The 67,385-nt window shown below is 36.0% G+C and overlaps 5 protein-coding genes across 5 annotated transcripts; all 5 read right to left on the bottom strand.

Annotated features, from left to right (window-relative positions):
* Positions 1-8,429: 8,429 nt before the first annotated feature.
* On the bottom strand, positions 8,430-10,914 carry LOC114645360 (extracellular calcium-sensing receptor-like). Its single transcript, XM_028793221.2, has 3 exons — positions 10,691-10,914; positions 9,842-10,133; positions 8,430-9,266 (listed from the first exon to the last, which is right to left on the bottom strand). Exons 1-3 carry the CDS (start codon positions 10,903-10,905, stop codon positions 8,430-8,432), a joined length of 1,344 nt encoding a protein of 447 aa, XP_028649054.2. The 5' UTR covers positions 10,906-10,914.
* Positions 10,915-11,750: 836 nt separating this feature from the next.
* LOC114645359 (extracellular calcium-sensing receptor-like) lies at positions 11,751-28,502 on the bottom strand. The gene is given in 7 exon segments (XM_051922519.1): positions 11,751-12,039; positions 12,041-12,124; positions 12,126-12,277; positions 24,430-24,657; positions 25,193-26,017; positions 26,822-27,113; positions 28,414-28,502. Coding segments are annotated over 7 exon segments (1,959 nt in total).
* Positions 28,503-30,743: 2,241 nt separating this feature from the next.
* LOC114645358 (extracellular calcium-sensing receptor-like) lies at positions 30,744-37,233 on the bottom strand. Its single transcript, XM_028793218.2, has 4 exons — positions 36,444-37,233; positions 35,557-35,787; positions 34,174-34,297; positions 30,744-31,807 (listed from the first exon to the last, which is right to left on the bottom strand). The coding sequence occupies exons 1-4, from the start codon at positions 37,155-37,157 to the stop codon at positions 30,897-30,899; spliced, it is 1,980 nt and encodes a 659-aa protein (XP_028649051.2). The 5' UTR covers positions 37,158-37,233; the 3' UTR covers positions 30,744-30,896.
* Positions 37,223-38,902, bottom strand: LOC127526618 (extracellular calcium-sensing receptor-like). Its single transcript, XM_051922518.1, has 3 exons — positions 38,679-38,902; positions 37,824-38,120; positions 37,223-37,253 (listed from the first exon to the last, which is right to left on the bottom strand). Exons 1-3 carry the CDS (start codon positions 38,891-38,893, stop codon positions 37,223-37,225), a joined length of 543 nt encoding a protein of 180 aa, XP_051778478.1. The 5' UTR covers positions 38,894-38,902.
* Positions 38,903-49,537: 10,635 nt separating this feature from the next.
* On the bottom strand, positions 49,538-60,563 carry LOC114645357 (extracellular calcium-sensing receptor-like). The gene is made up of 6 exons (XM_028793217.2): positions 60,361-60,563; positions 58,477-58,768; positions 57,182-57,994; positions 55,979-56,206; positions 53,851-53,974; positions 49,538-50,536 (listed from the first exon to the last, which is right to left on the bottom strand). Exons 1-6 carry the CDS (start codon positions 60,549-60,551, stop codon positions 49,623-49,625), a joined length of 2,562 nt encoding a protein of 853 aa, XP_028649050.2. The 5' UTR covers positions 60,552-60,563; the 3' UTR covers positions 49,538-49,622.
* Between the last annotated feature and the right edge of the window lie 6,822 nt (positions 60,564-67,385).

Raw genomic sequence — 67,385 nt, 5'->3', positions numbered from 1 at the left:
ATGCTGCACATCTGTAATAATAGTATTAAATTAAGTATTCAATAGTATTCAATTAACCATTATTAAACAAAATACACAAATTTTCAATACAGTAGACATATAGCAATTATTATTATTAAATTATATATTTAATATACTATATATTATAATTTTTAAATTATATACATTTATGCAGCTAAAAGAACAATTGGGAAATTATTATTACATGTAAATATAAAATGGCATGTCCTGTGTTATATTTTATCCATCATTTATATTTTTCTTTCTATAAAAAAGTAAGTACAAGCAACACTGTGCACTTAGTGTACTCTACCTGTCACATTTCCATTGTCCAGGTTTACTTCTATAAGAGAGCTCCGGTGGTATTGCCCTAAAATTGACAGCAAATATTGCACCTAACATGATATTGCCAGGTTTATACAAGCTATTAAAAGCAAAATGTCCTTGTGACTTGCATTTGAATTTGTCAGGTGCAGGTGCTGGAAATGCTAAAGCCAGAAATATAAATACACACACTATGCATTTCATTGCTAGAAGATGTAGCCCATTACAGATCTGGTTATTGTCTTGAGTCTTATATACTGTAGATAGCTTCCTCTCCAGAGAAGCACAGTTTGAAAAGCCAGTCTCACAAATAATTTGGAGTACAGCTGGGGCCACTGGGGGACAGGACGTACTGTTAAACAGCAGCTTGGCAGCCACACATTATATTTTATTTATGTTGCAGCTTGAATCTTTGTCTACTTTTTAAAATCTCCTTAAAGTTGTTTTTCTTCTAGTTTCTCTTATACAGTATGCTCCATACAGTAATATACCATTTCATATAGTAATTTGAAATAATAATCCACTATCATAGTTCTTATGCTTGAAAATTCTGGCAAATTATATAGTTGAAATTAGACATTGATTAAAGATTATTAAACAGGTTATAAATGTTGACACAGTACAACACTGAAATCTCTATTAAACTTAAACAAAGCAATCAAATGAATTTCTAAACACAAATTTTAAGTAAGTGTGGTTTTCATCACTGTATTTATTCAGAAGAAGGTAACATACAAATAAAATATCAGATTTGCTTATTTTCTCATTTACAGAAACTTTAATAATCCTTTAAGCATTTAGACTTATTTTTGCAGAATTTTCTCATGCTTGATGTTTTTTTCTAATATGTATTCTAAGAACAATATGAGTTCTTAAAGTAATCAAAACAGTAATAAGTATTTTAAATGATCAATTAATTGTTTCCAGGCTTCAACATTAAAATCCTATACAGAGAGGCATGCATATCTGCCATTCAACACTTAGTCTTCTACAGAGACTTACAGTACACTGCTCATTTGAAATTCCTCTGGTATGTTTAACTATTGCTTTGCTATATCCCAAATATCTCTATGACTAATTTAAAATCCTGTTCCTGACATAATCATAAACAGTGGTGAACTGGAACTGGAATGTTGTCAAAAGTACTGCTTCATCTAAAAATAACTTGGGATTTGTTTCACCATCTGACTAAGGATGGTTGAAAAAGACAGTCGGCTGCTTTTGTTTTTGGTTCCCTAGTACTGCTTTACATGCAAAACCACTTTGGCCAACTCTACTTCCTTCTCGATGTTGGTCCAATATCAGAATTATGATGGGGCGAAGGTGCAGAGGGCTTCTGTTAAAGATTGTTGTCTAAATTATTGTGTCTGCATTTACTTTAGGCTGACAGACTAAAATGGGATTATAGACCATTCCAACCACATATAATCCTTAACTATAATTCCCATGTATCATTAACAACAGCTATTCTTTTATATTATGGATAGATTGGAAAATAAATAACAGTGACATCCTTACATAATAAATAGAACGTCTGTGCAAGGCATTAGAAGGAAAAATGAAAAACAGATTATTTTTTAAAACTTGCAGATCTGACTGCTAGTGCCTTAGAAAATTTTTTTTTTTTATTTAAAAAATTTGCAATTTACACAGGAAAGGATAAAGAAAAAAAAGTGAATGAAATTGAAGAATGCAAAATAAGCAAATAACTCAGAATGGGCTTGAACAAACTTCACCTCTCAACCAAATTGTTATTTAGCACCATTGTATTGAGGATTTCTCTGTTTTACAGTTCTAACATGTTTATCCATTGCTTTCAGTCTATTTACATTTAAGACATTTTTTATGGCAATCCTTTGAACGTGCGTCTTGATAGGTAATCTTAAAATAACGATACCTACTAACACCACAAACAATTTAATATTACAAAAAAATATTGCGGAGGTTTGAAAATTGATGGATGACCAGATACATAGCAAGAACTGACATTAACTAATAAGCCCCATATTAGGAAAAATCACAATACCCTAGACATAAAGGCAATTTAGTTTTTTATTCAGACCTAATGAATACAAAATAAAATAAACAAGGAATATATTTTTATAAAATGAAAGTGTATACCTTTTATGATAAAGTTAAAAATAATCATATTTTCATTCTACTATGGAGTAAACATTGTTTTAAGATAAAATGATAATGTTAAATTTAACATAAAACATAACATTTTATAAAATTTTAACATAAAAAGGAGAATATTTGGCAACATAATACGAAAATATTTTTTGTGCCACATCCTGCTTTAAAAATTGAACTTCTTTTATACAGTTGTCAGTTTTATTTTATTTTTTTTCAATCAAATATCTCTAAAATATTAACAGGTCAAAACAAATATACTTATCAGTGTGAAATTGTAGTTTTCTATCATTAATATTTCTGTAAGCTTCTACACATCAAAGATTTCTTGGTGTTTTTATGTGGCTTTAGGAGAATAATGTAACATTTTGGAGCAAATATTGCAAAGAGAAGACCAAAGCTTGATGCCAGAATTGCAAAGATCTCCACAGCCACTGTGTGTTTTCCAGGAGAGCTGACATAAGCGGGGATGAAAGTAATCCAAACGGCACAGAAGATAAGCATGCTGAACGTGATGAATCTGGCCTCATTAAAAGTATCTGGTAGACGTCTGGCAAGGAATGCTAACAAAAAAGAAACACCAGCCAGTAGCCAAATATATCCTAGAAGACAGCCAAATCCTGCTGCTGATCCAATGTCACACTCAAAGATAATTTTTGCAGTCTGGTATTTGGTGTTTTTAGTGGGACTTGGGGGAGATGTGATAAGCCAAATTATACATATTAAAGCCTGAAGAGCAGTAAAGACAAAAATGGTGCACCTCTGCTGAACAACACCAAACCATTTCATTGTACTTTTTCCAGGCAGTGTTGCAGTGAAAGCCATTATCACAACAATAGTTTTTACAAGGATGCAAGAAATGCACATAACAAAGCTTATCCCAAACACCACGTGCCTGAGCATACAGGTTATGTGTGAAGGCTGCCCAATGAAAGACAAAGAACATAGGAAGCATAACATCAGTGATACCAGCAAAAGGTAACTCAGTTCAGAATTGTTGGCTTTAACTACAGGAGTGTTTCGAAAGTGGATGAAAACTGCTAGCACAGCGACTGTCAAGCAGAAACCTGTCAAAGCTGTAGCTGCCAATGTAATGCCCATAGCATCATCATAGGAAAGGAATTCTGTTTCCTTTAGCACACATTTGGTTTTTTTATCATTAGACCAGAGTTCAGTTGAACATTTGATGCATTCAATTGAATCTAAAAGGGAAAAAAATAAATTAATTAATTTCTGAAAAACGATTCTGTGGCTTAAATTGTAAAATAACGAATTATAACTACTTTGTTATTTTACTTAAGTACATTATTCAGCTATTTGTACTTTACTTGACTAAGTTTACTTTAGGACTACGTTTAGTTTTACCCCACTACATTTTAGGTCAGATAGCATCCTTTTTACTTCATTACATTTTCCAGAAAGTCCTAGTTACTCATTACGCAGATCAAACTATTATAAATTTATCAAGAGACCTAATGTATATGGTGTGTTGTCAGCTTTTGTTATAATTCAACGTTGCTCAGACACAGCCAATAGAATCAAAAAAATAAAAGAGCAATATGGTGTCTTCCACTGTTCATTTGGTAGGTCGGTCCCATGCTTCTTGCTTACTGTTCAGACTTAAAAACTGAATATGCACTTTCCGCACAGTCCTATTTGAAGACAGCATCTACAGAAATCTCTACTTTCAAGAATTCATCTTCAAATTTAAAGAAGCATGTGGAAGTTACCATCAAATTTTTTCCTATTCTTAAGCTATTTTAGACAGATCCTCTGAAGTCCAAAAAAATAGTGTCTTTTTAATCTTGTGGAAATGAGATTTTACAAGAAATATCTTGAGACCACAAGTTATATATTGTGCAAACAAAATGCGTATTTTGCACGCCAATGTAATTCCCATAACATCTTTTGGCGGATTTTAACAGGCTCAATTAATCTAATGCTAGCATGAGTCCAGCCATAAAACTTGCTGTTTAACTGAAGAAAACAGACTCAGGGTTCCTTGCGAGAGCTCATTGGTTGCGAGCATTCTTGTTGTCCCATTTTTATGTAACAGCTAATAAAAGGGTATCAGCTTTTCTTCAAGAAGAGATACATATTTTTGTTGTTACCTCATGGAATTTAAGCTGAGGGAAAGCTAACAGAACACAGCCTTACCGACCAGAATCTACTAGAGCCACCATGACTAAGAAAAAATACAGCTGGCTTATTAAGTGAATATTCCAGTTTTGTGTGCAAGGGTAACCTCTGAATAAATTATTAAATGATTTCTGAACATCTGTTTCTATCTTAAGCTGAATTGCAAATTGTGAGACTTGTTTTTTCTCTGAGTTGTACTTTTTATCATATCAGTCCTTTATGTGATTCAGGAGAAAACATTTAATTTAACAGAACCAACCCAGAGCATTTTTCAGTAGGACACTCAGATTTGTAATTGTCATTTTATTATCTTCTTTTGAAGTTGAATTATTTGTAGTGTAATATTAAAGCAAGTTGGTTTAATGCTTACTGTATATGTACTAGAAAATGTTAATCTGTGCAATTTAAATTGTCTATAGAAGTGCATTAAAAATATGAATTTGTATTATGATACAACCAACTGGTACACACCTCCGGTTATGCCAGAGAGTTAATAATAATTTAATGTTGGTTAATGTGATAGTTTAGATGAGTGCTCAAGCAAGTACTTTAAAGATAAAATTGGAAACCAAATTAAGTAAAGGGAATCTCCGCTTTCTTAAAATAATTCTTGTTAAAGATAAACAACAATTATAAAATTGTTGTATTATTATTTAACATAATAATTGCCCTTCTAAAATGTATCTTTACTTCAGTGAAGTATAATAAGCCCAATTTGTGTTTATTTGTACTTGCTTTTTTTGTATTGTATTTTGTGATTTTTCTCTTCAGAGATGGGGTTCCTCATTTACAGCTGCTAGGTATCCTAGTGTGGAGGTACAGCATATCCACGCTAACTCATATCCACGCTCACTAGTACCACACTTCAGGTCATCACCATGAAACTGACTGCAGTTATCTACTGATCAACAACATGATTGCATTTGCACAATTCACTATTCTGCAGTGCATTTCTGTAGCAAAAATATTGCGTAAGTGTTGTTTAAAAATAAAATAAATGTATTGTACCCTCTAGGCTGAGCCTTGCACCTTCTCATTTTTATAAATTGCCATTTTTACTTGTTACTTGAGTGCTTTTGAAAGTAGATACATCTTTACTTTTACTCAAGATTTCTTTTATTGAAATACTTCATACTTCAGTAAAAGTGAAAATCTGATGAAGTACTGCATCTTTTACTCAAGTATCATTTCAGAGAACTTTTTACAAATCTGTAAGTTTCTGTTTTCTTAATGGTTTAGTTATTACAATTTAGACAGAGAGAAAGCAATACAGTACTCTTAATATCGGCAATAGCGCTGATTAAAGACTTCTTGATTTGATTGCAGAGATACCCACTTCCTTTAATTTGCATGTTTGCCCCATGTTTATGCAGTGCTATAACAAATCTTACTCACCGGTCTGATTGCTTATTTCTCCATCAGTACAAGGCACACAGTCAAAACAGCAGATTGGCTCTCCTTTTCTAGCTGCTTTTCTTGTACCAGGTTGACAGCTTTTGCTACAAACTGATTCTGGCATCTAAAGTACAACAAAAATAAGGAGCTATAAGGAAGCATGTAATTACTAACACATACTCTAAACATACTAAAACCGTAGGGAAACTTCACTTTGATGTGAGGTGTTATTGACTTTTTTAATCAAGTGAATATAAAGTATGCAAATGTCAGGTTTATCCTTAGTATCTGTGCTGTAATGGCTATTATCGTCATATCTCATAATTCACCAAAACAATGGCTATATTTGCATGATTAAACCAATTACATGAGAATGTGTGTAAAAGTGTCATTACTGATAACAAGGTTTATTTAATACTTTAAACTGTCTGAGCTTGCATATTGTAATCTTTTTAGTTAGCCAATAAAAGGTGTCATTTTGCTTGACTTCTCACTACATTCATAATGGCTAACATGGTTACAACACCCTAGTACTTTAAACTACCTTGAAATGCAAATGATTTAATCATTTACATGAGAAGGTTTGTAAAAACACCATTACTGATTACATACTTTTAAATAATTTGAACAATCTGGAGCACATAATTTGTCACATATAGCATTGTTAAACATCTAGCAATAAAGTTAAATGCTATTCAACTAAAATTAATACTGTTTGTAAACCTATCACATATAAACTAACTTGATGTTTAGAAATTTTGAGTTAGTTCACATTTATATTTCTTATTATAGATTTTATGAAATGCCTTTTTATATTCTACTTCTGTCTATTTGAATGATACACTGTTTTTTTGTTTTTTTTTAATCATAAAGAAAGTGACCAGGCTGGGATTTTAACCTAATTTTTTAGAGCTGCCAGTCACACTGCCTGTGTATTAACCAAACCCTTGCGCATAGTATTTTTTACATTATTAGTAGTACTAGGGTGTTGTACATCTTGCCTGAAGAAGGGGCCTGAGTTGCCTCGAAAGCTTGCATATTGTAATCTTTTTAGTTAACCAATAAAAGGTGTCATTTTGCTTGACTTCTCACTAGTAACATTATTAGGAAACATTATTAATTATATGGTAATTCCTACATTAAGGGTGGAAAGATACCACCCTGTATCACCATGTATGACTCCTTTTTTAGCCAGTATTAGAAATCACACAATGAGATTAATAATAAAAAAAAAAAAATCAGTACATCACTGTCACATTGCAAAATTTAGGATAAATATCTCATTGCAGTTCTAGCTAATGGTTTTCTTTAGTAAATATTTAAATACATTATTTGCAGGTGTCTTTTGGTTGTTTACTTTGAATAAACTGTAAAAGATAATTTGGTTCGATTTCCAGCATGTTGTTCTGAGTATAAATTAAGAAGAAATGCAATGAGCAATCCTCAGATGAAGAAATTCATTTTAAAAAAAGCAATGTACCTTTTTGAAAACTTTATACAAATAGTGGTAACAACCTAAATTTACTGTAAATATTTTATCTTTCACCGAATTCCACAAGACAACTAGAGCCACCCACTTTGCCAGATTCAAAATTCCAGAAGATATTGTCTTTATTAATCATCAGTTGGGTCTCATGTGTGTCAAGTTCACTGAAGAATCCAATGGTTTTAGTGGTCATGCCTCCATCTTCAGCTCTTTGCCAGTTTACAATGTCAAGGATTGGAACTGCATCTCCATTTTGATCAAAAGCTACTCGGTCCCCAGAAAGAGTGGTGAAGTTGACTTTTCTCAGATAGTGCAAAAGCTTAGATGAAACAATAAAAGAAATGTCATAATTGTTAATTGATATATAAACAGCAGTGGGAGAAAAATATAAAAAATTAAATCTGAGTTATAGGCCATCAATAAATACATTTGTGTTTATATATAAACATCTATAGATATATTATATATTAATAGAGCAATTGGAGGTTGATTTTTAACCACAGATTAATAAAGCTCATATAAATATGTTGCTTATAAATTAACATAAAGGTCTGGAAGAATTTAGGAAACATATTTGGAATCATAGATTATTCATCTCTTCATACCTACTGTATTCAACTTATCAGTTTTATAAAAACAGTTTTGAATCAAAATACCACAGGAAAATCAAAAGCACTAGATGACAAATGATGCAATGTACTGTTCATTCACTTGTATTTTTATAAATTTATTTTGCAGTATGACCATAACCACTAGCATTAGCTTATTCCCAAACTAATAGTTTCCTCCGTGAAGTCAATGACTACATTGTTTCCTAATAACCCTCTTCCACAGTGTTGCCAAAGTGTAGGCAACAGAAAACTAAAAGAAGTGTTCTGCTTCTTTATTATATAGTTTTCCTAACACAGTCATGTTCTTCTTCTTTTAATACATGTCATCAATTTTCACAGTTTTAATAAGTGCTTCTGGATTCCCTTACCTGCCAGGGCTGCACCTTTCTAATGTCTGCACATGTGTTGTTCTCAAAAGGCCCTTCTCTGTCTTTACAAATTACTATGTTATGCAGGGCATGTGCTAGGGCATACACAGCTTTATAAACGTTGTAGGAAGCTCTCAATTGTGACACATCGCTATATTCATTTTTGATGCTTTTCATGTCTTCTGTCCCTGTGCACACTTTTCCATCTCCTGCCACTGATGAGTTTTTGAATTTACATTGAAATATTGTTTCCCAAAACTGACTGTAGAGGTTGTTTTTGACATCTGAAGTAGGCTGAATATCACGGAGGAATTTTTCAAACCCTGGAATGGAGCCTCTTCTTGCAATGATCCCGATGGTTCCACCAAAAAAGTCAAAATTATCATTGCTGGCCAGTGAAGGATAAGCACTCCACAAATCACATGCTATCCATTGCTTGCCAGTAATATTTCGAAGAACAGCTTCTTTTATAAATGTTCCCATGATAGTTTTTGTTAGAAACAAAACAATGATTTTGGCAGATGATTGTTTTATAACACTAATGACCTGAAGCAGTCTTGCTCTATCGTTTGTCTTTAATGTTTCTGAGAATGCAACACAACCAAATTTTTTCACTTCTTTGTTGAAACTGGTCAGAGCATATAACCCATAGTCATCATCAGTTCCTACAGCTCCAACCCAGGTCCATCCAAAGTAATTCATAATTTCAGCCATCACTTTCACCTGAAATGTGTCACTTGGGATTGTCCGCAGGAATGTAGGAAATTCCTGCTTATCACTTAAACATGAACAAGTTGCACAATAACTGACCTAGAAATGAAAAAGTTGCAAGGATTAGAATATGAGCTTCAGCATTCCTTAATGGAAAGACTTTATATACAAAATATGTAGTCTGCTTGTTCAGATATGCTACAAGGTAATGATTTCAGAGAGAAAACCACCAATAATAAAACATTAATGAATACATCTCTTGGGAAATCAATTATCTTTAAATATGAAAAATCACAGTTTTCACCTTGATGACTAATGACTGAATTCAAATCAATGGGTTGATTTCTTTCATTTTAATTAGAATATTCTGTATTATAAACTACTAGTCAAAATATTACATTTTTCAGTTCAGGGAAAAATAGCTATAAATGGATAAGCTGTTTAAAAAACAAATCACTCACTATACTACACTATACTATATTTCCAGTTTCCTAATTGAATTATTTTGAGAAGATACAATTAATGTCACATACAACTTAACCACTATTCAAGTATTTTCAAATTTTATTTTAAAATGCTCACTTAGAAAATCTTATTAGAAGGTATTTGCAGTAACAGTAAACATTTATTTTAAATAGCATCATCAAGTATGGATTATTGATAGAATACATTACCAGAGGAATCTTGAATAAACTCACAGCCCTTGATATGGCAATGGAATGTGTTGATAATGGATCACCAAGAATAGCAACTACAGGAGGAACTCCATCACAGCTGGAATCATCATTAACCTCCTCCTCTCCGCCAATAAGAGTTGCCGCAGCTCGCATGGCTTCCTGCAGGTTCACACAGTTGTCGTAGAGTCTGTATCCCAAAGTTATATTTGGCAAAAGAGCAGGATCCTTGTTTATTTCTTCAATTGCAAACACCATGGTCTGTGCTCTTTGGAATACAGCAAGGTCAAAACTATTGGAGAATGAAAGTAGTTAGCATATGGTATCATTTTTTCTGTATAAATTTAAAAGAGATCAATTATTTTGAAAGTTACCTGTAAAGAGAAGCGCTATGGTAGTATTCCATTATGTATCCTTTAAGAACATCATACTATATTTTTGTTAAATTGGCAAAATAAAGTAAATCCTATTCAACAATGGGAATCTTTCAATAAGTCTTTCTTAACTTAATCAGAAAATAAGTTTTTCTAATAAGGCAATACGAATTTGGGCTTAAAACAACTATATATATTTGTGTATTTTTTCAAATATCAGCTGATGTTTCCCTATTTATGGTGTGTCTTATTTTTCATATCATATTGGTAATTATCATATAGCATATCAGACTCATTAGTCGAAGTTCTAATTAAATCCTCATTAAGTTTCTGTTTTTCTGCAGTCTTTGCTTATGACATTAAATCCAACTTTAATTTACTCTGTATTATAGTATCAATAAATACTGATATATCTTTATCTAGAGATAGCATTATTATAGATAGATAGATAGACAGTGAATTTTAATACACTTACCTTTCACATTTCCATTGTTCAGGTTTAGATATGAAGCTTAATTCTGGGGGTATTGCTTTAAAATTAACTGCAAATATTGCTCCCAGCATAATATCACCAGGTTTGAATAACCCATTAAACTGAAATTTTCCATGTGGTTTGCAGGTCAAGTATTTAGAAATAGATGTCTGAAAAACTGGAGCCAAAAACACGCAAGTATACAAAAGACACTTCATTGCTGTAAAGCCAAAAGCCACACACGTCTGAATATTTATATCTTCTTTAACGGTATATACTGCATGTCTAATCCTCCTGAGGTGACCATATATTTAAAATAAAACTATGCTTTGTTACACAGAAATCCCACAGCTCAGTTGAAAGAAACACATGACAGATATTGTGCATTATCAGGGAAAACAACATTTATTTCTATAGTACACTTTCATAGGAAAGGTGTAGCTCAACGTGCTATAAAACATGTCAAAGAAACAGTAGTATGCAAAGAAAAACAAATTAAATTTAGACAAGAATAATAATGAATAAATGGTATTCAAAAGATAAATAAATAATGCTCACTTACATAATACAGATATATAATTTAGAGCAGTAGAGTACCAAATTGTGTTTTCAAGTTTCTAAATGACAGTCTGATAATAAAGTCAGATGGCCAAGGTGGACAGAAAAAACTGGAGGTAAAAAACTGCAGGTTTTCCAGACCAAAACACCACCCAGCCCCCTCTGGGTTTTCTGCCTAACATAAAATGTTCTTAAGTAGTTCTTTATTGGATTCAACAATGTGGATCTTGTGATAAGTTGGTGTATCTGCTTTCATTCATTTGTAGAATGCCACCATGGGATAATGTTTTAAAGGAAACACACCAATAATAGAACAATTTTATTATAAATGTATATCTTAACCAGTAAAGTTTCATCTTTACAATAAAACTTTAAATGAAAGGAATTTTATCAGTTTAAACTCTAGTACAAGCAAAGTCCAGTTATGGGATGAAACAAACCTAAACAATTACCACAGTGGATTCCACATTGGTACTGTTCATTTAGATTGTTGTTTTTTATTATCTCAACCCCTCATAATTCTGCGAGTGTTTAGCTCTGGTCTCAGTACAGTTATATAACATATTGGATCAAATATTGCAACAAGGACTCCAAAACGTGATGCTAGAATAGCAAAGATCTCCACTGCCACTGTGAACTTACCTGGTGTGCTGACATAATTAGGTCTGAAAGTAATATATGTTGCACAGAAGATAAGCATGCTGAAAGTGATGAATTTGCCCTCATTAAATGTTATTGGTATGTGTCCTGTAAAAAAAGCTATCATAAAGTAAACACAAGCCAAAAAGCCAATTTCCAATATCAATTTCAGAGATGATTTTGGCATTGTTATACTTTGTGTTTTTTGCTGGAACGGTAGGAGCTGTAACTAACCATAAACTGAATAAAACTAAGAGCAAAGACTGTTTTTCCCTGTTGGGCAGCACCAGACCATTTCCTCATGTTATTACCAGGCAGTGTAACTTTGAATACCATCAGTACATTAATTGTCTTTATAAGAATACCAAAAATACACAAAGATGATTCCAAACACTACGCGCCTCAACGTTAGTATTAATTCACCAAAGCGTTTTTCGCGGTGAATGTGCTCTATGAATATTTGCCAAATATTTTCCATGGCATTTTGCCATGTAGCTGGCTTAGACAAACATTTTTTTCCCCATCACCCCAAGATGTTTTGCTTGGCCAACATAACATCATAGAGGTTTAGCATCCATGCACAGATGTTTCACACATGCATACTTTAAGTATACTCAAACCTCAGATTTATGTTATGATGTCACCACTCCAGCTGGATTTGCTGCCCACATGCAGTATTTTCATTTGAGGGGTACATTAGCTGACCATAATATGAATGTTATGAAAATACTTCATTGTTCTGCATAGATTTATTGTATGTTGTCTCTTCACTGCTAAATTAAGCATGTTTAGTTCCTTGCTACCAGTTCTCTGGGTGTGCCAGTATGCATCAGTATATACACATTTTCTACCGATACTCTAAACCCTTAAAAGACCATTGCACCATTATAATCCACTCAACACTAGTTCCATTCCTCCGTCTCATTGATTTTAATGTGTTTCAGTGAGTCTGGTAAAGTTCTCAAATATTTCATTGATTTTGCTGAAATCACAGTGAGCTCACTCTTCTCAGAGTTTGCTCATCAATACTCAACATACTGGTTAAGGTTGAGAGTTTACCGATAAAACACAATGAACAAAGAAAGTACTGTATAGAACTAATGTCACTAACAAAAGAAAACTGAGCTCAGAGTTGTTGACCTTAAAAACTGGAGTTCCTCAGTAGCAAATAAAAACTTCTAAAACACAGCAAAAGCTGTCATTGTTTGAGCAATTCCCATGCCATCTTCATATGATAAATATTCCACATCTTTTGGAACACTCTTATTTCTCTTGAGACTGGATCAGAATTTAGGACATGTCTGACATAGAAAAAAACAGGCAATATTAGGATTTTAATAAGTTTTTTCAGCATTGTATGGTGTTATTGTTTTGTAACTCCAAACTGCTTATATTTATTTAACCTTCCTCCACTTTACTTGTATATGGCTAGGAGAAATTCATCATGAAGCAATCACTGTGTTTTGTCTAAAGTGCCTAGACTTCCTATAGCATATTCTGAAAAACAAATCTTTGCATTTTTTAGAATACAAATGCAAAATCACACTTAGTTGTGGTTTTATGACACGAAGACTTAATTGCAGAAAATATTGTTATTAGAATTTTCTTTTTTTTAAATCATTAAGAAAATAAGAAAATACCTTCTACGGAACCAAATGACAGAAAATCGACTTCCTTTAACACACATTGGCTTCTTTTATCATTTGACCAGAAATCCTGTGGACACTTCAGACATTCAGTGGCACCTGAAAAAGAAAATGAGAAATATCCATCAAAAAATGCGTTGTGGAAGAAAATTTGATATATGGCAAACTAACTTTTTCCTGCTTACCACTTACAAAATGAATCAATGTTTCATTAGTGGTGTGTGGGAAGTTGTTTGTACAATCTCATGCTTCTTTTCTGGCTAGCAGGGCACCACAGTAGTTACTGCTGCTGCTTCACAGCTTCAGAAGAGCAAATCTGAACCTTTGGCATGATTACTGTCTGTGTGGAGTTTGTATGTTATCTAAATATCTTTCTGAGTTTTTACTTCAGGTGCTCTGGATCTTCTTTCATATCTGAATAATGTGTCTGTTAGGTTAATTGGTCCCTTGAAACTGTCAAGTTGAGTGTGAACATGCATGTGAGCGTGCTCAGCAGTGGACAGATGTCAATGTCCAGAGCTGGTTTATGTCTTGTTTCTGGTTGTGCCAGGGTAGGCTAAATCCCCTCCAGTACCATAATTGGAGAAGATGAGTAGAGGAAATGAATGCACAAATGGAGAGAGTACTGAAAGAATTAAATTTATATTCAATTAAATGTTATAATAATAATTTAAAACCTATTGAGACCTTGCTTGCAAAAAACAGTTTTGAATGATTTATGATGATTCTTTAAACCTAATGTTGTTTGGATTTGTCATTCCTCTGCACAAAGTGAAGATGTTTTGTACTTATCCTCACTTCAGTTTAATACTGCTGTGGTGAACTGGTTTTATTGAATTGCTTTTGACTTGTTCATCTTACGAACATGAAACTTGACTACAAAAATAAAGATTTTTCATAATGGCCCACTTAATAGAAAACTAGCTTCATGTAGTAGTTCTGTCTATTCCATTACTGAGTTGAAGTTTGCATTGAACAGTTTTTTGAAAAGATTTTAACAATTGTAGAAGAAAGATGTTCTCCTGAGCACCTTGTACTCTGAGTATTTGGTGACTAAAAAAACTTTCATTTCAGCAATGCTTGCAAGCTCTGGCTATGAACTGACAAAAATATATTGTGCAAGGGCTCAACAAAATCAGTTTCTATATGATTCAAACTGTTTTCTAGGTTAACTTCCTCAAAGTAAAATGAGACAGGGTGAAGAAGTCACAAGGTCGCAAGGGGTACATGACATTTGTCTTTGGCTAATATTGGAGACAGTAAGAAAATGCTTAGTTAGAGATATAAGAAAAAGCTTAGCTTTTATATATTGTTTTAAGGAACTAACCGTTGTTGTTGTTTTGCAGTACTTGTGTAATAAAATCACAAGACAAAGCTCTATAAAAACTTTGGAATACCCTGGCCGGGGGGCAGATGAAGGGCGGTGTCCTGGGACTGCGCTTCTCTGTCACTTTACCTCTGCCTGATGTGTTTGAATAAAAGATTTTTTTTTTTTTTTACTAACTTTAAATATATCTCTCTGTCTTCAGTCACGAGAAACGACACCATAGAAAAAGTGTCCACAGTTTTCTGGCGCCCAACGTGGGGCAGGAGACGACCGGCTGACTCCTCGAGTGGGACCACCTCAGTGATCCGTCTTTTCAAACGGACTGCCGCCAATACGGGCCCCGGCAGCAGAGCAAGCAGCTCCGGCAAAGGTTAGGACTGCCCTGTCCTGAGACGGCTCCTGCGTGAGGAGCCTCCGGTCTCCTCTTTGGCTACATCCATGGTGACTGAACGGATTTCCAGACAGAGTTTAAACACTTCCAGGCTGGGGTAAGTTTCGGGGATTTCCAATCGCCTGGGAGGGCGAGTTTCCTGTTGGCCGTCTAGTCATACTCATATCTCAACGGGTTGCTTAAGGTGATGGAGACTTGACCCAAGCAGTTTGACGCATACGAAAGGTCTGACAAAGGGATACTGGCCTCACCCATATCCTAGACTCGGCTGGACGTATTGATGTAGTATTCTGCTGAACCGAATCGGACACGAAGTCACCTGAGCTGGAATCCGGGGATGTGAGAGGACAGGCTAACGGAACGTGTAGTGGGGTGGATGGAAATATAAATAGAAAAGAGCACAGATCTTGCAGGTTTACTGTTAGGACGGGATAAATAAATCTACATACAAATAGGGAAATACCGTGTTCTCCTGGGAACTGGGACAGGACCGATAGCTAGTGTCTCCCCTTGGGACTAAAAAAAGGGAAGGTGAGGGAACAGTGAGTGTAACACTTAATACCTCACTAATTCATACGTACAAGGGATTAGGCGAATCAGTACATAGTTGGAAAATTAATACAGGACTCAGGAAGAACAAGGGGACATAATGGGAACTTATAACAGTAAGCCTGCTAGTCGACGCTCTGAGGGCCCGAAATCATTTATGTTGGAAGGATTATTTTCGGAGGATCAGCAGACGCCACGTAAAAATGGGTCACCTAGAAAATTCATAGAAAAGAATACAGGTTTAGATTTCAAGAAAGCATTCAAAAAGTGGAATAAGCAGAGTGGTGGGCGTTGGCCAATTCAAGGGACTGCAGATACAAGTGAGATACAGGAAATTAGGAAAATCCTGTGTAGAAATACGCAGGGCTGCTGTAATGGAGGACCATATCGCATGGATATGTTTGATAGATGGGAATTAGTAATCAAAAACCGCACATTAGAGGCGGCCCAGAAAAGAAACGAGCTATTAGCGGCAGAAGTTAAAACGAGAAAAGAAAAAGAGGAACTACTGCTGGCATTACAGAAAGTGCAGTTAGATTCAGGACCACAGTCCACAGGCAAACGAAGAAAAAATTACAAAGATGACCCTGCATATAATATAGCATCAGCCCCCCCACCTCCACGTCCAAATGCTCCTAATTTACAGGATGATCCCCCAGGAGCAGATTTTTTCGATCAGCAAGCTCAATATGACCCATCCACACATACTGATTCAGACACAGATGATCCCAGTCCTATAAAATTGTCAGGGCCATCTATTTCTCAACGCACTAGAAGCCATACACAATCCCGACAGAATCCCACCCCCTTCCCGAAAGACAATAATTATTCCCCTTTCCGACCACAAACCCCACAAGATTCTTCTCTTTCATGCCCCCTCATTGAAGTCCCGAACCCTCGTCATGACCCCTCCCAACCAGCGGGTGCTGACAACCCTACCACCATTATGATACACCGTAACTGGGACATACAGGAGCTGAAAGAGATGGTGAAAGAGCTGCCTGACCCTAAGGTGATCGGTGGGTTAAAATTTGTGGAACATTTACAACAGATGGATGATATGTACAAACCTAATGCTGCGGAATGGACTCAGGTGCTCCGTCGGAAACTAGGCACCACATGGGCCACTGTTAATCATGGGCAGCAAAATGGCCAGCAGTGGCAATGGAATGAAACCTTGCCTAGAGGCCGAAATGAAGGTCCTTTTATTGCACAATGGGAGCATGTAAAGAACAATATTAAGGACAAGTATAAGAAAGGCACAGACTGGTCTCTTATCTCAGCTGCCAAACAGAAAAAGAAGGACGAGACAGTAGACGAATGGGCACATCGTGTTCAAGATTTAAAAACAAATCACTCTGGCTTAGACAATCCAGACAATTGCAGTAAAGCTGCAGTTCCCCTTTTCGTGTCTGATCTGCGAAGTGACATTCAAAGTAAAGTACGCACCTCCTGTATTGGATGGGAGGCTGCCGCATTTGAGGAAGTAAAACGTCAAGCAGCGCATGCTGAACGATAGAGAAAGCAGAAAGAGTCAGACACCCAGACAAAGCTGATTGCAGCACAAATGAACTATTACACTGGTGGGGCCACTCCCGGCAGGAGTCGTGGACGTGGAGGATTTTTCCGGGGACAAGGGCGTGGACGGGGATGAGGTCGCGGATATATGCTACCTAATCCAAGTGGATCACCCACTCAGTTGCCTCCCCGTCCAGATCCAAACGCTCCACCTTATGCTTGTTTCGGGTGTGGTGAAATGGGACACTTCCACCGCAATTGCATTATTGACTTTAATGGTGAATGGCACTGAAACTGTTTTCCTCGTGGACACAGGAGCCACGCGCTCAACCCTTTCGCTGAAGGAGGTTCCTGCCTCTCAAGAGACTGTTACTCTGCTTACTGCTTCCGGACAACCACATGTTTTACTGGTTTCAAAGCCTCTTCGAGTTCAGCTGCATTCTAGTAGTTCCACTTTAACACACCGATTTCTTTTAAACCAGCTTTGTCCAGTTAACCTTTTAGGAAGGGACCTCATGACAAAACTTTCTCTCTCTATTTCTATGACTGAAAAAGGCTTTTTCTGTTCAACCCCCAAGTTGTTGTGTCAAATCACCCCCCATCCTAAACCCTCCTTTGCAGCATGGACTTTAAATATTTCCCCCCACACCATTCTCCTCAAAGCCCTTCACTCTTTTCCCTCCTGTCTTTTTCCCCATTTACAGGTCCCTGACACCCTTCATTGCACTGCCCAATATTTTCCTGCAGAAGTAGACACCACCTGGCTAGAATCTTTCCTTACTTTAGGTACTTGCCCCGAAACCCTTCACATCCCCTGTATTTTTATTTCATCCACAAAGGCAGCTGCGTCTGTCCATCTCACATGCTCACAGAATATTTTCTATCTAGGCGGCTCAGTGCCTCATATTTCCTAAGCCAAATCACGCACTATTAAATGGGTGGAAATAGGACCATGGGTAGAAAAATGTCTTAATAGAGCAGATTGGTTACCTGTTGCTCCAGGTATTTTTGATACTTCAGACCATTTGATAACTAAAGTGGTGCTTCAAACTGATTTTTTAGTAAATCGTGCTTTGTGCCGCCCTTCCTCTTTTGCTTTTTCATTGCAAACCACTTCCCCTTCTTGGTTATCTATGCTCCCTGATTCACTGTGGTCACAGGGAAAGAATGATTATGGGAGGATAGCCCATTGTGAGCCTCTGGTGATCCACCCGAAATCCTCCTTCCGCCCGCACCGTGCCCAGTATCCTCTGTCTCCCGAAGCAGAGGCTGGCATTTCCGCAGTACATTCTGATCTCGTAAAACGCGGTGCCATTATTCCAATTAAATACTCTCCAGTTAATTCCCCTATTTTACCTGTAAAAAAGGCTGATGGTTCATGGCGTTTCGTACAAGATTTGCGACAAGTCAATTCTGCCGTCTTCCCTAGGGCTCCTATCGTCCCTAACCCTTCCACTATTCTTTCTACAATCCCTCCCTCTGCTCGTTATTTTTCAGTGATTGATTTAGCCAATGCTTTCTTTTCCATTCCTGTACACCCTGATTCTCAATTTTGGTTTTCTTTTACTTTTCAAAACCGTCGCTGGACATGGACCGTCATGCCTCAGGGATACACTGAAGCCCCTTGTGTATATGGATAAGCCCTTGCTCAAAATTTAGAAGGCTTTTGGCCAGACAGAGGTAGTATATTAATACAGTATGTAGATGATATAATGCTATGTAGCAAGAATAAAGAGGACTGTGCACTAGATACCCAGAAGTTATTGTTGTATCTGGGGGACAATGGCCATAAAGTTTCTAAAGCTAAGCTGCAGTTAATTCAAACAACTGTAAAGTACCTAGGTCATGACATCACTTGTGGAACAAGAGCTCTCTCTAGCGATCGCATTAACACCATTCAAAATCTCCCCAGACCTGTCACAAAACAGCAGGTCATGTCTGTATTGGGCATTCTAGGCTACTGCAGACAGTGGGTTCTAAATTTTACTGAAAGAGCACAGCCGTTGCAACAATTGGCTAATACACCTGGCGTTCCTCTTTCGGGCCAGGTCCAATGGAATGAACAGGTTGAGAAGGCTCTCCGTGACTTAAAAAACTGCTCTTCTTTCTGCGCCTGCGCTTGGTTTACCTGATCATTCTCGTCCATTCACTTTGTTCGTGGACGAAAAGCAGGGATTCATGAATGCAGTATTAACGCAGCTGCATGGGGATAAACAGAGACCGGTGGCCTATTTTTCTAAAAAACTGGATCCAGTAGCCGCAGCGCTTCCTCCGTGCCTTCGTGCTGTGGCTGCAACAACAGAAGCTGTATTAGCAAGCACGGATGTAGTTCTCATGAGCCCCCTTACAGTACAAGTACCTCATGCTGTACATTCCATATTAATACAGGCTAAAACCTCGCATCTCACCACTGCTAGGGCAATACACTATCAGAATGTACTCTGTACTTTGTCAAATGTTACAATAGAAAGATGCTCTACTTTAAATCCTGTCACCCTCCTTCCAACCGAAAATGAAGATGAACCACATAATTGTCATGATGAAATAGCAAAGGTTGTAAAACCTAGAGTAGATCTACAGGAAACACCCTTCGAAATTGGAGAAATAATTTTTGTGGATGGATGCTCTTTAAGATTAGAAAACGGAGCACCCTCGACCAGTTACGCAGTGGTCCAAGGGGACCGCCTGCTGGAAGCAAATCGAATTTCATCAAGCTTAAGTGCACAAGCAGCTGAACTTATAGCACTCACTCGAGCATGTCAGCTGTCCGAAGGAAAGATCGTAACAATTTATACGGATTCCAGGTATGCTTTTGGAGTCTGCCATGATCATGGAGCACTATGGAAACTAAGGGGATTTAAGACCAGTACTGGCAAACCCATTCAACATCAGAAATTGATCGAATCCCTTTTAGAAGCTATAACCAAACCATCGAAGCTAGCAATTGTTAAATGTCAAGCCCACACAGGAAAACAGGATCCTGTTAGCAAAGGAAATGAATTAGCTGACCACTTTGCTAAAAAGGCTGCATATAATAACACACCAATTTCTTTATTCCAACAGAGAAATGACCAGGACCCTGATAATCAAATTATTTCTTTACAGAGTGCAGCCACGGACATCGAAAAAAGAAAATGGTCCAAAGAAGGGTCCCTCTCTGATGGAGTCTGGACTCATAAACACACTAACAAACCTTTTCTCCCAAAAGCCTCTTTCCCAGAAATGGCAAAAATAGCTCATGGTCTCGATCACGCAGGTAGAGATGCCATGGTTCGAGATGTTGAAAAACATTGGGAAGCTGTAGGTTTCTCTACATATGCAGAGCAATTTTGCAGACGCTGTGCATTATGTCTGAAGTTTAATGTAGGAAAGGGCACCCAGGTAAGTCCCGCCGTTACCCCTAACCCAATGGGTCCGTTTGAACATCTCCAAATGGATTTCATTGAACTAACACTGTCTAAAGGTTACCGTTATTGTCTAGTACTTGTTGATGTGTTCTCCCGATGGGTAGAAGCTTTCCCTTCAAAACACAACGATGCCAAAACAGTAGCTAAAGCACTAATTAAAGAGATTATTCCAAGATGGGGTATCCCTCAAAAGTTGCAAACAGATAATGGCACTCACTTTGTGAATTCCATTATAAATGAATTAACTACCTGGCTCCAAATCAATGTGCACCATTATTGTAAATACCATCCCCAAAGCAGAGGCATCGTAGAACGATGCAATGGCACCTTAAAAGCTAAGCTCGCAAAAATTTGTGAACAAACTAATTTATCATGGCTGGATGCACTACCCTTGGCTTTAATGGGATTGAGAGTACGGACACACCGACAATTGGGACTATCGCCGTTTGAAATTCTGACCGGACGTCCCATGCCCGTTGGCATGGTTATAGGTAATGTGAGTTTGCATACTGTGGACAATGATCTTCTCTCTAGTCTTGCAGGTCTCCGAACCTTGTTGAAGGAAGTCCATCAGCAGGTTAATCAGGCCTGGAGGACCAGCCCACCTTCTAAGGATTCACCAATTCCCTTGGGCACCTGGATCCTGGTTCGAGACACTCGGAGGAAACACTGGCATCAGCCTAGGTGGAGAGGACCATTCCAAGTTCTTCTGTCCACGCCACACGCTGTGAAAGTTGAAGGATTGCCCGCCTGGATTCATGCTTCACACTGCAAAAGATGGCATCCCTAACATTCATACTCATTTGATTACAGTTTTACTGTTCTTCCTTGGGCGGCACGGTGGCGCAGTGGGTAGCGCTGCTGCCTCGCAGTTGGGAGATCTGGGGACCTGGGTTCGATTCCCGGGTCCTCCCTGCATGGAGTTTGCATGTTCTCCCCGTGTCTGCGTGGGTTTCCTCCGGGCGCTCCGGTTTCCTCCCACATTCCAAAGACATGCAGGTTAGGTGGATTGGCGATTCCAAATTGGCCCTAGTGTGTGGTTGGTGTGTGGGTGTGTTTGTGTGTGTCCTGCGGTGGGTTGGCACCCTGCCCAGGATTGTTTCCTGCCTTGTGCCCTGTGTTGGCTGGGATTGGCTCCGGCAGACCCCCGTGACCCTGTGTTCGGATTCAGCGGGTTGGAAAATGGGTGGATGTTCTTCCTTCCATTATCCATTTTACGAGTGACACTGACTTTCCAAGTGGGGAAGACTGCCTCATTCCAGGTTGACTTTTGTGTAATTGTCCCCTGTAGTGGCAAACAAGAACAATGGGAAGAGTTTGACAAGATATGTCTGTGAGCTACCCTTATTATGACTCTGATTCAAGTTTTGATTCATCTGACTCTGAATGTGCCTTCTGGAGTGATGTGTTTGCAAATACAGGACCACACGACTGGGGTTATGAACCCTGGCAGGCCACACAGTATGGCCTAAAGACTTGATTTTCTATTATAAAAGGACACGCCCCTCATGACTGTGCTGAGAACCATTGTAACCCTTTGATTATTACTTTAAAAAATCCCTCTTTGCAGGATTCAGGAAACTTATGTTTTAGCTGCATACGCAAGTGGTTCTGATCCACTAGGATTTTTTCAAATTAAGGTTACTAATAATTCCCATGCTACTAAAACTTGCCAGCTTTCTTCTACCTTTCCTCCTGATTCACAACAAACTCTTGTTAAAATAATGAATGTTTCTACTCTTTCACCCACCTTTTCTATTGTGTCCAAATATTTCACTGCTTCCATGGCTAAGGCTTATATGTTACACGAGGAGCGAATGCTCCAATTCTCTTCCACCTCTACTTCTACTCCTTCCCCTTCTCCTATTCTTTCCCGTTCTGCTCCTATCTAACCTATATTTTTGTCTGTTCAAAAGGGGGGAGTGTAGAAGAAAGATGTTCTCCTGAGCACCTTGTACTCTGAGTATTTGGTGACTAAAAAAACTTTCATTTCAGCAATGCTTGCAAGCTCTGGCTATGAACTGACAAAAATATATTGTGCAAGGGCTCAACAAAATCAGTTTCTATATGATTCAAACTGTTTTGTAGGTTAACTTCCTCAAAGTAAAATGAGACAGGGTGAAGAAGTCACAAGGTCGCAAGGGGTACATGACATTTGTCTTTGGCTAATATTGGAGACAGTAAGAAAATGCTTAGTTAGAGATATAAGAAAAAGCTTAGCTTTTATATATTGTTTTAAGGAACTAACCGTTGTTGTTGTTTTGCAGTACTTGTGTAATAAAATCACAAGACAAAGCTCTATAAAAACTTTGGAATACCCTGGCCGGGGGGCAGATGAAGGGCGGTGTCCTGGGACTGCGCTTCTCTGTCACTTTACCTCTGCCTGATGTGTTTGAATAAAAGATTTTTTTTTTTTTACTAACTTTAAATATATCTCTCTGTCTTCAGTCACGAGAAACGACACCATAGAAAAAGTGTCCACACAATCAATACATCTCAGATAACTTTGTGTGATTCCTCTTAATTTGATTGAAGATGAAGCAAAGTAACTATTAACTATTTACATGAGTGACAGTTGTCATGAGCTGTTCTTGGCTATTAGGCTGAAGTGAATAACTGAGCTTCTAACAGTTATGGTGTCTTCCACCACAGGCTTACTCCACTTATACTCTACTACACTTACTGTAGATCCTCCTGAGATTTGAGTTTTGAGCAGCTATTTGTCAACATTCTCTTACAGATTGAATGCGGCAGACTATAAATGGCCATTTACATTGTGACACTCATTAGACAGTTGTAAGTCAAATTCTAAGCTTACCTGGTAGGTGTTTATTTACTCTAAGGTGCTGCTATGCATTCAGTATGCAGAATAAGATGCATTTGATCTTTATTAATGACTGAAAAATATCCACACTTCCATCAATTTCTCAAACATTGTACAAGTCAAAAATTGATAACTATTTTAATGAGTAATTAAATGCATAAAACTTAAATTATTTGTTTAGCATTATGTTATGAGCATCATCATATCAGTCTAGTACTACCTATAACCCTGAAATTGCAAGTATGTATCATAAGTTTAACAGTCTTGTAAGTATCATAAATATAACAGTAATATATTTAAAATGGTTTATTTAGTATATAGTTCAAAGAATGTATTTTAACCTGCTTACCTATTCCACTGCTAATTTCCCCATCTGCACAAGGCACACAGTCAAAACAGCAGACTGGCTCTCCTTTTCTTGTTGCTATTCTTGTACTAGGCTGACAGCTTTCAGTGCAGATTGATTTAGGGGTCTAAAATAAAGTCATTCGACAGAATTTACAGGAAATTGTTTGAAACCATGACATAAGCAAATTAATTATAGAAATGTGTAGCAAGTCACATTTTAATACTTATCTCTGATCTCTCTCTTTTAAAGAAAATACATGCATAAGGAATTGTATTGATGTATATTGATACATCAAAAGCTAAAGATTAACTTTTTAATAATAAATGATAATAATTTAACTTCTATCATTTTGTGGAACTAAACCATCAACCTACATGTAGTTTCAAAGACTGTACTGTTATTTTTAACATGAGATAAATCAAAATTTTTGGCAGTGACAGCATATCCTAAAGACAAAGCTAAAAACAAAACATACATGTGATAGTCATATATAGTCCTTCAAAGTCGAGAACTGTAACTAGTGATTTCATATACCTTTCCTGAATCAAAATTCCAGAATATACTGCTTTCATTAATCGTAAGCTTCTGCCCAGCTACAGCTGAATCATTAAAAAAACCCACAGTTTTGATTATCATGGTGCCATCTTTGTCTTTCTGCCAGTTTATTATATCAAGGACTGGAAGTGTGTCACCATTTTCATCAAATGCCATTCTGTCTCCTGAGCGAGTTGTAAAACTCATGTTTTTAAGATAATGGAAAACCTTATGGTAGAAAATAAGAAACAGATATTTAAAATCATCAGCAGCTTCATTTCATCAAAGTTTTCTTCTATTCTGAACTGCAGTTAAAATTTCTCATCACTTTATGCAATTGTAGTAATAATAATAATAATAGTAATATTATTTAATTCAAGTTTATCAATAAGATTTAAGAATTAATTATAACTAATACAAGTTAAATTCACTATAATAAACAATAAAATGCAACCCTAACCCTAACCTTCACGCATTGTGTGTGTTAGTGCTTGACTTTTTTTTGAGAATCCACTTCATTAAATTAATTACATTTTTAAATAATACCAAAAATTAAAAGAATAAAAGATGTTCTCTACAAATTATAAACAATATGATTTTTTTACCATGGAAAAGCCCTTTTAATATGAAGTCTGCAAACTTGGAGGTCAAGTGAACAGTAGCTTGTGTCAGGACAGAATGATCTTTATAATGACAGTTCTTATATTAAATATACATGACCTCTTTCACTTACTTCTGAACATTTCTAGAATATTTTGCTTACCTGCCATGGTTGTACATTTGACATATATGCACAGGTATTGTTCCTGAAGGGCCCTTTTCCATTTTCACAAGAAGCTAATTTATGTAAGGCATGTGCAATGGCATACACAGCTTTATAGACATTAAAGGAAGATCTAATCTGTGATACATCACTATATTCTGTCTTTGTACTCTTAATGTCCTCTGATCCAGTACACACTCGTTCTTCTACAACAGAAGCATTTGTTTTAGGTTCATTTGTTGGAAATTTGCATCGAAATAGTGCTTCCCAGAACTGGGCCAAAAGATTATTATTGGAGTCTAAACTAGGTTTTGTTTGGAGAAGGAATTGTTCAAATCCTGGCATCTCTACCCGTCTTGTGAGGAAGCCTATAGTTCCACCAAATGAGGCGAAGTTCTCATTGCTGGCTAAAACAGGATGAGCACTCCATGGATCACTTGCTATCCACTGCCTGCCAGTAATGTTCTGGTGAACAATCTCTTTCATTAACACAGTGACAACCATTTTTGTTAGAAACAAAACAATGACGTTTGCTGTTGATTGTTTTATAATGTTGATTATATGAAATATTTTTGTTCTGTCATTGATATTGATGGTTTCTGAGAAAGCAACACATCCAAATTTTTCGACTTCCTCTTTAAAACTCAACAGAGCATTAAGCCCATAGTCATCATCAGCTCCTACTGCACCTACCCAAGTCCAACCAAGATGTTTCATCAGTGTTGTCATTCCTCTCACATGAACAGTGTTACTTGGAATAGTTCTGAAAAAAGTAGGAAATTCCTGCTTGTTGCTTAAGCAGGAGCAGGTTGCACAATAGCTGATCTGTAAAAGGCATCCCCAAAATAACATAATCAATGTGGCACAGACTAACAAAAATACACAATTTATTAAGACATTTAATAAATAAATAAATTAATGTTTACTTCAAAATAAAAGTATATCAAAATATTTCAATTGGACATTTTGGAGCAACTGTAGAACAAAATGAAAGCCATCTTTTTATTGATTCCTATGTCAGAGGCATCTGTAATAAAATATATGAAATGTAGAAAGCTCATACAATGCATATATAAATAACAGAAGATACAAAGCAAGTTCCATTAGCTCAATGAACAAACTAAATTTAGATTCTCATTAATTTGCTAGAAGGAAAGTTGAATGTTCGTTTTTTCATCAAAATGCTTCCAATGACAATACGCTTCAATATTTCACCATGTGCATTATCCTATGTGGTGGCTTTTAACTCAGCCCAGTGAATCCAATCAGATTCCTAGTAACTACTGGGGCCATGTTTCTTTTTTTTTTTTGAAGATATAAACCCTTAAATACAATGAGTTAACTGGAAATTGCCTAACAGAAATGGAGCCAGTATCTTTCACCCTTACATCCCAACATTGCAAGCAAGGTGTATTAAGTAATAAGACTGAATCTGCAAAACAAAATTGAAAACATATAAAATAAAATGAATACAGGTACATATGAGTACAGTATGTATAAGTAGACAGTATAATGGATTGTATTTTTTGGTAACATACACTCTGACAGCATTGTTTCAGTAACTTGAATTCAAACATGAACATTTTGAAACTGGCTAAAGTATATTAAACTCATATTAAAATATTTTACCAGAGGCATGCGAAACAGAGCCAGTATTCTTGATATAGAAATAGAATGTAGTGAAAGGGGATCTCCAATAATAGCAATGACAGGAGGGACCCCTTGACATTGATAATTGTTAAAAATGTCATCTTCTCCACCAATTAACGAAGCTGTCCCTCTCATTGCCTCTTGGAGATTCACACAGTTATCATACAGTTTGTACCCCAATGTCAGGTCAGGAAGAAGAGTCTGATCCTGATTTATTTCTTCAATTGCAAAAACCATTGCTTGAGCTCTTTGGAAAACTGCAATGTCAAAACTGTTAAATGAAATAGATTCAATTAAAAATGAATTATCAAACACCTCTAACTTTTGCTAGGAATGCTGCACATCTGTAATAATAGTATTAAATTAAGTATTCAATAGTATTCAATTAACCATTATTATACAAAATACACAAATTTTCAATACAGTAGACATATAGCAATTATTATTATTAAATTATATATTTAATATACTATATATTATATTTATTAAATTACAGTAATCCCTCACCTATCGCGGGGGTTACGTTCCAGAGCCCCCCCGCGATAGGTGAAAATCCGCGAAGTAGCGACCTATATTTATTTTATTATTTATACATATTTTAAGGCTTTATAAACCCTTCCCACACTCTTATAAACCTTTCTCACTCTCTTGTTAACCTTTCCCACGCTCTTATAAACACTTCCTATGCTCTTAAACACTTTCTACATTCTTAAACACCTCAGACCAACACTGCACACTGCACGCAGCGATCAGACGTCAATGTGTCTGCACTCGCTTTGTGAAGGGGGGCAGCTGAACTCACGCTGAGCAGAAATGGACTTTGTACTGCTTCTGCCAAAATGCCTGCTTGTCGCTCTGCGTGTTCGGAAGGAGGAGTGTGTGTGTGTGTGTGTGTGGGTGTGTGAGAGCTGAACGCACCTTCGCTCAAACCCCCCCTCCCCGGAAGCGCAGTACGCTCCTGCCACTTCGCATTGTCAAGGGGGTGGGGAGCTGAATGAACGCTAAGGAGAAGTGGACTTTGTGCTGGCTTTGTGCTGCTTGTCGCTCTGCGTGTCAATAATTTTAAGCCTGTACATCAGCAATTTTCCTGTCTCACTGTCTTGTCTTGCGTGAAGTTAAAATGTTTTATAATAGTGAAATGTTACTCATATCCTTAGCCCGACATCCACATATCATATGTGTTAACAAAGTGTGTTTTATAAGTTTACATGTGTTTAAAGCATGTGGGATGGGTATTTTAAGGCTTAAACTATAAAAATGTTTATTTATATGGTCTTTCTATATCGCGGATTTTTCTCCTGTTGCTGATGGGTCTGGAACATAACTTCCACGACAGGCGGGCAATCACTTGTATTTAAAAACCCGCGAAGTCGTGAATCCGCGAAAAGTGAACCGCGAAGTAGCGAGGGATTACTGTATATACATTTATGCAGCTAAAAGAACAATTGGGAAATTATTATTACATGTAAATATAAAATGGCATGTCCTGTGTTATATTTTATCCATTATTTATATTTTTCTTTCTATAAAAAAGTAAGTACAAGCAACACTGTGCACTTATTGTACTCTACCTGTCACATTTCCATTGTCCAGGTTTACTTCTATAAGACAGCTCCGGTGGTATTGTCCTAAAATTGACAGCAAATATTGCACCTAACATGATATTGCCAGGTTTATACAAGCTATTAAAAGCAAAATTTCCTTGTGACTGGCATTTGAATTTGTCAGGTGCAGGTGCTGGAAATGCTAAAGCCAGAAATATAAATACACACACTATGCATTTCATTGCTAGAAGATGTAGCCCATTACAGATCTGGTTATTGTCTTGAGTCTTATATACTGTAGATAGCTTCCTCTCCAGAGAAGCACAGTTTGAAAAGCTAGTCTCACAAATAATTTGGAGTAAAGCTGGGGCCACTGGGGGACAGGACGTACTGTTAAACAGCAGCTTGGCAGCCATACATTATATTTTATTTATGTTGCAGCTTGAATCTTTGTCTACTTTTTAAAATCTCCTTAAAGTTGTTTTCCTTCTAGTTTCTCTTATACAGTATGCTTCATACAGTAATATACAGTTTCATAAAGTAATTTGAAAGAATAATCCACTTTCATAGTCTTATGCTTGAAAATTCTGGCAAATTATATAGTTGAAATTAGACATTGATTAAAGATTATTAAACAGGTTATAAATGTAGACACAGTACAACACTGAAATCTCTATTAAACTTAAACAAAGCAATCAAATGAATTTCTAAACACAAATTTTAAGTAAGTGTGGTTTTCATCGCTGTATTTATTCAGACGAAGGAAACATACAAATAAAATATCAGATTTGTTTATTTTCTCATTTACAGAAACTTTAATAATCCTTTAAGCATTTAGACTTATTTTTGCAGAATTTTCTCATGCTTGATGTTTTTTTCTAATATGTATTCTAAGAACAATATGAGTTCTTAAAGTAATCAAAACAGTAATAAGTATTTTAAATGATCAATTAATTGTTTCCAGGCTTCAACATTAAAATCCTATACAGAGAGGCATGCATATCTGCCATTCAACACTTAGTCTTCTACAGAGACTTACAGTACACTGCTCATTTGAAATTCCTCTGGTATGTTTAACTATTGCTTTGCTATATCCCAAATATCTCTATGACTAATTTAAAATCCTGTTCCTGACATAATCATAAACAGTGGTGAACTGGAACTGGAATGTTGTCAAAAGTACTGTTTCATCTAAAAATAACCTGGGATTTGTTTCACCATCTGACTAAGGATGGTTGAAAAAGACAGTCGGCTGCTTTTGTTTTTGGTTCCCTAGTACTGCTTTACATGCAAAACCACTTTGGCCAACTCTACTTCCTTCTCGATGTTGGTCCAATATCAGAATTATGATGGAGTGAAGGTGGAGAGGGCTTCTGTTAAAGATTTGTTGTCTAAATTATTGTGTCTGCATTTACTTTAGGCTGACAGACTAAAATGGGATTATAGACCATTCCAACCACATAAAATCCTTAACTATAATTCCCATGTATCATTAACAACAGCTATTCTTTTATATTATGGATAGATTGGAAAATAAATAACAGTGACATCCTTACATAATAAATAGAACGTCTGTGCAAGGCATTAGAAGGAAAAATGAAAAACAGATTATTTTTTAAAACTTGTAGATCTGACTGCTAGTGCCTTAGAAAACCCAGAACATCTAATAAAGATTACCCAGTACAACAAGTACAACATATATATTTTTTTTTTATTTAAAAAATTTGCAATTTACACAGGAAAGGATAAAGAAAAAAAAGTGAATGAAATTGAAGAATGCAAAATAAGCAAATAACTCAGAATGGGCTTGAACAAACCTCACCTCTCAACCAAATTGTTATTTAGCACCCTTGTATTGAGGATTTCTCTGTTTTACAGTTCTAACATGTTTATCCATTGCTTTCAGTCTATTTACATTTAAGACAGTTTTTATGGCAATCCTTTGGACTTGCGTCTTGATAGGTAATCTTAAAATAACGATACCTACGAACACCACAAACAATTTAATATTACAAAAAAATATTGCGGAGGTTTGAAAATTGATGGATGACCAGATACATAGCAAGAACTGACATTAACTAATAAGCCCCATATTAGGAAAAATCACAATCCCCTAGACATAAAGGCAATTTAGTTTTTTATTCAGACCTAATGGATACAAAATAAAATAAACAAGGAATATATTTTTATAAAATTAAAGTGTATACCTTTTATGATAAAGTTAAAAATAATCATATTTTCATTCTACTATGGAGTAAACATTGTTTTAAGATAAAATGGTAATGTTAAATTTAACATAAAACATAACATTTTATAAAATTTTAACATAAAAAGGAGAATATTTGGCAACATAATACGAAAACATTTTTTGTGCCACATCCTGCTTTAAAAATTGCACTTCTTTTATACAGTTGTCAGTTTTATTTTATTTTTTTTCAATCAAATATCTCTAAAATATTAACAGGCCAAAACAAAAATACTTATCAGTGTGAAATTGTTGTTTTCTGTCATTAATATTTCTGTAAGCTTCTACACATCAAAGATTTCTTGGTGTTTTTATGTGGCTTTAGGAGAATAATGTAACATTTTGGAGCAAATATTGCAAAGAGAAGACCAAAGCTTGATGCCAGAATTGCAAAGATCTCCACAGCCACTGTGTGTTTTCCAGGAGAGCTGACATAGGCGGGGATGAAAGTAATCCAAACGGCACAGAAGATAAGCATGCTGAACGTGATGAATCTGGCCTCATTAAAAGTATCTGGTAGACGTCTGGCAAGGAATGCTAACAAAAAAGAAACACCTGCCAGTAGCCAAATATATCCTAGAAGACAGCCAAATCCTGCTGCTGATCCAATGTCACACTCAAAGATAATTTTTGCAGTCTGGTATTTGGTGTTTTTAGTGGGACTTGGGGGAGATGTGATAAGCCAAATTATACATATTAAAGCCTGAAGAGCAGTAAAGACAAAAACGGTGCACCTCTGCTGAACAACACCAAACCATTTCATTGTACTTTTTCCAGGCAGTGTTGCAGTGAAAGCCATTATCACAACAATAGTTTTTACAAGGATGCAAGAAATGCACATAACAAAGCTTATCCCAAACACCACGTGCCTGAGCATGCAGGTTATGTGTGAAGGCTGCCCAATGAAAGACAAAGAACATAGGAAGCATAACATCAGCGATACCAGCAAAAGGTAACTCAGTTCAGAATTGTTGGCTTTAACTACAGGAGTGTTTCGAAAGTGGATGAAAACTGCTAGCACAGCGACTGTCAAGCAGAAACCTGTCAAAGCTGTAGCTGCCAATGTAATGCCCATAGCATCATCATAGGAAAGGAATTCTGTTTCCTTTAGCACACATTTGGTTTTTTTATCATTAGACCAGAGTTCAGTTGAACATTTGATGCATTCAATTGAATCTAAAAGGGAAAAAAATTAATTAATTAATTTCTGAAAAACGATTCTGTGGCTTAAATTGTAAAATAACGAATTATAACTACTTTGTTATTTTACTTAAGTACATTATTCAGCTATTTGTAAATACATTATTCAGCTATTTGTACTTTACTTGACTAAATTTACTTTAGGACTACGTTTACTTTAACCCCACTACATTTTAGGTCAGATAGCATCCTTTTTACTTCATTACATTTTCCAGCAAGTCCTAGTTACTCATTACGCAGATCAAACTATTATAAATTTATCAAGAGACCTAATGTATATGGTGTGTTGTCAGCTTTTGTTATAATTCAATGTTGCTCAGACACAGCCAATAGAATCAAAAAAATAAAAGAGCAATATGGTGTCTTCCACTGTTCATTTGGTAGGTCGGTCCCATGCTTCTTGCTTACTGTTCAGACTTAAAAACTGAATATGCACTTTCCGCACAGTCGTATTTGAAGACAGCACCTATAGAAATCTCTACTTTCAAGAATTCATCTTCAAATTTAAAGAAGCATGTGGAAGTTACCATCTATTTTTTCCTATTCTTAAGCTATCTTAGACAGATCCTCTGAAGTCCAAAAAAATAGTGTCTTTTTAATCTTGTGGAAATGAGATTTTACAAGAAATATCTTGAGACCACAAGTTATATATTTGCACCACAAGTGTATTTTGCATGCCAATGTAATTCCCATAACATCTTTTGGCGGATTTGAACAGGCTCAATTAATCTAATGCTAGCATGAGTCCAGCCATAAAACTTGCTGTTTAACTGAAGAAAACAGACTCAGGGTTCCTTGCGAGAGCTCATTGGTTGCGAGCATTCTTGTTGTCCCATTTTTATGTAACAGCTAATAAAAGGGGTATCAGCTTTTCTTCAAGAAGAGATACATATTTTTGTTGTTACCTCATGGAATTTAAGCTGAGGGAAAGCTAACAGAACACAGCCTTACCGACCAGAATCTACTGGAGCCACCATGACTAAGAAAAAATACAGCTGGCTTATTAAGTGAATATTCCAGTTTTGTGTGCAAGGGTAACCTCTGAATAAATTATTAAATGATTTCTGAACATCTGTTTCTATCTTAAGCTGAATTGCAAATTGTGAGACTTGTTTTTTCTCTGAGTTGTACTTTTTATCATATCAGTCCTTTATGTGATTCAGGAGAAAACATTTAATTTAACAGAACCAACCCAGAGCATTTTTCAGTAGGACACTCAGATTTGTAATTGTCATTTTATTATCTTCTTTTGAAGTTGAATTATTTGTAGTGTAATATTAAAGCAAGTTGGTTTAATGCTTACTGTATATGTACTAGAAAATGTTAATCTGTGCAATTTAAATTGTCTATAGAAGTGCATTAAAAATATGAATTTGTATTATGATACAACCAACTGGTACACACCTCCGGTTATGCCAGAGAGTTAATAATAATTTAATTTTGGTTAATGTGATAGTTTAGATGAGTGCTCAAGCAAGTACTTTAAAGATAAAATTGGAAACCAAATTAAGTAAAGGAAATCTCCACTTTCTTAAAATAATACTTGTTAAAGATAAACAACAATTATAAAATTGTTGTATTATTATTTAACATAATAATTGCCCTTCTAAAATGTATCTTTACTTCAGTGAAGTATAATAAGCCCAATTTGTGTTTATTTGTACTTGCTTTTTTTGTATTGTATTTTGTGATTTTTCTCTTCAGAGATGGGGTTCCTCATTTACAGCTGCTAGGTATCCTAGTGTGGAGGTACAGCATATCCACGCTCACTAGTACCACACTTCAGGTCATCACCATGAAACTGACTGCAGTTATCTACTGATCAACAACATGATTGCATTTGCACAATTCACTATTCTGCAATGCATTTCTGTAGCAAAAATATTGCGTAAGTGTTGTTTAAAAATAAAATAAATGTATTGTACCCTCTAGGCTGAGCCTTGCACCTTCTCATTTTTATAAATTGCCATTTTTACTTGTTACTTGAGTGCTTTTGAAAGTAGATACATTTTTACTTTTACTCAAGATTTCTTTTATTGAAATACTTCATACTTCAGTAAAAGTGAAAATCTGATGAAGTACTGCATCTTTTACTCAAGTATCATTTCAGAGCACTTTTTACAAATCTGTAAGTTTCTGTTTTCTTAATGGTTTAGTTATTACAATTTAGACAGAGATAAAGCAATACAGTACTCTTAATATCGGCAATAGCGCTGATTAAAGACTTCTTTGAACTGCTAAACTGAGTTCTTTCAACCTTGATTTGATTGCAGAGATACCCACTTCCTTTAATTTGCATGTTTGCCCCATGTTTATGCAGTGCTATAACAAATCTTACTCACCGGTCTGATTGCTTATTTCTCCATCAGCACAAGGCACACAGTCAAAACAGCAGATTGGCTCTCCTTTTCTAGCTGCTTTTCTTGTACCAGGTTGACAGCTTTTGCTACAAACTGATTCTGGCATCTAAAGTACAACAAAAATAAGGAGCTATAAGGAAGCATGTAATTACTAACACATACTCTAAACATACTAAAACCATAGGGAAACTTCACTTTGATGTGAGGTGTTATTGACTTTTTTAATCAAGTGAATATAAAGTATGCAAATGTCAGGTTTATCCTTAGTATCTGTGCTGTAATGGCTATTATCGTCATATCTCATAATTCACCACATTCATAATGGCTAACATGGTTACAACACCCTAGTACTTTAAATTACCTTGAAATGCAAATGATTTAATCATTTACATGAGAAGGTTTGTAAAAACACCATTACTGATTACATGCTTTTAAATAATTTGAACAATCTTGAGCACATAAGTTGTTACATATAGCATTGTTAAACATCTAGCAATAAAGTTAAATGCTATTCAACTAAAATTAATACTGTTTGTAAACCTATCACATATAAACTAACTTGATGTTTAGAAATTTTGAGTTAGTTCACATTTATATTTCTTATTATAGATTTTATGAAATGCCTTTTTATATTCTACTTCTGTCTATTTGAATGATACACTGTTTTTTTGTTTTTTTTTAATCATAAAGAAAGTGACCAGGCTGGGATTTGAACCTAATCTTTAGAGCTTGCCAGTCATACTGCCTGTGTATTAACCAAACCCTTGCGCATAGTATTTTTTACATTATTAGTAGTACTAGGGTGTTGTACATCTTGCCTGAAGAAGGGGCCTGAGTTGCCTCGAAAGCTTGCATATTGTAATCTTTTTAGTTAGCCAATAAAAGGTGTCATTTTGCTTGACTTCTCACTAGTAACATTATTAATTATATGGTAATTCCTACATTAAGGGTGGAAAGATACCACCCTGTATGACTCCTTTTTTAGTCAGTATTTGAAATCACACAATGAGATTAATAAAAAAAAATCAGTACATCACTGTCACATTGCAAAATGTAGGATAAATATCTCATTGCAGTTCTAGCTAATAGTTTTCTTTAGTAAATATTTAAATACATTTTTTTGCAGGTGTCTTTTGGTTGTTTACTTTGAATAAACTGCATAAGATAATTTGGTTCAATTTCCAGCATGTTGTTCTGAGTATAAATTAAGAAGAAATGCAATGAGCAATCCTCAGTTGAAGAAATTCATTTAAAAAAAAGCAATGTACCTTTTTGAAAACTTTATACAAATAGTGGTAACAACCTAAATTTAGTGTAAATATTTTATCTTTCACCGAATTCCACAAGACAACTAGAGCCACCCACTTTCCCAGATTCAAAATTCCAGAAGATATCATCTTTATTAATAATCAGTTGGGTCTCATGTGTGTCAAGTTCACTGAAGAATCCAATGGTTTTAGTGGTCATGCCTCCTCCATCTTCAGCTCTTTGCCAGTTTACAATGTCAAGGATTGGAACTGCATCTCCATTTTGATCAAAAGCTACTCGGTCCCCAGAAAGAGTGGTGAAGTTGACTTTTCTCAGATAGTGCAAAAGCTTAGATGAAACAATAAAAGAAATGTCATAATTGTTAATTGATATATAAACAGCAATGGGAGAAAAATATAAAAAATTAAATCTGAGTTATAGGCCATCAATAAATACATTTGTGTTTATATATAAACATCTATAGATATACTATATATTAATAGAGCAATTGGAGGTTGATTTTTAACCACAGATTAATAAAGCTCATATAAATATGTTGCTTATAAATTAACATAAAGGTCTGGAAGAATTTAAGAAACATATTTGGGATCATAGATTATTCATCTCTTCATACCTACTGTATTCAACTCATCAGTTTTATACAGTTTTGAATCAAAATACCACAGGAAAATCAAAAGCACTAGATGACAAATGATGCAATGTACTGTTCATTCACTTGTATTTTTATAAATTTATTTTGCAGTATGACCATAACCAGTAGCATTAGCTTATTCCCAAACTAATAGTTTCCTCCGTGAAGTCAATGACTACATTGTTTCCTAATAACCCTCTTCCACAGTGTTGCCAAAGTGTAGGCAACAGAAAACTAAAAGAAGTGTTCTGCTTCTTTATTATATAGTTTTCCTAACACAGTCATGTTCTTCTTCTTTTAATACATGTCATCAATTTTCACAGTTTTAATAAGTGCTTCTGGATTCCCTTACCTGCCAGGGCTGCACCTTTGTAATGTCTGCACATGTGTTGTTCTCAAAAGGCCCTTCTCTGTCTTTACAAATTACTATGTTATGCAGGGCATGTGCTAGGGCATACACAGCTTTATAAACGTTGTAGGAAGCTCTCAATTGTGACACATCGCTATATTCATTTTTGATGCTTTTCATGTCTTCTGTCCCTGTGCACACTTTTCCATCTTCTGCCACTGATGAGTTTTTGAATTTACATTGAAATATTGTTTCCCAAAACTGACTGTAGAGGTTGTTTTTGACATCTGAAGTAGGCTGAATATCACGGAGGAATTTTTCAAACCCTGGAATGGAGCCTCTTCTTGCAATGATCCCGATGGTTCCACCAAAAAAGTCAAAATTATCATTGCTGGCCAGTGAAGGATAAGCACTCCACAAATCACATGCTATCCATTGCTTGCCAGTAATATTTCGAAGAACAGCTTCTTTTATAAATGTTCCCATGATAGTTTTTGTTAGAAACAAAACAATGATTTTGGCAGATGATTGTTTTATAACACTAATGACCTGAAGCAGTCTTGCTCTATCGTTTGTCTTTAATGTTTCTGAGAATGCAACACAACCAAATTTTTTCACTTCTTTGTTGAAACTGGTCAGAGCATATAACCCATAGTCATCATCAGTTCCTACAGCTCCAACCCAGGTCCATCCAAAGTAATTCATAATTTCAGCCATCACTTTCACCTGAAATGTGTCACTTGGGATTGTCCGCAGGAATGTAGGAAATTCCTGCTTATCACTTAAACATGAACAAGTTGCACAATAACTGACCTAGAAATGAAAAAGTTGCAAGGATTAGAATATGAGCTTCAGCATTCCTTAATGGAAAGACTTTATATACAAAATATGTAGTCTGCTTGTTCAGATATGCTACATGGTAATGATTTCAGAGAGAAAACCACCAATAGTAAAACATTAATGAATACATCTCTTGGGAAATCAATTATCTTTAAATATGAAAAATCACAGTTTTCATCTTGATGACTAATGACTGAATTCAAATCAATGGGTTGATTTCTTTCATTTTAATTGGAATATTCTGTATTATAAACTACTAGTCAAAATATTACATTTTTCAGTTCAGGGAAAAATAGCTATAAATGGATGTGCTGTTTAAAAAACAAATCACTCACTATACTACACTATACTATATTTCCAGTTTTCTAATTGAATTATTTTGAGAAGATACAATTAATGTCACATACAACTTAATCACTATTCAGGTATTTTCAAATTTTATTTTAAAATGCTCACTTAGAAAATCTTATTAGAAGGTATTTGCAGTAACAGTAAACATTTATTTTAAATAGCATCATCAAGTATGGATTATTGATAGAATACATTACCAGAGGTATCTTGAATAAACTCACAGCCCTTGATATGGCAATGGAATGTGTTGATAATGGATCACCAAGAATAGCAACTACAGGAGGAACTCCATCACAGCTGGAATCATCATTAACCTCCTCCTCTCCGCCAATAAGAGTTGCCGCAGCTCGCATGGCTTCCTGCAGGTTCATACAGTTGTCATAGAGTCTGTATCCCAAAGTTATATTTGGCAAAAGAGCAGGATCCTTGTTTATTTCTTCAATTGCAAACACCATGGTCTGTGCTCTTTGGAATACAGCAAGGTCAAAACTATTGGAGAATAAAAGTATTTAGCATATGGTTTTGTTTTTTCTGTATAGATTTAAAGGAGATCACTTATTTTAAAAGTTACCTTTAAAGAGAAGTGCTATGGTAGCGCTTTTTGTTAAAATTGTTAGAATTTAAAGTTGTTAAATTGGCAAAATAAAGTAAATCCTATTCAACAATGGGAATCTTTTAATAAGTCTTTCTTAACTTAATCAGAAAATCAGTTTTTCTAACAGAAGGCAATAAGAATTTGGGCTTAAAACAACTATATATATTTGTGTATTTTTTCAAATATCAGTTGATGTTTCCCTGTTTATGGTGTGTCTTATTTTTCATATCATATTGGTAATTATCATATAGCATATCAGACTCATTAGTCGAAGTTCTAATTAAATCCTCATTGAGTTTCTGTGTTTCTGCAGTCTTTGCTTATGACATTAAATCTAACTTTAATTTACTCTGTATTATAGTATCAATAAATGCTGATATATCTTTATCTAGAGATAGCATTATTCTAGATAGATAGATAGATAGATAGATAGTGAATTTTAATACACTTACCTTTCACATTTCCATTGTTCAGGTTTAGATATGAAGCTTAATTCTGGGGGTATTGCTCTAAAATTAACCGCAAATATTGCTCCCAGCATAATATCACCAGGTTTGAATAACCCATTAAACTGAAATTTTCCATGTGGTTTGCAGGTCAAGTATTTAGAAATAGATGTCTGAAAAACTGGAGCCAAAAACACGCAAGTATACAAAAGACACTTCATTGCTGTAAAGCCAAAAGCCACACACGTCTGAATATTTATATCTTCTTTAACGGTATATACTGCATGTCTAATCCTCCTGAGGTGGCCATGTATTTAAAATAAAACTATGCTTTGTTACACAGAAATCCCACAGCTCAGTTGAAAGAAACACATGACAGATATTGTGCATTATCAGGGAAAACAACATTTACTTCTATAGTACACTTTCATAGGAAAGGTGTAGCTCAACGTGCTATAAAACATGTCAAAGAAACAGTAGTATGCAAAGAAAAACAAATTAAATTTAGACAAGAATAATAATGAATAAATAGTATTCAAAAGATAAATAAATAATGCTCACTTACATAATACAGATATATAATTTAGAGCAGTAGAATACCAAATTGTGTTTTCAAGTTTCTAAATGACAGTCTGATAATAAAGTCAGATGGCCAAGGTGGACAGAAAAAACTGGAGGTAAAAAACTGCAGGTTTTCCAGACCAAAACACCACCCAACCCCCTCTGGGTTTTCTGCCTAACACAAAATGTTCTTAAGTAGTTCTTTATTGGATTCAACAATGTGGATCTTGTGATAAGTTGGTGTATCTGCTTTCATTCATTTGTAGAATGCCACCATGGGATAATGTTTTAAAGGAAACACACCAATAATAGAACAATTTTATTATAAATGTATATCTTAACCAGTAAAGTTTCATCTTTACAATAAAACTTTAAATGAAAGGAATTTTATCAGTTTAAACTCTAGTACAAGCAAAGTCCAGTTATGGGATGAAACAAACCTAAACAATTACCACAGTGGATTCCACATTGGTACTGTTCATTTAGATTGTTGTTTTTTTATTATCTCAACCCCTCATAATTCTGCGAGTGTTTAGCTCTGGTCTCAGTACAGTTATATAACATATTGGATCAAATATTGCAACAAGGACTCCAAAACGTGATGCTAGAATAGCAAAGATCTCCACTGCCACTGTGAACTTACCTGGTGTGCTGACATAATTAGGTCTGAAAGTAATATATGTTGCACAGAAGATAAGCATGCTGAAAGTGATGAATTTGCCCTCATTAAATGTTATTGGTATGTGTCCTGTAAAAAAAGCTATCATAAAGGAAACACAAGCCAAAAAGCCAATTTCCAATATCAATTTCAGAGATGATTTTGGCATTGTTATACTTTGTGTTTTTTCTGGAACGGTAGGAGCTGTAACTAACCATAAACTGAATAAAACTAAGAGCAAAGACTGTTTTTCCCTGTTGGGCAGCACCAGACCATTTCCTCATGTTATTACCAGGCAGTGTAACTTTGAATACCATCAGTACATCAATTGTCTTTATAAGAATACCAAAAATACACAAAGATGATTCCAAACACTACGCGCCTCAACGTTAGTATTAATTCACCAAAGCGTTTTTCGCGGTGAATGTGCTCTATGAATATTTGCCAAATATTTTCCATGGCATTTTGCCATGTAGCTGGCTTAGACAAACATTTTTTTCCCATCACCCCAAGATGTTTTGCATGGCCAACATAACATCATAGAGGTTTAGCATCCATGCACAGATCTTTCACACATGCATACTTTAAGTATACTCAAACCTCAGATTAATGTTATGATGTCACCACTCCAGCTGGATTTGCTGCCCACATGCAGTATTTTCATTTGAGGGGTACATTAGCTGACCATAATATGAATGTTATGAAAATACTTCATTGTTTTACATAGATTTATTGTATGTTGTATCTTCACTGCTAAATTAAGCATGTTTAGGTCCTTGCTACCAGTTCTCTGGGAGTGCCAGTATGCATCAGTATATACACATTTTCTACCGATACTCAAAAACACTTAAAAGACCATTGCACCATTATAATCCACTCAAAACTAGTTCCATTCCTCCGTCTCATTGATTTTAATGTGTTTCAGTGAGTCTGGTAATGTTCTCAAATATTTCATTGATTTTGCTGAAATCACAGTGAGCTCACTTTTCTCAGTGTTTGCTCATCAATACTCAACATACTGGTTAAGGGTGAGAGTTTTCCGATAAAACACAGAACAAAGAAAGTACTGTATAGAACTAATGTCACTAACAAAAGAAAACTGAGCTCAGAGTTGTTGACCTTAAAAACTGGAGTTCCTCAGTAGCAAATAAAAACTTCTAAAACACAGCAAAAGCTGTCATTGTTTGAGTAATTCCCATGCCGTCTTCATATGATAAATATTCCACATCTTTTGGAACACTCTTATTTCTCTTGAGACTGGATCAGAATTTAGGACATGTCTGACATAGAAAAAAACAGGCAATATTAGGATTTTAATAAGTTTTTTCAATATTGTATGGTGTTATTGTTTTGTAACTCCAAACTGCTTATATTTATTTAACCTTCCTCCACTTTACTTGTATATGGCTAGGAGAAATTCATCATGATGCAATCACTGTGTTTTGTCTAAAGTGCCTAGACTTCCTATAGCATATTCTGAAAAACAAATCTTTGCATTTTTTAGAATACAAATGCAAAATCACACTTAGTTGTGGTTTTAGGACACGAAGACTTAATTGCAGAAAATATTGTTATTAGAATTTTCTTTTTTTTTAATCATTAAGAAAATAAGAAAATACCTTCTACGGAAAATTGTTAATCCAAAATTAACATTTCAGAGATATTTCAGAGATTAAAAACTACATTTTATAAGTTGCAACTATGGGAACCAAATAAATTCAATGATAATCCAATAGCCTTGTATTTCAATTAACTTCAGTAGAACTAAAATGGCATTATTGACTATCTTAAATAGAATTCTTATGCATCATCTACAAGATATATGGAAAGAAAGGGAAATAAATTACCCTATCCCTAACCCTAAGCATAATTTCTGTAGCACAGCATTAGAAATTTAAATGAAAAATATATATATATTTTTTTTAATTTATTGATTTGACTACTGCCATAGATAACTGAAAGTTTTGGTAAATGATTACCCGGTGCAACAAATATAATAGATTTTTACAGTCTGGTATTTGGTGTTTCTGTGGGACTTGGGAGAGATGTGATGAGCCATATTACACCTCTGCTAAACAACACCAAACCACTTCATTGCACTTTTTCCAGGCAGTGTTGCAGTGAAAGCCATTATCACAAAATAGTTTTTATCAGGATACAAGAAAGGCACATAACAAAGCTTATCCCAAGCACCGTGTGCCTGGGAGTTATGCGTGAAGGCTCTGCAATGAAAGACAAAGAGTGAAGGAAACATAACATCAATGATACCAGCACAAGGTAGCTCAGTTAAGAAATGTTGACTTTAAAAACAGGAGTGTTTCAAAGGAGAATGAAAACTGCTAATACAGCAACTATTACACAGAAACCTGTCAAAAGTGTAGCTGCCAATGTAATGCCAATAGCATCGTCATAGGAAAGGAATTCCATTTGCTTTAGCACACATTTGTTTTTTTATAATTAGACCAGAGTTCAGATGATCATTTGTTGCATTTAAATCTAAATGGGAAATACATAAATACCACAGTAAATTTCTGAAAATATATAGAGGCTTATATTTCTATTTTCTTAAGGGTTAAATTACTAAAATTTGGGCAGAGAGATAGCAATATTGAAATTATGCTATGTAAAAGAATTGACTCGACACACTTAAAAAGATTTGGGGGCAGCCACCCTTATATTATTCCTGGCTGCAAAAGATTCTTGCAGTAGTACAGAGATGTTCTCAATACCAAGTCCAAAACAGAACTGTCGATGGTTTGTCAAGATGGCAGTTTTAAAGGATTGGACAGGAAGTGACGTAAGGGAACCGGAAGTGATGTTCTTCAGTTGTCAGAGTAGGTGCTGGAAGTGATATTCTTCTGGGCGCCGGAACCAGAAGTGACGTCATCTGTTCTAAATCAGACAGGTTTTCCTGCGGCTGGTCTGTAGAGATAACAAGAGAAAGTTTAGTGCACCTCGCCACCCCCTGGCCAGGCATGGAATTACCTTTGCTTGGTCCATATAACGTCTTCCCAGTCGCACTTGTGTGACAGCTACAATACCTCAATTTTGCCAGCAGCTTTGATGAAAGACTTTAAAAATGCTAAACCTGCCCTTGCAACCTTGGTTTGATTGCAGGGATACCCACTGACTTAAATTTACATGTTTGCCGCATGACAAACCTTACCTACCAGTCTGATTGCTGTTTTGTTCATCAGCACAAGGCACACAGTCTAAACAGCAGATTGGCTCTCCTTTTCTAGCTGTTTTACTTGTACTAGGTTGACAGTTTTTGCTACAAACTGATTCTGGCATCTAAAGCAAAACAAGGAGTTATAAGGTAGCATGTAATTACTAACACATACTCTAAACATACTAAAACCATAGGGAAACTTCACTCAAATGTAAGGTTTTATATGCAGATGATATGATACTGTGTATTTCAGTCCCAGAAACGTACATACCAGCAGTTCTCAATGCACTAGCAGAATTTCAAAAGATATCTGGACTCAAAATAAATTTGAAAAAAGGTTTTCTTTTCCCAGTAAACCCTCTTGTAGACAGTATTAGACTTGGATACCTTCCCATTTCTTTTAGGCCAGTTTAAAATATAAAGATCTTTTTCAACAAAATTTCTATATGCATGGAAAAATATTAAATAAGATGTGAACAGATGGTTGACCTTCATCTAGCATTTGCAAGGAGAATTAATACTGTCAAGATGAACATCCTTCCCTAGCTTCTTTTTCTATTTCAGAGCATCAACATATAAATAGCAAATTGTTGTTTAAGAAATTTCATTCAATTATAAACTCATTTATTTGGAATTCAAAACATCCACGCAACTCTACAATGACCTAAAGCAGAAGATGGCATGGCGCTACCTAACTTTCAATTTTATTACTGGGTGGCAAATATACAATGTATAAAGACCAGGAAATTGACACAAATTGATGAATATTACAAGCCTGACCTGCAAATAAAATCTTGCTATACTTCTTTACGTACCCTGCTTTGTGACACAGTAAATACTAATTAATATACTATCAAATCCAATTGTCCATCAATCACTTAGAATATGGAACCAATGCAGGAAGCACTTTAAGACAGAGAAGCTTTTATCTGTTGCACCTCTACATGATAATCACCTTTTTCCACCCTCTCAAACCTACACAGTATTTAATGTTTGGAAGACACCCGGAAGTAAAACACTTACAGGACTGTGTATAGATAATGTATTTGCATCTTATACACAATTACGCATCAAATTTAACTTCCCATCAACACAATCTTTCCACTACTTTCAAATCAGAAACCTTACTAAAAAAAACCTGCCCAATTTTCCTCAACCCCCACCTATTTTTAATCCAGAGGCAATACTGATCAGTCTTGAAAGCATCTCAATAATATATAAAAACATTTTAAAGTCTCTTCCTTTCAAAGATCTCAGGGTATAATAGGGAAGGACCTTTCACTTGACATTTGAGAAAAGGAGTGGTGGAAGGCAGCCATTCATAGAATACACTCTAGCTCCATATGTGCAAAGCATTAATTCATTCAGCTTAAAATCTTTTATTGGGCACATTTATCTTGTTAAAAATTGTCCAAAATGTATCCAGGACAAGATTCAACCTGTGAATGTTGCCATCGAGCACCAGCCTCACTGTGCCACATGTTTTGGGTGTGTACCAAATTAACATCATTCTGGACAAAAATTTTTGAATGCCTATAAGAGAGCCTTGGTGTCACAGTCACTCCTAAACCATTAACAGCTTTGTTTGGTGTAGTCACAGATGACCGTAAAGTGGAGAAGGACAAATTGATTGTAATTGCTTATACCACACTACTACATTGTATACTTATCTTGCTCAACTGGAAGAATCCCAGCCTACCTGTTATAAGTCAGTGGGTAACTGATGTTATATACTGTTTAAATTTAGAAAAAAAGAAATTCTCACTTAGACGATCTGTTAAAAACGCTTTTAAAATATGACAAGATCTAATTAATCAAATCTTGGAATAAGCATTTATATCGGGGAAAGGGACATTTCTCCTTTCTTTATTGTTTTTAAAGACTTGCTCATTCTGTTGCCTCTTCTCTCTTTTTCTCAAGAATGGCACTTGTACTGTATGTTCTCCCACTCTGTACGCTCCCAGTAATGATGATTAGTAGTATGCCAGAAAATCCATAGGAAGAACACAGTATCATCATCAAAGTGGCTAGGAAGCAATACCTGGGACAGACCTATCTGTCGCCCCTCTCGGAGAGCAACATGAGCTTGGTTACATACCTCCGATTCAGTGAGCCAAGTCTGTTGTTCTTCCACCTAGACTTATGTATCTGTAGATCCTTGGCCATGGAATGGAGGACTGCTTTCAAGTCCTGCTGTTGCATCCTGCATCACAGCAAAAATCCTGCCAACTATTCCACTGTAATAGAAACACAGGACAATAAAAATGTTTGAACAGCCTTGCAGCCAACCCTGACTATTATAAAATTGAAATCGAAAAATAAATGTGTTAAAAAGCAAAACAAGTCTTCTTAGACCAGATTCCTATTCTGACTGTTGAACATTGTGATTCTTTCGGTTATGTAACTTCCAGGCAGGAAGAAGTGGGTCCAGATAGGAAGACACTGAAAGTGACATCATTAGAGGAGAGCTGTGAGTCTTCTGAGAAAAAGAGAGTGTTATGACACATCACCAGCCTCTGAATTGGTGGAGAATTACAATCAAATGAGCTGTTAAACTGTCTCCCATGTACATGCGTAAGATGATAGATAGATAGATAGATAGATAGATAGATAGATAGATAGATAGATAGATAGATAGATAGATAGATAGATAGATAGATAGATGCAAAAAAGTATTGCAGGTCAGATTTTTAGATACAGTGGTTTGCAGAACTGAAGCCAAAAAGACACAAGTATACAAAAGGCACTTCATTGATGTAAAGCCAAAAGCCACATACATCTGAATCAGCTTAACAGAGAGAAACACAGGACAGATATTGGCCATCATCAGGGAAAACTGCAATAGATCAAAGGCTAAATGAGATTTATGATTGCTAAATAGCAAGCAATTATGATTAGTTCCATATATTTTTTGTGCATTTAAAGAAAAGAGGGGTGCAAGCATTTCACTGACCTGTACAATGACAGAGTTTGCAAAAAAGATTCCTATATTGGCACTGCTCTCCCTACTGTTGCTATATTCTGATTAGCAGACAACAACAATAGTGGAGGAGGAGGAAGAGTACAGACTATTGAAAGGGGAGCCTGGCTGCATCCGTGAATATGAGTGTGATTTGGATGCAGACATGAGGATCATGAAGACCTGGATGCACACTGCAAGACAGATTTACCACACTAGCTAAATGCATATGCAACCTTTTTATTTTTGTTCATTGTTTTCCGTTATTTCTGTATTTTTCTGTTCATTTTTTTGTCTATTTTTGATGCATTATCTGTTAATTTTATTCTGTTTTCTTATTATGTAGTATCTATTTATGATTTGTATTTTATGGATGGATCCAAAATTGGCAGGGCATCTGATCCATTACTGTTAATGGACCAGCCCCATGAAGGCACGCTGGGTAGTGAAGTCAATGTGGTTCATTTTGAATTTATTCTGGTGAATTCTGGTAGTTTTTGTGAGTATTCTAATTATCTTTGATTGTTATTGTGGATTTCAAATTGGAACTTGTTTGCCTTGTCCTTTTTTGATTATTTTTGCACCTTTTAACATTTTCTGAATTTCTTTTCCTTCTCACTCAATAAATCCTCCTGTAAACATTTCTTGTCTTCTTACCCTTTACAAGCCAAGAGCTAATGATCATCCTCTGTCAAATGGGGCATTTCAAGTTTATTTCGGGACATTACTGAATATATTATTGAACTTTGATAATGAGTTGCATTTTGGCTGAGTGTAGGCTGAAACAAGCCACTCAAGTGGAAGCTAGGCTGCCTTTTAGTGCACCTCCTCTGGGTAGGTTGGTGGGATTCACGATTGATTCCCTGACTCTTTTTGAAGGCCTCACACCACTTTATGTGATAAATCACAACATAGCCTATTCCAGGAGCCATCTCTGCATTTGGATGCACATAGAGTAGGTTCATAAACTTAGATATATAAACTATTTATATTCATATTTATAATAGATACAGTAGGTAACCTGTTAAGGTTTTATTTCCTTTTTCACCTAAAACCTTGACATAAACAAAAAAGTTTTACAAATTCTCTTTTTTTCTTAAAGAAGTTTATTTTCTTTTATATGTGTGTGGCACATAAACAGATACAGCCATGCCTTTAGAAAATAATACAAAGGGAACACAACAATAATAAAAATAATAGTATTGTAAAATTATCAGCTTCACCTTTAATGCAAGCAAAATCCAGTCATGGGGTGACTGAAACTTAAAGGAGTTACAACAGCGGGTCTTCATTTTTGGAACTGTCATATAAATGTTTTAGTGTCATTAAAACTTTTATTAGAAATAAAAGAATAACAAATTTTATATTACTCTTGGAATATTACTTTTTAAATTTGTTTTTATTACAGAATAATTTTTAAAGCTGTAATATGTTTACACTGATATGATGCACCCGCCTTTTCTGATAAATGCTTTGGCGACTGATGAGGATTTCTTCGCTAACAGTCCACTTTGCTCACAGAACCAGAAGTACACCATTTTTGCATCAGCATTTGCAATAGGATTTTGAGTCAAGGATCCGTGACATGTCGGCTTGAAACAGCCTGTAAGAACATACATTCTTACAATTGAAAAATGCTGTCTCAATGAATGTGTCATGTCTTCTCTCTAGTAAATGCACAAATAGCAACTTACAAAACAAAATACCATGCATGGAAACCTGCCTCTAATTACAGTATGTATCTTTACCTTGTGTGGGGCTGCTTTTTGTGTGCTCTACTATTTACTTGGTGAGCGCACAGTGCTATGTTTTGTAAGAAAAGAGCTACACAATTTTTCTTTCATATTGTCACACACGTGCACATGGGAGGCAGCTGAAGGATCTGAATGAGAGTAATGTCAGACCAGGGGGTGGTGGAGTGCACTGACTGTTTTTCTCACTTCTCTGCAGACCAGTTACAGGAAATCCTGCCTGGCTGTGATGACGGCACTTCCGGCTCTGGGCCCACTGACGAAGTCACTTCCGGTCCCAGGGCCAATGACATCACTTCCGGTTGTGATCCCAGGAATGACATCACTTCCTCCTCTCTCCATTACAGCCGCCAGTAAAGGGCAGTACAGTTGTGGACTTGAACCTGTACAATTCTGTACCAAAAAAATTATCCATTGCAGCCAGGAACAATATATGGGTGGCTGCCCCAAACATTTTTTTGGTGTGGATGTTTGTTACACATATGACAATATGTACATAAAATGAATGTAGTACATTAGTTACATGAGATGGTACCTCAATAAGTAAATGTAACATTATCAATTACACATGTTTACTCAAAGCAATTTAATAAAGGTATATTGTTTCAGAATTCTTAATAATAAATCCACTCATGCATTATTTCAGCATCTTTTTTATTTCACAGTCTAACCCAATAGTACTAGAGACGAGGCAGGAAGAAGGCATAGACAGAGCACCAGTTGCTCTGCAAGGCACAGTTAAACACACAAATTTGGCTTGCAATTAAACGTAATTTTCATTATGGGAGAAAATTAGAAGAGGAAACACAGGGAAATGCTGATAGAATATAAAAAAAACTAAAATAAATATCAAAGAAGGGCCCTCAATCAGTAAATGAAACAATGTAACATTAACCGTGTGACAAACCAGCCATACTCATTTCCCATTTGGTTACTTGCACCTGTTATATCATACATCAATTCTCACGCTTGACAGCATTCCAGAAGACCCAGGACAAAGAGTACATAAAACAAAATAATACAACTGTATGTGAGGATCAGTTGTATAATGAAAGCATTCAGATCAATATGCTAGCTAACTTACAGAAAGAACAAGTGAACTGCTTTCATTGTTCACACAGCATTTGGCATTAAGAGTATCTAAAATAGATTTATTGCATGAAGGTCCTGGAGATCCAGCTGCACTGTTGTGTATACAGGTGAATAAATAAGTGCAGAAGCTTATTTCCACCCCTCAACAAAAAAAAAAAAATTGTGTTATTTTGAAAAAGAATTGTGTTATTTCACAGTAATTATTATTATTTCACAATACTTCCTATTATTATGAAATTACATAAGTATTGTGTTATTTCTTCCTTTCTCCCTCCACACATCTACGTCATATTACTGGCAGCAGCAGGTTGCTTCTTGCCTTACACCAATTGCTGATGTGATGATCACTGCCTTTCGAGTGAATCTAAATATGTGTAGATTAAATGTACCCCTCAGCACACGCAGAATTAAATTTACACCTATTACTTTTGTTCACTACTTGTCCAAAGATTGCATGTATGCACATTATTAATATATCCCTCATTAGCCATCACAGGACATACTTTTGTGAAATAATGCAGTACATTGTGCAAAATAACAATGCTTTTGAATAATAATGCAGTACCTTTCAGAAATAACACAATATTTTTTGAGTGGTGGGAATAAGCTTTCGTAAATAGTTTTGAAAAGTACTATTTTTTTCTATGAATAGTATTTAAAAAGCTGTTTAGAAAAGGGTACAGATGCTACAAAAACCTGTAAAGTGGATATTTTAGCTCTGGATTACAGAATTCAACAATAGGGCTATTCAGGTACATTATTGGTTTTTCACAATATCTCTTCCCATCAGGGCTTTTTTAGTGTTTAGCTCTGGTCTTAGCAAAATGATGTAACATTTTGGACCAAATATTGCAACAAGAACACCAAAACTTGATGCTAGAATAGCAAAGATCTCCACAGCCACTGTGTGCTTCCCTGGTGAGCTGACATAAGCAGGTATGAACGTAATCCATACTGCGCAGAAGATAAGCATGCTGAAAGTAATGAACTTGGCCTCATTGAAGGTGTCTGGTAGGCGTCTTGCGAGAAAAGCTAGCAAAAAGGAAACACAAGCCAGTAAGCCTATGTATCCCAGCAGGCAGCTAAATCCTGTGACTGATCCAATATCACACTCAAAGATAATTTTGGCATTGTTATATCTTGTGTTTTTCGCTGGAACAGGAGGGGATGTAACTAACCATACAATGCATATGAGAAATTGAACAAAACTAAGAGCAAAGACTGTGCCTCTTTGCTGGGCAGCACCAAACCACTTCATCATGTTATTACCAGGCAGTGTAGCCTTGAATGCCATTAGTACAACAATTGTCTTCACAAGGATACAAGAAATACAAAAAACAAAGCTGATTCCAAACACTACGTGCCTCAACATACAGGTCAATGGTGAGGGCTTTCCTATAAAGCATAAGGAACAAAGGAAACATAGAATTAATGACACCAACAAAAGAAAACTGAGCTCAGAGTTGTTGGCCTTAACAACTGGAGTTCTTCGGTAGTAAATAAAAACTGCTAAAGCAGCAGCAGATAAGCAGACTCCAGACAAAGCTGTCGCTGTCAGAGTAATTCCCATGCCATCTTCATATGACAAAAACTCAACATCTTTTGGAACACACTTATTTCTCTTGGGACTGGACCAGAAATCAGGAGGACATGCCTGGCATTCAACTGAGTCTAGAAAAGAAAAACAAAAAAAACAATATTCCAGATTTCAATAAGCTTTCACAGCACTGCAAGGTGTAATTGTTTTGTAAGTTAAACTCTAAACTGCTTATATTATCTTCACCTGCCTCCACTTTACTTGACTAGGCTTTAAAAAATTCATCACTAAATTTGTCTTTTTTGCATCTTTCGAGAGCACATGGATTGAATGAAAATCTCAGTTGTGTTTTTTTTAAGGTAAGATTTAAATACAGAAAAGATTGTTTAGATTTTAATTGTTGGTCAGAAAAACACACAAAATAAGAAAATAGAAAATAAGGAGAAAAAAAAGAAGAAAATATCTTCAAGGGAAAATTGTTAACACACAATGAACCTTTTCAAGATATTTCACAGATAAAAACTAAATGTTAAATGTTGCAGTTATAGAGATAAAATTGATAATCCTGTAGTCATTTATTATAGGAGCTGGAATCATTTTAAAATTTTTTTCTGCCATTAACAAATTATTAAATCTGCTTCAGGATTAAGTGGCACAGTTACACAATACATTGCACAGATTTAGAAGTTCTCTCTGTGTGTAAGTGGGTTCTCCTGCGTCATCCACAAACATGTGCTTCTTAAGTTTGCTCATCTTCAAATTTACTTCATGCTTCTGAGTGGACCTATGGGGAATTGGCACGCTGTTCAGATTTTTTCCATATTAAACCGAAAACTGCCAGGATAAGCTTTGGTCCCCTGTAACTCTACATTAAATTAAACCGATTTGAGAATGTATGTATGTTTCATAATTTTTAAGCTATGACCATCAGTCTTGCTAGATATGTTACACCATGTGCTTTATGAAATGAACTGTTTAGTGCTTAGCAAGAATTTATTATGCATAACTTAACATTCTGAAACCTGCTTAATCCAAGTCAGGGTAGAAATGGGCTGGAGATTATCCTAGTACTGGGCAGAAGGCAGATTTAGATATTTTACCATTGAAGTTTTACACATCGGAATTGAATGACAGTGGATAGTAAACAATCAATGCTTTTTAGAACCATGTAGAGGGTTAAGATTTAGGGTTTACCTATATAGGATTTATCTGTTCTGCCGGATTTAAGGAGACCACATTAAAGGGAATACAGGAAAATGATTGCCAAATCTGTAAACGGCAGATCTGTCTGTCTTAATTATAACGAGAAAACCCATGCCCCTGGAAGAACTGTGACCCCAAGCTCACTGCACCTCCAGCATCACTAATAAAGGAAGCACAAGCAGCTCCCGATGAAGGAGGAATCCAGAGACCTTCCTTTGTGTAACAGTTGCTACTGACGTTATCCTTACACACCACCAACCTAAGGCAATTTCCTTTCATTGAAAGTGATTTTTCCTAAATGGTTCCTCTCATTATGGTTAGTTTTAATTTACAACCACTTGTAAAATAATAACAACCATCTAATTGATAATTTATGAATATCTGACAATAGTGTTGACTTCTAAAAAGCATTAGTAAATTATCAAGTCAGGTCAAGTTGGGGAGCATGCACTGGTACAGTGTGTTGCCGCACCCACTACACAACAAAACAACTCGGGATCTCAGTTTGCAACCCCCCAGGCAGACACGCGGTCCAGTTCTACCCTCTGGAAATGACCCTCTATCTGCCGCAGCCAGGTGTTACGTGGGTGACCCATTGGTGTGGTTCAGCCACTCGGGTCCCCAACAATGGGGATCTTACGAGCTGGATCACCCTCAGGGAAACACGCCACATGGCCGTAGTGCCGTAACTGACGCTCCCTCACAATGCAGGTAATGTGCCTCATTCGGGACTCCATGAGCAACCGCTCATTCGACACAAAGTCAAACCAACAGTACCCAAGGATTTTCTGGAGAGACACAGTACTAAAGGAGTCCAGTCTTCGTCTCAGGTCACTGGATAGCGTCCATGTCTCGCAACCATATATCAAGACACGAAGCACCAGGACTCTAAAGACCTGGACCTTCGTCCTTTTGCATAGATATCGGGAGCGCCACACACCCCTTTCTAGCAACCTCATGACTCCCCATGCTCTCCCAATCCATCTACTCACTTCATAGGAAGAGTCACCAGAGACATGAATGACACCGCCCAGGTAAATAAACCTTTTCATCATTACATTTCATCCGTTGCCATTTTTCTTAGTAAATTATCCATCCATCCATCCATCCATTTTCCAACCCGCTGAATCTGAACACAGGGTCACGGGGGTCTGCTGGAGCCAATCCCAGCCAACACAGCGCACAAGGCAGGGAATCAATCCTGGGCAGGGTGCCAACCCACCGCAGGACACACACAAACACACCCACAAACCAAGCACACACTAGGGCCAATTTAGAGTCACCAGTCCACCTAACCTGCATGTCTTTGAACTGTGGGAGGAAACCGGAGCACCCGGAGGAAACCCACGCAGACACGGGGAGAACATGCAAACTCCACGCAGGGAGGACCCGGGAAGTGAACCCGGGTCTCCTAACTGCAAAGCAGCAGCGCTACCCACTGCGCCACCGTGCCGCCCTTAGTAAATTATAAAAGTGAAAAAAGTCAAAATGTGCCAGGCATGGAAACTGTACATAGAACTTGTTTTACTAATATGCATGTTACAACACAGTATCTCACAAATGACTTCTTAAGTTATGCAACAATGGTTTGCCATGCTATCTCCTGGGTCCAGCTGCTTTCCCCAACTGTTGACTTCCTTGCCCCAACTTTAATGCTGATTGGTTATTTGATTACTTTTAGTTTTAGCACGATTGAGGCACAGTCTCGAATCAAAATGCAGTACACACAGAGCTGCTGCTAAGCAAAATGCAATATGGCTGCTTTGCCTTTAGTTAAGACACGCAATGAAAATGAATTATGATTTTTGTATTGCATTTAAAACCAATGTGAAAATTGTGTGGAGGAAAGAAAAGCAATTAATCACTTGTTTGATGTTTTTAATCATGACAAGATAAAACCTGCCAAAATCAAATGCATCACGTGCTCAACCATTACATTTCACTCTAGTTAACACGTTGGATTGCATTTAATTTTGGCATGCATACTCATCCAAAAAAGGCATGCCCTGTTACTGCTTTAGTGCTGACAACAATTTATTGCATTCCACTACGAATATAATGGAATAATCCAATTGCCAATTTTCATAAACCAGCCCCTCCTGTTCTGATTTAACCTTTAACCTCCTGTTCATTTTCTACATTAGCACTTGATTAAATAAGATACAGTACAGCTCTGATTATAGAGTGATGAAATAAAGCAACATTTAAACTTCTTGTAAAGAATATTCCATTACACTTTACTTGCCTATCTCATCTGTGAACTCTCCTTCTGCACATGTCATGCAATCAAAGCAGCAAACTGGCTCTCCTTTCCTGGTTGCCTTTCTTGTTCCAGGTAGACAGCTCTTACTGCACAACGATTCAGGAATCTGAAGTAATGATGACGTTATATGTAACATGGTGAAACAGTAGCATCTTTACATATATTACTGTAACACGTCTAAAAACATTGATGTTTGAAAGTAGCAGCCACTGGTTTCTGAAGTCAGTTTTTACATTACATTATGCCATACAAACATACACTCATAGACTCGCTTAATCCAATTCATCTTACATGGGATATGCCAGTCAGTAAATAACCTCAGAAAGAAGTACAGTGATCCCTCGCTATATCGCGCTTCGCCTTTCGCGGCTTCACTCCATCGCGGATTTTATATGTAAGCATATTTAAATATATATCGCGGATTTTTCGCTGCTTCGCGGGTTTCTGCGGACAATAGGTCTTTTAATTTCTGGTACATGCTTCCTCAGTTGGTTTGCCCAGTTGATTTCATACAAGGGACGCTATTGGCAGATGGCTGAAAAGCTATCCAGCTAACTTTCTCTCTCTCTCTCTCTCTCTCTCTCTCTTGCGCTGACGTAGGGGGGTGTGAGCAGGGGGGCTGTGTGCAGCTGCTTCCTGAAGGACAGGCTGCACGGAGCTTCGCATACTTAAAAGCTCAAAGGGCACGTATTGATTTTTTTTATCTGTCTCTCGCTATCTCTCTCTCTCTCTCTCTCTCTCTCTCTCTCTCTTCCTGCTCCTGACAGAGGGGGTGTGAGCTGCCGCCTTCAACAGCTTTGTACCGGCGGTGCTTCGCATACTTAAAAGCCGTATTGATTTTTTTTTTGACTGCTTGCTTTGCACTCCTTTGAAAAGGAAGATATGTTTGCATTCTTTTAATTGTGAGACAGAACTGTCATCTCTGTCTTGTCATGGAGCACAGTTTAAACTTTTGGAAAAGAGACAAATGTTTGTTTGCAGTGTTTGAATAACGTTCCTGTCTCTCTACAACCTCCTGTGTTTCTGCGCAAATCTGTGACCCAAGCATGACAATATAAAAATAACCATATAAACATATGGTTTCTACTTCGCGGATTTTCCTACTTCGCGGGTGGCTCTGGAACGCAACCCCCGCGATGGAGGAGGGATTACTGTACTGCTAGTCAACTGCAGGACATACGCGCAGTGTTACAAATTTAAAATAACCAGTTGACCTAAACATCTCTTTGGAGATGTGGAGAAGAGAACTGCAGTTCTAAGAAGTAAATTCACACATTTTCTGTAATTTACAAATGGATATTTTTTTCCTGAATGGCAGTGCGTGTACACACACACACCCTTTCAAACACCCCCAAGCACACTAGATATTTTTATGCACTTGCATACATACAGTACACTCATATTTAATCATTAAATTATTAATTTTGAACCCTAGCTTATTCAAATACTGGGTCAAATACTGAATCTTTCTTGCTAACCTTTGGAATACCTGTGCACTGCATGGCACACTCGGGCCCATCAACCATACACACAATTAGTGTGGGACAATTTGTTGTCATAAGTCATCCTGGACACCTTTAGGATTTGAACAAGTTAAAAAACAACCATCACCCATGCAGAAACCAACAGAAGATGCAGGTTAACAACAGAGCTAACCGATGCCACTAAACTGCACTTCATTAAATAATTACTGTATTACAAAAATTCTACACCATTAGTTACAATGTGTACTTTTCTTAGAGCTTTTTAATATGTATTAACACAAAGAGTACATGATTTATATAATATGTAGACTACTAACAGATTCTTGTAATAAATACTTAAATGAACGTGTTACCAAAATTTCTTAATAAACACCTATTTCTGTGAACCAATTTTAGTTTTATACAAAAGCGAAATTACAACTGTAACTGAATACATTCAGAAATATATTCATCTTACTGTTCCAAATTCAGAGGTCCGAAATATATCCTCTCCCTTGAGAGAAAGATGATGCCCCATCTTCATCATCCTTTGCTATTCTCAAAACTTTCTAACTTTCATTAAAACAATGAATAAATGACTTTTAATACATAGACTGCTAATAGATGCAAAAAACCATTCATCTTACTGTTCCAAATTTGAAGTTCCAAAATATGTCCTCTTCCTTGAGAAAAAGATGATTCCCCATTGCAGCAGATTCATCAAACACTCCAATGGTTTTGCTAATCACTGTTCCTTCTGCATTTTTCTGCCAGTTTATAACATCAAAAACAGCAACAGGATCCCCATTCTCATCAAAAGTCACTCGGTCCGCTATGTTAGTTGTGAAGTTGACCTTCTTAAGGTAATGTAAAAGCTTGTAATAAAATAATTATAATATGAATTAAGTAATGTACAGTAGGATTTGATAATATTTTCAGAAAGTTTCACTGGGTTTGTCTATTACAAATACAGAACGTGTGTTTTTTATCATGTTTTTATAACTGTTAAAATATCCATCCATCCATTTTCCAACCCGCTGAATCCAAACACAGGGTCACGGGGGTCTGCTGGAGCCAATCCCAGCCAACACAGGGCACAAGGCAGGAACCAATCCCGGGCAGGGTGCCAACCCACCGCAGGACACACACAAACACACACTAGGGCCAATTTAGAATCGCCAATCCACCTAATCTGCATGTCTTTGGACTGTGGGAGGAAACTGGAGCGCCCGGAGGAAACCCACGCAGACATGGGGAGAACATGCAAACTCCACACAGGGAGGACCCGGGAAGCGAACCCAGGTCCCCAGGTCACCCAACTGCGAAGCAGCAGCGCTACCCACTGCGCCACCGAGCCACCCAACTGTTAAAATATGCATTAGAAATTTGAAAATGAATATGAAATATATAGTTAAGATACCAAGATCAATTAAATATATGCATATTTCATTTTATTAATTTATGTCAAAATGTATCTCAATACAGAAGCTTCTGATTTAAGCCAGGAATCAACATGGTACGAGTATTCAATTGATCACAGAGCACACTCTTACAGGTACAGAGGGACAGTTTAAAGCTGCCAGTCAACACACTTGTCACAGGATGTGACTGACACTTGGAGTACTCAAAAAACTATGCAGTCAAGTAGAACAAATGCAAGCTAAAGGTAAACTGAACTTAGTTTACTGATGCTACTAAGCAGATAAACTAACAGCTTCAGACCCTTGTCACACAAATGTGTTAATATTAAAAAAGCAGCTGCTGTGTTTAAGAACCTGCTGGCATTATTTTACAACTGGTTAAATAGAATATTTTAACAGTTTCTCACAACACCCTCGCCTTGTCCTTACCTGCCAGGGCTGCATAGTTGCCACATCTGCACAAGAATCATTTTGAAATGGCCCTTTTCCATTTTCACATGACATTAAGTTGTGAAGTGCATGTGCTACTGCATACACTGCTGTATACACATTATAGGAGCCTCTTAACTGGGAAACATCGCTGTATTCTGTCTTTGTGTTGCCAAGGTCCTCTGACCCAGTGCACATTCTGCTGTTTGCTAAAACTGATAAGTTTGAAGAGAACTTACAGTCAAACATTGTTTCCCAGAACTGCTTGTACAAAATGTGAGTGGGATCAGCATCAGGGCGAAGTTGAAGTAGAAACGTTTCCAGTCCAGGGATAACCCCTCTTCTTGGAATGATGCCTATCGTGCCACCAAATGATTTAAAGTTCTCATTGCTTGCAAATATAGGAAAAGGACTCCAAGAGTCACTTGCTATCCACTGCCTGCCGGTAATATTTTGTCTCACAATTTCTGTGATAAACACAGCCGCATCCATCTTGGTTAGAAACACCACTATGATTTTGGCACTGGACTGCTTTATGATCTTCACTACATTCAGCAGCTTTCCTTTTTCATTGACATTGAGGGCTTCTGAGAAAGCAATACAACCAAAGGACTCAAGTTCTTGGTTCAAACTTTTCAGTTCATAACGTCCATAGTCGTCATCAGTTCCAACAGTGCCCACCCAGGTCCATCTGTAATGCTTGATAATTTCAGCCATTACTTTGATCTGAAAGGCATCGCTTGGGGCAGTGCGAAGGAATGAAGGGAACTCCAGCTTATTGCTTAAGCAGGAGCAGGAGGCACAATAACTGATCTGAGGAAGGCAGCCATAAATAAGCACACACATATGATTTTTTACTGTAGAAATTGTATATTATGATCATCACACTACACGATATTGCACAAAGCATAACATTTCGGAACATAGAAATTCAGTACAAAAATTATGGGATAAATGTCAATCTAAACAGGACACAATTATGCATAAAGAGATAAAAGAATTTTTCTTTTAACCCATTAAAACAATTCCACTCATCATAGAAGTTCCCTTTTTCAGCTAGCCAAGTACCAATATAATGCAATTTAGCAGCTGTATTACACATTCTACATTGTTTTACAACTAATTAAGATGATTTATTGATTATGATATTAATAAGTAAACATTGCACATACATTATAATTAGCTGGAAGTTACTAGAGTCACATATTGGTAGATGTAGCTGGGAACTTTCATTACATAAAAAGAAAAATTAGATTCTGTAACATACATATTACATACAGTAACAAACATCTTACCATAGGCATGCTGAATACACCCACAGTTCTTGAAACAGCAATGGAATGAGTTGATAAAGGTTCTCCAACAATGGCAACAACGGGAGAGCGTCCTTTGCAGTCAGAATCAGCTCTAACATCCCCCAGACCTCCGATTAGAGCTAGTGCCGCTCTGAGAGACACTTGCAGATTCATACAGTCATCATACAGTCTGTAACCCAGTGATACATTAGGAAGAAGGGCTGGATCGTTGTTTATTTCTTCAATTGCAAATGCCATGACTTGTGCCCTTTGAAAGACATTGATGTCAAAACTGTTAAGAGAAAAAAGGAAGAATTTAGTTTGAAAAGTGTATGCCCTGCTCTATCATGGCATTCTTAGAGAATTACTCAAAGAACTGAATGATAAAATAAAGTTTCGTTTTTATTAGATCTTGAAATTAAAATATTACAAATTACAAACACAAAATTATAAAGAAGAGCCAACATTTTTAATGCAAATGTTTTAATAAAATGTTAAAAAAGCTTTTTTTTTTAAAAAAAGTTTCTTAACTTTACATGATTATTTACTTTAGATAACTAAATACTACTACTACTATAATTAAATACTATTAAATCCTAAATTGCAAAAAATCCCATGATGACATTTTTGTCCATATGCCTTGTGACACAGTAGTCACTGTACAATGTAATATTTGTGATAATACTGACCTATCAAAACATATACTGTATAAAAACACAGATTTCCTGGAATATGATAGCAAATTGGCTTTATCATATAGAAATCTAAGGCACAGCCTCTGAAACTTTTTCATGGTGTCCTCCTTCTAGGAATTGAAAGTACTATCGTTCATTGTTAAGTACTGAACTCTTTTTTTCTCATGCATGTCAGTTTTTTTTTTAATGCAAGAATGTGTGAAATAAAAATTAGAAACCCTAAAATTTTCATACTTTTAACTTACATGTGCAGTTACATGTACATTCAATTAAAAACAATGAAAAAAAAATAACTCACAAGTTACACATGACTTCAGGTCAAAAATATAAAAGATGGATTTAACTCACAAATGTTTACAAGGCAATGTGAAGGCTGAGCCTGCATCAAGGTTAAGAGAATCTTTATGTTCCACCATTGGTAACTTTAAGCACAGATCTGCTTCCATATTCAGCTTATTCCTGTATTTAGTTTTAAGTAAGGATGAAGGTAGCCTTTCAACTTTGGTTAATATTATTAGTGAGCATTCAAATAGGTTAGATATCTTCATTGTATAATATTAATTATTAAAATCTGTTATTTTTCCTTACTGTGTATTCTTTTAGATTAGTCCAGCAATCACTGAAATTGTTCTAAAACTGATGGCACACCAGACAAGTTTACCAAAACTAAAACTGTGTTTCAAATCAAATTTGTGATGCATGTAAGCTCTTCACTGAGTTGACTTTTAAATTGCTTTTATCCCAACAAGATTTTTATTACTTCAAAATTCTCTTCAAATTTTCTTTATAATTTTTTAGTTCCTCTAGTACCACCTAATAGCTGCTCAACTGCTGATTTAAGACATTAAATGCACTGTTCAGTGGGTTTGACATTAGGGTAGAAAGATTTATAAAAACAACAATCATGTGCATAATATAATAATTAATATAGACTTTTTACTTGATTTTTCCAACATTCATAACAAAAAAAATTGCAAAAGATAGACTCAATATATCTAGGATGTATAATTATAAAGTTATAATATACTAAATAAACAAGCTGATACAAGTGCAAAAAACTTATAAAATGTTCGTGTGCAAGGTAAAATTAAGATGAATACATTTCAGTAAAAATGAGCTAATCTATTATCAACTGTAATATTAATTCATTGATTATATTATATCCATGCATATATATATAAAAACCTACCTTTCACATTTCCATTGTTCGGGTTTTGTCCTAAAAGACAGTTCTGGTGCTATTGCTTTAAAATGCACTGCAAATATTCCCCCTAACATCACATCTCCTGGTTTATAAAACTCATTAAACTGAAAATTGCCTTGTGGTTTGCATGCGGAATTTTCACAAACGGGCACAAGAACCAGTAAGGTTACGAGCATGGAAGCACTGAGTTTAAATGTCATTTCCGCAAATGCTGGCAATGATTTTTGCAATCAGTCATTTTATGCCTAGAAAATACTCCTGGGAGGTACCTGTAAGAACATATAAAATTCATGTTGTTTCTTTTTCTTAGTCCCATAGCAAAGCAAAGACCAAAGCAGCAAAGAATGTAGCTGTGTACATCAGTAGGAGACAAATGTTCGTCAACTTTAGTCCAGCTTAAGCATCACTTTTAAAATATTTTACTCAGAAGCTATTTGGATATTTGTATTATTATTATTTGTGTTATTATAATTATCAGCATTACTGAGCAGGTGGTATAAAATGGATAAATTTGTTATTAAAAGTGGTTAAATAAGGAATTAATGAGTGCAGAATACCTCAATACAACTTTTTTTTTAGTATATGTTAACTATGGCATACTTGGGTTCTTAAAGGAATACTCTACACCAAAAATATATATATTTAATGTTATATGTTGCTTATCCCTTGTAGATTAGAGTGATGGCCTTGAATTTTTTTTTACCTCATGTTTTCATGTAGAACAGAGATAAAAAAGTTTCTGGACACTTCTGGAAAACACTCTTGTGAACTAACATGGAACATGCTCAGATGTGAACAAGCATTTGAATAGTGATAATAATAATAATAATAATAAATTTTATTTATATTGCGCTTTATATTTAACAATCTCAAAGTGCTACAAAATAAGAATAAATTAACAAACAAGATAATCTATAAAAATAATTTAACAAAATGTCTTTCTAAAAAGATACGTTTTTAGGTTTCGTTTAAAAACATCAGTCGACTGTGGGGCTCTCAGGTAATCAGGGAGAGAATTCCATAGCCTCAGCCTGGTAGTAGAACCACCACCAGTCATTACATTTCTATTCACATCCTCAAATGATGTACCTTGTAATTATTTAGTGGTAGGCTGTAAAACTGCACGGGTGAATTGACTTTCAGCTTGTTGAAGCATATCCCATATGCACAAACCCGAGGCATATGCTCTTCCTGATAATGTTTTGTCAATTTTCTTAACTCTTAATCTTTTGGTTGTGCATGTCCCTCAGTTAACTTTACATTATCAATAATATGCATAATTCAGTGTTAGCCAATGAATAAGATGTTACTAGTCTAGACTTATCACCAATAAACAAGGGGGAAGGAAGGCCTTTAATTCACATACTCGCTCACGTCTGAACACGATCGGTTCCACAAGAGTTTTTAAATAATATTTTTGTAAAACTATTTATGTTTGGATCATTGCAAGTATATGACTGCATAACCTCAGATGTAGGATGTGAGATTTTATTGAAAAAATACGTTGTGCTCATCGCTTACTATATTTTGTGCCAATGGCCATTTCTGAACTATTTGGTGCCCCAGGCAAGAAAATTTGTCCGCACACTCCTCTTTCACAACTCCATATCAGACACACACAAACACACACACACACAATATGCAACTAACACAGGTTAATCACTTATTTAATTAAAAATAAATAAATGTGTATAGAATAATAAAATAATAATAACAATAGAACTCTTTTGCATGTAAATTGTGCAGGCACCAAAACATTCAAAACTTAGACAGAACAATAAAATAACAAAATAGAATCACTTTGCATGTAAATAACTTATTTAACAGAGTCTACAAACTTTACGTAGAAAAAGGAAGTACAACAAATAAATATTAGAAACACATCGCTAGTAAATCCCTGTTTAAAAATTGTTTAGAAATCCTTGATGGTGTAGTGGCCACAGTGTCCCTGCCTCCAAGACCTCCTCTCCTCAGGCTCACCTTAGTACCTCCAGACTCAAGGAACAAGCCAAGTCAGCAGCTGTGATGACAGGAGGAAGCTGCCTGCACTCAGTCACTCACTGGAGTCTGGACTGCACCCAGGTTGGCTGTCACTCACCCTGCGATGCCATGCTTGCAGAGGAAGAGGCATGGACTGGGACACAGCTGTGCGTCTATGGCAGACTACACGTTACCAGGAAAGATGAGGGGGAGAGTCCTGACTCTTGGTCCTGGCAGTGGCTAACTGCCGAAGTTGAAGCGGCTCTTCCTCACTGTCATGTGCACAGTGTGCAAGTAACGAGGAGGCCACATGTCGCACAAGATGCCTGGCACACTGCCTGCACTAGTGTATGCAACAGCACACAGATTGTGCTGTGTTGCACATCAGTTCCATTGCATAGTCCTTTGATAGAATCATAGTCTCTTCTGGCAGCATTCTGAACAAAGTAAGAACCATCTTGGACAGGATGCCAGTCCTTTCCACTGCACACTAATTCACTCACCATACTTTCTCAGACTGGGCTAGTTTTAAAACGACAATAAAACGGACAGTGGCAAAATAAGTAATAGTCTATCACTTTTAATAACAAAATAATAAATATCTGGGAGTGCAGCTGAATAATAAATTAGACTGGACTGCCAATACTGATGCGCTGTGCAAGAAAGGACAGAGCCGACTATACTTCCTTAGAAGGCTGGCGTCCTTCAACATCTGCAATAAGATGCTGCAGATGTTCTATCAGACAGTTGTGGCGAGCGCCCTCTTCTATACGGTGGTGTGCTGGGGAGGCAGCATTAAGAGAAAAGACACCTCACACCTGGACAAACTGGTGAGGAAGGCAGGCTCTATTGTTGGCATGGAGCTGGACAGTTTAACATCTGTGGCAGAGCGAAGGGCGCTCAGCAGGCTCCTATCAATTATGGAGAATCCACTGCATCCACTAAATAGTATCATCTCCAGACAGAAGAGCAGCTTCAGCGACAGACTGCTGTCACTGTCCTGCTCCACTTACAGATTGAGGAGATCGTTCCTCCCCCAAACTATGCGACTCTTCAATTCCACCCGGGGGTGTAAACGTTAACATTTAACATTATACAAAGTTATTGTCTGTTTTTCACCTGCATTATTATCATTCTTTAATTTAATATTATTTATTGTATCATTATGGTGCTGCTGGAGAATGTGAATTTCCCATTGGGATTAATAAAGTATCTATCTATCTATCTATCTATCTATCTATCTATCTATCTATCTATCTATCTATCTATCTATCTATCTATCTATCTATGAAAAAATGTGAGGTAGCAGAGGTAACCACTGTGCCATGATATATGGCCTCATAATACACACTAAGACCTGTTCTTCCATCTAATACATGTAGAAGAATACAGTAAAGTTAATGTATGCATTTGTTTAAAGTAGAATTGATGTAATTTGTAATGCTTTACTCACAACTTGTTCAAATGAATCCCTTGCTTCTTGCAGAGAGTGCCATTAAGCCATTGAGCAAAATTAAAATGTGCTTAGGGCACCAATACAGCAGAGACACTGCAGAGTTTTTTTTTTTTTTTTTTAACCTAGCTACCATGGCTTTAACTGTTTCACTATTGCACTCATTGAAATTTATTAAAATTTTTTGTAACTATCCTTATCTGCTGTGATTGATTTAAATCTGCTTTTAAAAAAGGCTTATTTGATATGGCGAGTGACTAAAGATTAAAATTGTCAGATGTTACATTTGTTTCAATTGTGTGAACACATCTGGTTGGGCCTGGCTAGGATTTAATTCAAAAGCAGATTTATTTAGCAGACCCTTAAGCTGTTTGTTTTATTATTTCTTTTACTGATTTTTCATACAAATAAATAAAATTCTTTCAGCACTTATTGAGGTTTAATAACTTGTGAGTTAAGCAATTGAAGGGACAGTTGGGTATCACTGCTGGGCTATGCATAGGGCATCAATTGGCCTTAATATGGTCCTGGTGCTCCTATGAACACTGTACCTAATATTAGAAAGTATGACTATAGAAATCTTTTTCTTAAACATCTTAATTGGCTTTCAGAATTCTGCTCCCAGTACACTGACATTATTACATCACATTGACATTACATTGACTTTGCCCCTAGGGTACAAAATACCCCGTGAAAATCAGGGGTACTGTTATTGGTCCACAGTACCATGGAATAAACAATAAATTACCTATATATTGTAGAACGCTATCACTTCCATTGCTTAAGTAATTGAACTGCATCATACACATATTACAAGCAAAAGCCATGCCACCTTGCACTTCTGACCAGCAACTTCCACTGCTAAAATGGCTAGTTCATTATGTAACATGCAAAAGCCACACATGCAATTTTGGGCATGGAATTCAAATCCAGTATTGTGGAATCATTAAGTAGTAGCACCAATCACTGTGGCACCAAGCCACCACATATGCTATATTCATGAAATATAAAACAGGACCTTATCTTTATTATTATTTTTCCTATGAATACATTTCTATTAATGTTTCCTTCAATGGGCCCTTGTCATGGTCACAGTTGCTGAGGTTGTGCTCATCTTGTGCTACGGCATAAACGGCCTTATATACTGTACATTGTAGGAAGATGTTAACTAAGACATGTTGTTGTATTCCGTTTTGGTGCTCCTTAAATCCTCTATGCCTGTTCATTCCTTACTGTTGTACAGAGATACCTTGTTGCCTTATTATTTTTGAGAAATATGTCACCTAATTTGTTTTCCCAAAACTAAATTATTATTATCGAAGTCATTCTATGCTTGAAGCAGAAACGGATCCAGCCTAGGGATGACCCCTTCTTCTTGCTGTGACACCAATAATGACTGCAGAATTTTTGAAGTTTTCATTGCTTGCTAATACAGCAAAAGCACTTGCTATCCATTTCCTTCCTATGATGTTTTGTTGAGCAATTTCTTTAATTAAATCACTTACATCCAACTTGGTTAGAAACACAACAATAACTGTTGCACTTGATTGTTGAATAGTCATTACTGTGCTTTTCTAATTTGACTTCTCATTGACATTAATACCTTCCAAAAAAGGAATTCAACCACATTTTTTATTTTCTTCATTAAAACTGTTTAGGGCATACAGACCACAGTCATCATCACTTCCTGTAACACCTACCCAGGTTCATTCAAAATAATGAATTACTGAGGGGATCACTTTGAAGGCCTCACTTGAAACAGTCCTAAAAAGATCAAGGAAACTCTCTTTTGTTGCTTATTAATGGGCTTGAAGCACCACAGCTGATCAGAGGAAAAAATAAAAGCAGGTGGCTTGAAACAATTAACTAGTAAAATTCTTATGCTTCATTCCTTTTAATTGGTAACAATAAAAACTAAATGCATGAAACATATTACTGAATCATGGTAAATACAGTACCATATCATATTAATCTTTTTAAAAACAGATATTGGGAAAAATAAAAGGTGGTTCTCTGGCTGTGTGACATTACTTTCTTGTGAATTTATGACCTCAATACATTACATTATACATATACATTATTTGTAATGTAAAAAAGCCCTGAAATAACATGTACATATGTGTGACATCAATAAAGTCACTGAAGTCACGATTGACATCATTGAAGAAGCCAGGCTAAGGCTATGATGATGATGATGATGATGATGAGGGCCTCTTAAGGGATGTGAATACTCATGGATACTTGTACACTAGGTGTCACTAAAAGGAGCTACAGACTAGTGTATTTTGACCCCAAACAGGAGAAGGAAAATCATTTTAAAAAATCTGGCTCAAACACAAAACTAAAAATATTTTGTTTAATAAAGATTGTCCAAATCTCCAAAAGAAACATTAATACAGTATATTAAAATCATAAAAAAAATTAAAATTCATAATATCCAAAAATTCTAAGAACTTAATTCAAACAAACAAGCCTAATTCAAAATTATTCAAGATGACAAAAATATAAAAGAAAAATAAAGGCAATGCAAGAATGAATAACCCACCTCCAAAAATCAAAGTTAAAAAACAGAAAACAAATTAAAAGGGTTGAGAGACCACAAATTTCACACAGGGGAGGCAAACATACAGGCAGGAAAAAGGCTTTAATAAATTTTTAATCTTTAAACATTCAAATAGCTAGAGTCATAAACAAAAGCAAAATATGTGGCAATTCACACCATACAACCCAAATTGTCCTGTAGTTCCGTAAGCAGATGAAGATAGGCAGCACATCCATTATGTATTCTGATCTTCCTGATGGCTTTTGTCTAATGTCATTTTAAATATTGTCAGTGACTCAAGATATGCTTGGTTTGACTTCCCTCTCTAATCAGGTCATATTTCTGACCACATACTGTATAGCTTATACTTTGTCTTGATCCTGTCCCCTTTTGTTAAGGGTTCATAAATCTATGTTCTGTTTGTCACCCAAAGGTGGATTTTTGACTATTATTCTGGACCCCATTCAGCTATGTGTCCCCTGTAGTGGTGCACTTGTCTCTTGTCTGGAGCTCATAAAACAAACTGCAGTAGCTGTAGCCATTTTGACTTGCTGGAACCTTCCAGTGAAATCTTCGGACCATTTTGCTAACACTGTATAGAAGGCATTTGTTTTCAAGTTAACAGCTTTACATCATACTATTGTACACCAGCAGGTCCTAGAGGGGCCACTATAATAGCTACCAAAAGATATTTGGCCACATGTTTCTGTAGTTGCTTCCACTACTGACGTCTTGTACAATTTCCATACAGATGCCATTCCCCTGACCTCTCCCAAGTTCCCAGTAGGAACTTTTCCAGAGTTGAGTGTTAAACTCGTTCGGAACTGATACATTTATTAGTTATTTGCTGCATTTCCTGGCCTGTCCATAGGTAGTTTTTAAGTTGTTTGGATTTTTGCATTATTTAAAGAAAAAATAATAAAGGTGAAAGTGTTGATACAAGTTTTGGTTTGTAACATGAATAATGTGATTTCTTATTTTCAATGTAACTACTACTATTTGTAGATTTGGAGTGAGGATCTTTGTAATATAATA

The sequence above is a fragment of the Erpetoichthys calabaricus genome, chromosome 2 (assembly GCF_900747795.2).
Source record: "Erpetoichthys calabaricus chromosome 2, fErpCal1.3, whole genome shotgun sequence".
In the NCBI taxonomy this organism is placed as follows: Eukaryota; Metazoa; Chordata; class Cladistia; order Polypteriformes; family Polypteridae; genus Erpetoichthys; species Erpetoichthys calabaricus.
This window is presented reverse-complemented; position numbering and strand designations above follow the sequence as displayed.

Bases quoted from the DNA above. Each gene is read 5' to 3' on its own strand.
- LOC114645357 (XM_028793217.2), bottom strand. From the start codon at position 60,551: ATGCTCGTAACCTTACTGGTTCTTGTGCCCGTTTGTGAAAATTCCGCA. The intron at 56,207-57,181 runs GTAAGGACAAGG...TTTTATTACAAG, and splicing joins CAACTATGCAGCCCTGGCAG to CTTTTACATTACCTTAAGAA. The intron at 50,537-53,850 runs GCAAGTAAAGTG...TTTCTTTTCTAG, and splicing joins AGAGTTCACAGATGAGATAG to ACTCAGTTGAATGCCAGGCA.
- LOC114645358 (XM_028793218.2), bottom strand. From the start codon at position 37,157: ATGGCTGAAATTATGAATTACTTTGGATGGACCTGGGTTGGAGCTGTA. The intron at 35,788-36,443 runs GTAAGGGAATCC...GTTTCATCTAAG, and splicing joins CAAAGGTGCAGCCCTGGCAG to CTTTTGCACTATCTGAGAAA. The intron at 31,808-34,173 runs GTGAGTAAGATT...TTTCCCTTTTAG, and splicing joins AGAAATAAGCAATCAGACCG to ATTCAATTGAATGCATCAAA.
- LOC127526618 (XM_051922518.1), bottom strand. From the start codon at position 38,893: ATGAAGTGTCTTTTGTATACTTGCGTGTTTTTGGCTCCAGTTTTTCAG. The intron at 38,121-38,678 runs GTAAGTGTATTA...ATTCTCCAATAG, and splicing joins GAACAATGGAAATGTGAAAG to TTTTGACCTTGCTGTATTCC. The intron at 37,254-37,823 runs GTATTCTATCAA...TTTCATTTCTAG, and splicing joins TTCAAGATACCTCTGGTAAT to GTCAGTTATTGTGCAACTTG.
- LOC114645360 (XM_028793221.2), bottom strand. From the start codon at position 10,905: ATGAAGTGTCTTTTGTATACTTGCGTGTTTTTGGCTCCAGTTTTTCAG. The intron at 10,134-10,690 runs GTAAGTGTATTA...ATTCTCCAATAG, and splicing joins GAACAATGGAAATGTGAAAG to TTTTGACCTTGCTGTATTCC. The intron at 9,267-9,841 runs GTAATGTATTCT...TTTCATTTCTAG, and splicing joins GTTTATTCAAGATTCCTCTG to GTCAGTTATTGTGCAACTTG.